Raw genomic sequence first — 72,089 nt, 5'->3', positions numbered from 1 at the left:
ATTTCCTAATCTTATTCCTGTTTTTATGCTGCTGGAGACTAACTTCTGGTGGCAAAGTCCTTGTACAGAAAAAAGTGAATATTTTGACCAATAGCCTGAAATCACACATTCTTTCATTGAAAACAGTTAATTAGGAATTGAGCTCCGAAGTTAATTTCACCAAGGTCATTCACTGTTCTATGGGGTCCAGTGACCCTGTCTTAAGTAATCACGGCATTAACATACAAGGTTATAGCTTTCTTTTCAGTTGATGACATAATCTCTTTAATTGGTGTCAGGAGGCCTGCTTATGAAAGAACCATGGAAAACACCTATAGACTATAATTTTACTTTCCCCATTCACAGAGCAAATGAAACAAGCCTTAAGAATGTACTAGAGGCTCATTACATCTCCTGGCCTGTCAACACAAAGCCCCTCCATTTCAGCCAGAGCATTAGGAATGATCAATTCTGTTTACTTCTAACTTCAGCCTGTGAACTATTAACCTTTTCAGCAAAACTGGTGAATAGTAAATGTCAGATAATCCTCTCTGAGAAAGTTAAGAGGGTAGATAATGCATTTTAATTGATTAAAATTTGCGCAGACAAAAGTTTAAAATATCAACAGGACAATCCCTCGCGATTCCTATTTTTGATGGGATGTGATCCAACTATTCTGCGTTGACCTCAGTGTCCACTTTAATTTTATCTTTTCTGATATAACACTTTTTTAAAAACTATACCCGAAAATTAAATATCCTGCTTAGCAGAAATTCTGTGTTTAGAAGACAAGGTCCCTTCCGCAGCTGGTGTGGACTGGCTCAGCAGGAGAGGAGCTACACGGAGTTAAGCTAGGGTAGGATTTACACAGGCTGTTGTTGGAGGTAGATTGAAAACAAATACCCCTGTGGGCCATACTTACAAAGCTCCAGAAATGAGTATAAATACTTAAATGTGTTCTCTTCATTCTGTAGTACTAGGAGTTACTGCTTAGCATAAATATTTGGCTTTGTTTTCCCCCAGCAATCTGGGCTCTTGCATATTCTATGAACAATCCAACTCCTTCACGGAGGATTTTCTTCGCAACTCTTACGAAATCTGTCAGTGCTCTCTGAGTGACAGAGTCTTAAATTCTGCAGTAAACAACACTACACTCTTCCTGGAGAAAGCAAGATGTATTTCACCAGCACGACATTATTCATGACTTCTGCTTTTTTTTCCATTGCTTTCCTCTAAACCTCCTACTATTTCAGGTTTTTAGCATCTCTTTGGGGGATTCACATAATCCACTTTTCTACTGTTGCACATTGCCTTCTGATCATTCCCAGCTTTGTGAAGCTATCTCTTAAGTTCATATTTATCAGTTGACATTATCTTCCCAATTTTTGTACAACTTTTATTTTCTGGTTGGAAGTAAATTTTGGTTTTGTTTAAAGTGGGAAGAGAAATTTTGAAAATGAATTAATTTTTTTCCAAAGGAACAATCCTTTTTAAGAGAGAAACTTTTAAAACTCTACTTTTTTTCTCAGTTGTGGGTCCACAACACGTTCATGGTAGCCCTTCCCAATCCTTTATTTTTTGTCAGGCTGTGTTACATTCACGTTGGAGTGAATACTGCTTACATCAATCCTCCTTATCTTTAGACCATGCCTATTAAAATAAAGGAAACAAAGAATCCAACTTGTTATTTGATACACAAAACAATGCAAAAGACTGGCAAAAGCATTGATATGAAATTGTTAAACATGTTTCAGTAAGCCAGAGAATAAACTCAGCATTACCCATCTCTGATTACTGAAGCATTATTCCACTATTATCCTTATTCTGTAAGATGATCCCTAAGGAAAGCCACCAATTGCCCCTGGGTCTGCTGCGCTGAGCACAAAACCCCCAAGATCTGGGTGTAAGTTATCGACTGAGATATGTCCGTTGGCAATTTTTTCCCCCTACCTGCTATGGCTCAGAGCAGCCCCACACGACAAGCTGGGCTCTGCGGCTGAAGCCAGCAGGGTGGTCAGTTGGGCAGAGCAAAGTCGACGACCAGGCGAGCTCTGGCCAAAACTCTTCGCTTTTGCAGGCAACAGTGGTGGCAACATGCCCAGCAAGTGCCTGTTGATGCTCGACCCCATGAAGAGAAGGAGATGTTTGGGCAGGAATCTGGGGGTTATAGGTACGAGTAGGGAATGTGTTTTATCGCTGCTGGAAATATCCACTGGGTAAACAACAGCCCTTGCCTTTCATCCCTTCCGTCTCTAGGAGAGCAGAGGGTGGAAACAGCCGAGCTGTAGCAAAATCCAAGTGGATCTGTTTTGATGGGATGAGTTATTGCACCCATCAGCCTTATTCTGGCCTGTTACAGCCTCCAAGTGATGCCATTCTGTGAGCATCAGATTATACATTATACTGTCACCTTTCCCACCTCCTCTTAGTTAGGGCACCAAGGTGTTTTTTCAGTCTTTTGTGTAGCTTTTTGGGTGAGCAACTCACCGCTGCATTTCCTTGTGCACAGGCACATGACTTTTTTTTTTTTTTTTTTAATACTGTGGAGCCTGGAGAGAAGGCGGTTCTGATGTCCAGGAAGTAAAGTGCTATTCTACTCGCACCACCAGTGCTTTAGCAGATGGGTCTTCTGCCAGCGCAGCTGTGACCCTGTTTTGTTATCCAAGGAAGCTGGGTTTTCATTATGTTCCCTACCTGTGCCGTGCTCTGGGGCTCACTGGGACCAGTTCCCTCTCCTCTGCAGTCTCACTTTTGGATGTAACAGTGTGCTCTGCACACATGCTGATTAGTCTTATTCCACAAGGGACTCCAGATCATTTGTGGGGTTACCACTGGTTTAGCTGGGAGTTGCACAGTTGCAGGGTCAACTGGTTGATCTCAACGGAAAATTTTGCCATACGTTATTGCTGTTATCTGTACCTACAGAGCTCCCAGGATGCTGCTCCTCCCCTGCATTAAGGGCTCTACAAACACTACAAATAAACCATTTCCAGCCCAAAGAGCTGAGCGTGTCAATTGGACTCAAACGCCTCTTCAGAGGGCTCGTTTTCTTCTGGTGATTTTGCTGTGGGTGTCCACGTGAGCCGGAAGGGGCTGTAATTTCTCTCCCATGATCTTCTTCTCTCCTACTAGCTTCTGGACTCAAGACAAGACCTATCAGTAAGTCTCAGGAAGACACCCAGCACTGCTGGTCCAGCACCCTCAGGTGTCCTGGTGGTGGCAGCAGTGACACTGCTCTGTGAGGAGCACTCACCTCACCCAAACTTCTGCCATGGACCACAGCAGAGTCCACTGTGCCAAGACTTAAGCCTTTTAAACTCACCCCCTGTTTATTCTTTGTATTTAGATAATCATTTAAGCACAGTCGTGACATTAATGCAGAGGTAGGGATGTGGGTGTCTGTGGGTGCGCAGGTCGTATGTGGGTTTGCCTGTAACTTATCGCATGGATTCAGTAATAAAACGACTTCTTCCCAGACTGGGAAGTACTGGTACTTCTCAGTTAGCCAAAGCAATTACAAAATATATTCTGCCCTCCACACCCCAGCTTCCCGTCAGAAGGAAGGCAGCTCCCCTCCAACACAGAAACACGCCATAATTTTCTTATTTGTCTTCTCTTTTTTCAAACTTGTTTAAGTCTTTAGGAGCCGGTCTTGCCCATTTAGCCACAAAATGCATGTGCGTGCGTGCGTGCGTGTGTGTGCTTCCAGTGAAAAGAAGGGAAAAAACCCACAGGTTTGAGTTTGTACAATGTTTGCCCCTTTTCCCAGCAGGGATGGGTTTTGAGAGCCAGGAGACAAAAAGCATGGCCTCAACAAGCTCAATTTAAAAAAGAACATCATTTTCATTATGTAGTCAATCTCAATTACAAGCAAATGTTTTCTCTGTTGAGACTTTTCTCTTTTCAGAGCATTATGCAAGCCTCTTTTGTGGGTTGAGAGAAAGGATCAGTGGTCAATAGGGAGCAGAGTGTTGTGTACAGTGGATTTTTGTATCCTTTAGTCTACTACATAATGCGTTTTGTCAGGAGAACAGCCCAACATCCTGAGCAGATTTGCTGAATTAAAGAGCACAGCAGGGAAAGGAAACTTGTTGCTAGGTGACTGACAACTGCTGCATGTCAGTATCTCTGCGCCGGAGGTTACTCTTCCCTTTTCTTCCACCACTCAGTCTTGCCTTTTAATCTGCATCTATAATTAACTCTCTTAATACCGTGCAGCCATTTCTTCCCCTCTTGCTTCAGATGGCTGTCTTGCCATTATTTAATCTCGAACGGGGAGGAAAAACTATTTAATTTTTGTGCTTCGCTTGGCGGGGAGAAGTTGGGAGTTTTATGCAGCGCAATGTCTCATGTCTGCACTGGGATGAGATGGCCCTTAAAAGGCATTTCAGAAGATATATGCTCTTTGTTCATCTCAATGCTCAGTGAAACATTTCTGTGTTTACCATTCTTTCTAAAGCCTGTTTGTTTCAGTTCAACTTAATTGAAACGCAATTGCTTTTAACTGTTTAGGTTTGGTGACCTTCCAAGCTCTTTCACTTGTGTATTTTGCAAAATAGATTTTCTTTGTATGAGGCTCTTTCTTCAATGACTGGAAATCCAGGGCTGCATCTGGCCTAGATTTGTAGTGGCAGAAGTCAATTAAACAACACTGTTTACCCTGCTTATTTTTACTCTTATTTTTCATGCGCAGATTAACCGTTAGTCACATTTGTGAAGCTCTGTGTTGTTCCAAGGGTGGATCTGCATTCAAGAATCACATCCCTAGTTTACACCCATCAGTCGCTCTGGAAAGGTATTTTTTTTAACTTCAGGTTTTATTCCAACAGCTGATCCAAAATACGTGGTATTTACTGAATGTCCTAATTGCAGGAATGTGATCATTTTTCTTGGTTTTTTTTATTAGAAAATTACAAAAAAAAAAAAGTATGTCAACCTTTATTCTGTGTGCTTTTTAAAATACAGCTTTTTTTCTGAATTATATGTGCGTGTGTTTTGGGGAAGCTGAATTCAGAAGTTCAAAGGAATTAAAACAACAATGAAAGCTCCTTTTTTTTCTTGCAGGTTTGTAATAAAGCTGCAATCATGGAAAGCGTGTACCTTAGACACTCTATATACTGAACATTAGACGGCAATTTAAGAACAGCCAAGTAGATGTGAGAAGTGCTGCTGGTGAAAATAGGTGGCAGTCATCGCGTCTAGGGGACTGTCCCCTCTTTGCCTGGTAGAGTGCTGAACTTGGGTTATTTAAAGGGAAAAAAAATCCCAAAGACTGTTAAGTAGCTGTTTCTAAGCAGGAACTCCTTCCCCACCAATGCAAAAGGCTTTACTGGCACCAGGAGCCATAAATTATCTTCCTTTCTATCAGCTGCTTTAAAAGAGGTCCCCCGAGGGCAGATTCAGTCTTCGGGAGCAGGTAGCATAATAAGCACTATCTTATGAATGTCCACGGATCTCCGACTTCAAGCCTGTAGCCCGGGAATGTGAATGGAGGGACTTTCAGCCATACCTGTGGTGGTGTTTCTCCTGCCCATGAGCCAGGGCCAAAATCCTGCCTGGGGGAACCCAGTGTCACACAGGAGGAGACAGAGAGGAAAAATTTGCAAACTAACTAACTCAAGTGTTTTGAGGAGCAGCACAGGCAGTAATAGGGAGGGCCAGGAACGGGCAAGCAGTGAGTAGGTACGGGCATGGGGATGTGTTGCCATCTAAGCCTTGAAATATGGGGTATGAGAAAACCCGCAGGAGCTATCAGCAAGCACCGAGCATAACTGATCAAACCGTGCAGCTGAGGCTCTCCATCCCAAACAAGGTACAAATCTAGTCGCGCTCTTGTTAGCTTCCTGGGAGCCAGAAAAAGGAGCTGTTAAAGACCTTATCACGTAAGGCAGAAGTCTGGAGTTGAACTGCAGCAATTTCATCCTTTTTGCGCCCAAGGCAGCCAGCACCTGTGTTGAATAAAGCAGTTTTGCCTTATGCTCCTCTGACGAGAGATTGCTCTCCAGCCTCTGTACAAGGTTCAAGCGTGCTGGGACAGGAGTGCAGCTCTGGGGCAGGCTGGGGTGGGCTGCACGGTCGGTCTAAAGGGTAGGCTGTCACGCACAGTGCGTTGCAGTAACTTGGTTTTGTTAGAGCGATGCTCAGCATGTCCCAATTTCTTCGCAGTGATATGTCACCCACATTTGTGCGGACACATTTTGCAGTGAATTTTGGCCAAGTAGAGCAGACATTGATCCTTTTCTGTGATGTCATGGATCAAGTTCTGCTCTCTTTACTCGGGTAGCTAGTCTCTTTGAAGCCACCTGGAAAAGGTGAGTTGGGTTCATGCTACTACTTGGGGGATTGGCTATGAATTCAAGTGATTGCATTAGTTAGTCTGAGTTGTAATCTTCATAATCATTGATTGATATGGAAAACTTGATGATTAAATTATATGCTATTAGTGACAGGGTCAAGTTCATGGCAGTCCCTCAGCCTCAGGCTCATGCTCTAAGCACAGAGGCAGGTTCTTCTCTTTCTCTCCCTGACTCAGAAGGGTGATGGACACACAAGTGTTCTGGCAAAGTAGACGAAAGTGGGACCTTCCTGCTAAGTAACTGAAAGGCTGTAATTTTCCTGAGTGCAAGCTCTAACCCCAGAGAAAGCAACTGCAGCGTCACACAGACCATTTGAGTTTGCTTTCACCAACTCCTGCGGAATTGCATTACTGCAGGAAAACAGGCTCTCCAGCAAGAAAAGATAGTAAAGACCACCTCCACTATCATCTGAAACCTTTCCTCCCCCATATCCTTGGCTTCCAAGCTCCCTCTTAGATTTTTCAGTTTTTAATATACTCCTTGTTGCAAATGCAGCTGTTGCCAGAATCTGCCACTGTGAAGTGCAAGGACATGAAGAAGGGCAGTAAGACAGACTGTGCCATGAACTACTGAGGTGACACCCGCTTGCTCGCTCTCCTCCCTGGAGAAGATGAGATTCAGTCCCTTCCCCCAGTGAAGGGAACCAATTCCTGATTTATATCCCACCTTTTCCTACGTTGCCATGTGATGGATCTTCTACTTGGCTGTATCCTACTCGACTGTATACCCCAGTCCCATGTGGCACTGGGGACAAATAATGACTTATTCTTGCCATGGATTTGCTTCCTTACATGGAAAAATTTGTGAAATACATGTCACTAGAAAGTCTGAGATAAAAGGTTGGGCACTGTGTGAGGAATACAATGGAGCATCAGTCATCACACCTGCTTTGCAAAAAATAAGCAGGCACCAACTGGGGCCTCAAAGGCACTCCCAGGAACTCCTCTGCTAGGTAACACATGGGAAATACTACTGATAGAAGAGCATGTTACCCACCCACTGCTGGAAAAGACAGGGACCCCAAGGGTAGACGAAGAAGCGTGGAGTCACTGGGCTTGAACAAGCAGCCCCTCAGCATGGGGAAGTCCTGCTCAGGGCTGTCCAGACAGCTGCTCTTCCTCAGCGCAGGGTTTTTTCATAGTTAAGAGAATAAACCTAGACTTAAACATGTAAATTGGAGAATACAATTTGTGCGTCATATCCCAAACTATCCTTGACCCACTAAAGGGAGAAGCAGCTCTGCATCTCAGGGATTCTTTCCTGACTTGTCTTGATCTCCCTTATTAATAAATTTATGGACTCCGAGATGACTCGGCCAGACTGTCTAAATTCTTGTCTAAATTTAGCAGTCAATTTGGTTTATTGCTTCGGGGCTGCACTGAAGAAGAATCAACAAAAAAGCATCCCTTTTTTTTTATCGCTGAAGTTGAAAGTGCATTTGTGTGAAAATGGATCTGAGCTTGGAAATAACAGCAATCAATTATTTATTAAGCAGACATTGGGGACGGGCTTTAAAAAAAAAAATCACATGTTTTTTCCTCAGAGTCATTTGTTTCTCCTTTCTTATGCTTGTTGTCTGTGTTTTGCAGTGGGTCTGCCAACTCTATTCCCTGGACTCAAGTGGTGCTACGGGAGACCATGGGGAGGAATCGGATGTCTCTGAGCTGACACAAGGGAAAGAGGTGCTCTCGGTGATGGACTGATGCTGTAGCTTCTTTGGGGCAGGTTTCTGCCATTTCAGAAGCCTATAAAGCATCTCCCATATTTTAGTCTTCTCTGCTGCGAAATAAAATTAAATCGCTTCAGTGAAATTAATAAGACAGAGTAAAACTTATCTGGAGCCATCTGCTGCCTAGTTAGAGCACAAAGAGAGACAGTTTCCTAAATTACTCTTTCAAAGGAAAATGAGTAGCAGGTTTTATAACAGAATTTCGTCTTGCGGGAAACCAATCAGAAATGCTTTTGTATCCAAACTTAGTCGCTGACTGCGTCTCTCACAGTCTCTTAGTGAGGCTCCAGCTCTGGCAACTGTGAAAGAGTCTGCTGTTTCATTTTGTTGAAGGAAAAAACCCAGTGGGAATTAGGCTAAGATCTCCTCTCTTTGCCCCAGTTATCAATGATTTGAAGAGTTGTTGGTTCCGTGTCTTACTTGAATTCCTTTTTAAGGCTCAGGTGTGCTGGAGTGATGAAAACCCTCACTGCGTCTTCACTGCAGTCTCCAGTCCCTCTTCTTTTCCACCCACTTACAACCAGACTCACAGGCCAGAGACTGGGCAGCACCCAGCTGTACCCCCTCCTACACCCCTTCTCCCACACTGCCCTGGCAGAGCAGGGTGCTGGGTCGCACAGAGTGAGCACCAGACAGACACAAAGACATTCAAATTCTTCTAAATGGTCCCCAAAGCTCTGTTGTTTTGGCTGGTAAGGTGTTGGTGAACGTTCTGTTGAGCCCAGGTTCTTCTTACGCTTTATTTCAAAACACATAGGAATGACAAAAATGTAGAAAATTCTCAAAACTGGGATTTTCATTCTCCCTTTTCTGTTCAAAAATGACATTCTTTAGAAATGTAACCAAACTTGTGTTTGTTTATGGAGCAGAGAGCTCTGATGCCATTAAATTAGTTGTGACATTTTAATGTAATTAGACAACATTAGTGTCAGATAAGATTCATTAATGGACCTTGATCTTTGGTGGTTGTTCAAAATTGATTTTTGCACTGGAAATCCATGTTGGATGAAAAAAAACCCACATTTCATAAATTCACCTTTCTGCTAAAATGCTCAGCTAATTGACGTAAGTACATTAATGAGAGCAACGCACTAATAGGATTATATCAATATTCCCCCTGCATCAGTTAGAGACCCAGCAGCAATGGTCATTAATTATTGCCTTACAGTAATCCTTGGCAGCGTTTGCAAGACTTGGATTGTCCTTCTTTGAGAAGATCTTTGAGCTTTGTTATTTTTCCCAGATTTGGGGCTTTGCTGTTGTTTCTACCAATGTAATCCTGCTGGTCAAAACTTCAGGCCTGTGTGCCTAAAATTAGTCTCCTAAATCTATACTTCAATATCTCTCCAGAACAGAGTTGGATTTTCTCCTCTCAGAACAACTGCAATTCAAAGGCAACATGAGAAACATATTTAAAATACAGGACGCTTTTGAGGTCAGAGCATAACTATACATTTGGAGGGGATCTGCACGAGCAGGAAAGATAATGGTTCAATTCTCCATAAAAGTCAGATTTTCTCAATTTTTTTCTTCTATTTTTACATGTGCAAACTGAAAATTTTGGCTAAAGATTTCAGCAGAATTACTCCTAATTTATACTAACAGCTTTATAACCCTTGCTTTGACTGCATTACACTAAAATAAAATGTTAAAATTATTGAGTTCTAGGTACAGGCCAAAAGTGAGAAAATAATTCTGGTATTTTGGAATGGACTTGGTTTTGTAATGTTAAAACCAACAGTGATATTTAATCTTAAACAACATGGGTTTAGTGACCCTTGTTTATCTTTTACACCAGTTTCTGTTTATCATCTCCTTCTATTTGATTTTTACCCCAAATAGTGTAAAATAAAACAGCTCAGTGTCTGTTAGCACACTGGGCTGCACACAATTCAGCATTTTAGCTACATTTCTTCCATGGGGTTTTTCTGAACAGAGAGCATCTATATCTGTATAAAACAGCAGAGATACAAATAATCCCACTGCTACGTAGAAGAAACTGTATGTTTCTTACCAATACTAGTTGTCTGCTCAGGGAAAGGCAGTCTATAAATAGAGAATATTCCTCTATTTGTAAACTAGCTCATTGCAGTTAGATTTAATACACGGTGGTCAGAAGCCTTAGGGGAAAAAAATGCCATTAATTCCAGGTAGCTTTGAACCGGGCTCTGTCTGGAGGGAAGCATTTCCACTTGCAGGTACAGCTCCACCAGCATTTTTCCTTTCAGAGCTTGAATCTGATGCAGGGCAAAACCATTCCCCACTGAAGTCAAGGCACGCACGCAGAAGTACGACTCTCAGCACCGATCTGAGATGAGATGGCTGTTTCTCAGTAAACAGTTTGAAAACAAATATTCCGAAATACCGCCTTCTTACGAGTTCAGGAGATCGGTGTCAATGAAAGCAAATTGCTGCAACAGGTACAAGATGCCTTTGCATGGCAAGCACAAGCAAGTGCCTTTCCAAACAGAGAGGAGGCCAGGGACAGACCTATCCGACAAGATACAGGGACAACCCTCTCCAATGAGGCAGGACAAACAGGTATCTTTGCCCCAGCCAAAAAGAGGCAGAAAGTTAACCGAAATGTTCATGACTCGAGAATTATGCACTGGCTTTTTCATGTAAACTCACAAGCCAGTTAAATGAAGATAAAAATGTAATGTAAAGAAGTCATTCTGCAATACGAAGTAGTGATGCCTCAGCTGCAGTGGGTACGTGCTCTTTGCGCCCAAAATTTCTCCCTACTGCAGTGCCCCCAGGGGCAGCATCACCTTGGCTCAGTCGTGACGCTGCCTGGCCAAATGCTCACGTCTGGACGCTGGGTAACAGCTAAATTCTGCCCTTGCAGGACCAAACTTGCCTCTGTCTTCTGTTCCTTCTTGGCAAAACTGTAAGGAAACCAACTGCTGAATGTGACTGAAAATGGCCAGTGAGTTCAGAGGTTGGGAGAAACAAAGAGTGATTCCCTCAAAAACAAATCCAAAGAAAAGGTGGGATATTTTCCTTAACAAAATGATAGCGAGGGATTGGACATGCCTAAACACCCGCTTCACTGCTGAGTCTATCTACCCGGAACTTCTTTTATATAAACAACTCAGGCTTTTATTGTGCTGAGCCTTGAACGTGAACTTTGAAAAAAAATGCTGATAATGGTACAAGTTCACACCAGGAGCGTGCAAAATCTGCTAAAAAGAAAAACTGATTGATAGAAAGGAGGAGCGAAAGCAGACTTTGTTAGATTCCCAGTTTGCAAAAGACTTGCTAGGCAACGGGCTGCCTGGGCAGGCAGGTACACAGACACAAAGTCAGGGAAGCCTAAGGGCTTAGGGCCAGAAGGGTGTACTGCTAAGCAGACAGTCATTTAGTTTCCCTCTGTTTTGGGTAACGATCCGTCTGCACAACATATATAACGGCCAGTGTGGTTTTTCGTTGTCTTATAACTTGCACAGTATCTTGCATATGTGCAAGTGAGCTTAAGAAGCTCACTCCCTGTGCAGAAGAGATCGCTGCTCTTCGCCACCTCGAGAGCACATCCTCACCGCTGAGCGAGGCCCTCAGCTAGCACAAATACCTCTGCTCAGGTCGCTTTAATTCGGCTGATCAGAGGAAGCCAGCGAGTGAGCGGTAAACATTTCCCCACCAGTGGTCTGCAGATCCTCAGGGAGTTGTGTGCGGTGCTTCGGAGACCCACGGAGGGCAATTAAGAAAACTCAGCCTTTAAAAGGCATGATACGGTCGTGTTTACTCCCACTGGAAAAAGTTATTTGCCAATCAAAACAAGCTGAAAATCTTTTTTTGCTGAGACAGCATAGTTTAGGAGTGTCCATTCTGTCTCTGGCCTTATAAGCCACATCCCCAAATACTCTCGTGGGCAGCACTCACCAGGCACTCATCCTGTCCCACGGAGGTCTGTGGGCAGGTAGGGCTGACAAGACAGCGAGGGCTTGGGGGACCGGGCAGGGGACCGGCAACTGTCCCAGGCTGACCCGAGACCCCGTTTACCTCTCTCCCTCCCCCAGCCCCATCACCTCTCACACACCACATCCCTGCTGCTGAAGCCACAGCTACAGTCAGAGGCCCCTCCTGCTGATACCCTGAAGGCACTCAAATCTACATGCGAGTCCTCGCAGCGCAGGTGGGACCTCACAGCAACTTACCATTCCCATCCCATGGAACTCACAAACTGGTTCACAGCAGCCACCGAGATGGACGGGCTGGGGAAGCACGGGCAAATGCACCAGCGCTGAAGCTACATATTCAGTGGGGCTAATGCAGAGGAGGAGCAACATTTCCCGTTGTCATGTGCTAAGTGGATGAAGCCACCAGGAGTTGTGTTTATTTAAGGTCATGGAAGAAGAGGTTCTTCAAAAAGTATTGAAAGTAGGTGATGGGGATGACTTTGTGAAGCACCTCAGGAAGGCTGCGAATAGTGGCAGGAGGGGAAAATGCCACGAGACTCGCAGAGAAGCAGATGCACAGGATGCTGAGGTTGGTACATAGGGCATGGAGGACGCGCAGGGGGTAGCACGTGAAGTGGGGAAGAGCTGGAATTATGCAGGGCAGAAAGGCAAGGACAAGGAGGTTGAACAAGATGCAGTAGAGAAAAGGGGAGTTAGTGAGTGATTGAAAAAGGCTGGGCTCATCTTGGCAAAGACGGAAAGGGATTTCAACAGCTGTGTTCTGCCTGGGCAGCAGGGAGGATGGAGAAAAGGAAGTTTTATTTAATAACTAATAAGCAAATAATTAGCCTGTATTTTTAACAGTGCAATTTGAAAGGCGGAATTTAGCCCTCTACTTTGCTTTCTCTCCGCACACATACTTTGTTTGATTCCTGCCATTGCTGGAAAGAGCGCCGGCATTTTATTCAGCTTTGCTTTCATTTGAATTGAAATTTTCTTCCTCAGCCACACGCATGGTAAATGTTTCCATTTCATCCCAGCTCAGAAATGCTCAGGATCCACTCTCATCTCTCTTACTCCAGCTCTGCGTTGCTGCAAATCCATCAGTAACGTTGCAGTTGCTGCAAATTTTCTACAGATGTAAATGCAAGAAGCGTCAAGCCTTGTATTTGGATCAGGAGAGCTGACTGCCTCTTAATAGAAGCATAATGAAACCATCAAGAGTTTTCATTCAATTAGATTTTTTTTTTCCCTCTGGCAAATGGTTATAACACATTTATAGTGTAATGGGCAATTACTTTATACTCCTTGTCTGTTGACATCTTATTAAGTCTACATTTTCTGTCCCTAACAAAGAGATCAGATATAATTGTTAGGAACTACAAGGAATACATAAGAACTACCAGAATACATTTAAGCAGAATGAATATGTATCTGTTAGTGAGACGCATGATATGCGGTGGCAGATTTCTCTACTCCTTTCTGCTCTGGGGAAATCTCAATTACATATTCTTTTATTTCTTCATAGATTAACTTTTCCTCTGGTGTCAAGAATGATCTTTGTGCTGAGGAGGTGTGGATTATACAACGAATTCTGTGCTTGTGCATAGGAGACTGAGAGATGCGATGAAGGCTGCAGAGGAAAGTTTTGTCCCTGGAAGCACTGAAGAGATGTGTAGCGCTGGGGCTTTTTAAACCTGTAGCTGGGAGGCAGGGCAGGGGCAAGAACTGATAGAGTCAGCTCTGTCATGAAGCACAGCGGGTAATTCTCATGATGCTGATGTTTTCTTTAGCTCAATAACATTTTTTATCCAGCCTCCAAAGAATGTGAACCTTCCTGCAGCGCTCTACCACCTTAGGATGTCCTGGTGTCAGGCAACAGGCAGATGCATTCAGCATGAACGGGTACTGATGGGAGCTGTGCGCACATATCCCCGAGAGCAGAATACAGCCTTCAGGTTGGGCTGCTTAGCAAAACTCTTACAGGAGGATTTTAACAGTAGGAATCCGGCAGATTGCTGCTTTCGAGCATCAGTCTGCAGAATCCACTCTGGTCACACACACGCTGCCACTGATCTGGGACTCGCCCGTTTCAGCACCAGTCTGAAGATGCCTTTGGCGTAACCCTGCTCACCCTGCTGCAGCGCTCGCGTGCCTCAGGGACGCTGTTAGGTAGTGGGCCAGGAAGCATCTCCCACCTGCACTGTCCTTTGCTGCGGTCACCATTGCTGCATTACTCTGCTTGGAGATGCATTATACCAGTAGGACATGAGGCCGCTGGTTGTGGCAAACTGTGTGAACTTGTGTGGGACATGTATGGGCCTTTGCAAACTGTGGATCTTCACCTAAATGCTTCTCTCCCAGTCCTCACTGCTGTTCCAGCTCATTGCATTAGAGCTTCTGATAACTGCAGCCTGGCTGTCTCTTTACTGACAGATTAAAACACAACAAACAGTACGTACAAAGATCTTTTTCACCTGCTTGGATTTATGCTCCTTCATTATGCTCTGTAATTACGAACCCATGACTGACAGGATACGCAATGCCACATCCTGACACAGTTGCCCGGGAATAGGGAGCACACGCCAGTAATTCATACCTGGCTACTGCAATGGGATCGTTTTACAGCTTGGGAATCATGTTACCACGAGCAGCTTTAAGAAACAGTGACAGAGCAGTCACCCAGAAAGAGATGTTCCTCAAAAGGTCTATCCACAGTGTCGGGAGCTTGGTCTGTGATAACTGCCATGGCAGCAGAGTCCGTGCCAGGGCTGTGGGACGTCTGAAGGAGGCAGTGAAATCAGCAAGTCAGACAAATCCACTTCATCTTCAGGTCCAAAAGCCACAGAGATTTTTAACCCAAGCACCCAAGCCCTCACTCTTCTTGATCTGCCTCATACACCTCCCTGGAGCCTGGGATAGGCAGGAGTGCCTGCGATGGGCAAGGGCACATTGCTACATAAGGTCTTCAACATTTTATTTTATTACCCTCACCCAAATACCAAAGTACTTCTCTGTTTTGAATGCTCTTTGAGGCTAATTCTGCCCATTTACAAGACTCTGAGAGGAGTTTTTTCTTCTTCACCCCTAATGCCAAATTTGGGGGTTGGCGTTGCTTTTCTCCAGCTTCTTCTGAAACACACACATGTGGATGGATTTTCATGTGAGTTGATGCTTCTGCTGATCCCGAGAAACCTCTCAAGTAGTGGGTGATTTATCAAAAAGTCGGGGTTAAACTGATGACAGGCTTGGGGTCAAGAAGGAATTTGTGCCATAAATCAGACAGACATGTGCCATTGGTTTAGGGCTACAGTTTCTTGCTTTTACCCATAACACGGGGTAAAATCTTCTCCCCAGTGTCACCCGCGTTCTCACTGACACACAATAAAGGTGTTAAATACACCGAAGGTGTTAATTTAATACACTGGAGGTGTTAAATTTGCTATTGATGTCAGAGAGGCACGTGGGGACATGTCATGATGGCCCATGGGGACTGGCGCATGTGCTGTGCTGAGTCTCTCTGCACCTGATGTTTATCACCAAACTGCTTCTGACGCCATGGGTGGACTTTGGTGAAATGGGGGTCCCTTTCACAACCTTTGTCCCCATGTATCTATGCATTCCTCTATAAAATAAGAATGCAAACATCTGTGCTTCTGCCTACTGTTAGCTCTTGTCTCTTCCTCCCAAAGATTCCAGCATTGCTTTTTTCCACGTTCCATCTAAATTATCCGTTTCTCATCCATTTGTTACAGATTTCTTTTCTAAGCAATTATCTGGGTTTTCTTAACTCAAATGCCTGTATGCATTTTGTTTTCAGAGTAAATATGAATTTCATTATACTTTTATTATTGTTTAATAGCATTGAGGACATGATGCTTGGAGGCAGCCTGAATTTTTATTCAAAATGTCAGGTCTTTTTCTGAATAGCTCCTTCAACTGGAGACCTTCCCCATCAGCTCTTTCATAAAGAGAAAGGAGACAAATGGGAAGATAAGCTAACTAGGAAAGAAAGAGATAATCCTTCCCTTGACCTAGAAGCCTGCCAGGACTCTTTCAATGCAGTGTATTATGTAGCGGTTTTCACTATTATGCATATATTTATGAACTGCCTCTCACCAATCTGCAAAGGGAACAGGGTGGTTAAAAATGGAATTCAAGGGAGGAAAGAAACACAGGAGATGTTTTGTCTCTGCTTTTATATTGCAAAGATTGCACTGGAATATACACAAGAATATATCTCCATTGTAACGTGAGACTCTGTAGCCTTTAATACCTTTGGCATCTCTCCATTAATATACTTCCTGGTGACATTTCTCAACAAAAAAACCCCACTTCAAACTGCTGTCAAGACCAATCAAAAAGCAGCTCTAATTACAAGCAAAGGTAAAAAGATGCACCACAGTGCAATGAGGAATGCAGGGGCCTATCGGAGAACATACATAAAAATGGTCCTCGTCCTCCAGCTAGAGAATACATATTGAGAAAGACTTTGCTCAGAAGCTGGATTCTGAGCATCTTTTAGGCAGGTTATTTTTGCTGCGTTCCTCCTTTGCGTGCAGTACGTATGCTGGCTTACAAATAACTTTCACCAATAAATTCTGGCACCTTGAGTGCTTGGTACCTGCTAGTGTTTAGATTCTCTATTTTAAAGACCTGCTGGGAGAAAGTTACCTATAAATGTCAATGTGTTGTTACAAACTCTGAGTCTTCTTTGTTTCCTTGCCATTATTCCCTGGCAGATTATCCAGCCTGCAGGTAAATCACTCCTGCATATGGGCACTGTGCAAGCAATATAGATGGAGAAGGTCTACTCAGAGTCACAAAAATGCCGCTCTAGTCTCCCTGAGTCTGTTTGAGTATCTTTACACCACCTAGTTCAGAACTGACTGTGTACTACAATGTGATCCAGGTGAAGTAGGCTAATAGCGAGCAGACCTGGACACGCTCCTTAGTGCAGGGACTGTGCTTGCACAGCTCCTTCTTCATCCTGCTGGAGGTCCCTAGATGCGTCCACAACATGCATTATAACGAGTAACACTTCATGCTGGGATATGCACAACAGCAAAGAGGATCCAGTTACTTGTCCATTAGTTTTAAAATATTACAGACCACGAAGACAGAACTTGGTTCTAATGGAGGATACAAGAACAAATGTCCTGCTTCAGTCATTGTGTCTCTAGGTCTCCATAAGGACAAAAGACGACAAGGGAGCTTCAGCTCCAGAAGGTGAAATAAAACCCTGAATCTCAGCACCATGATAAGCAACAGGAGGAAATGCACATCTGAAAGGCATGGTAAAGCCACACTGGACAGGAGAAAAAAATGAAAAAGATATGAAGGTAACTGGAAGATCTTAAGCTTGTAACTGATGCAGGTCTATGAAACAGTCCATCTGAATAAAGATAAAAGCCAAGAGGAAACAAAGCCAAGAGAAGGGGTAATTTTCAGTATACAATGTATTTAATTAATACATGGTAAGTGTGGCACCTCACAGTATGTCTTATTTCCTCTATGTGTTCAGGTATTTGATGTTCCTTTTTAAGTTTATTGCAATGTTTCTGTCTCAGCTCCCATCTGGTCAAAGGCAGTTTATTGTGAATATTGAGTATTTGGCATTAGAGAATTATTCACTGGATTAAACTGAATGTATGGTGAATGTTTAAGCATCAGTCATCACCCTTCGCCATCAGCCCTGACTTGCCAGAGTCCCTCTGCAATTGCAGCACGAATTCCTATGCCAGAGAATTTGAAATACAATTTCTGGACACAGAACACCTGGTACAGAGGACATACGCATGGCCTGAAACCAAACACAGGAGTCAGTCTTCAACTAAACTCAGAAAAGGGCTAAAGCAGAGCCACATGAAATGCCGGCATTTCTGGTGTCTCTTCACTGTATTCAGCACTGCATGTATCACAACAGATGAGCGCTTCTGTGAAAGCATCCATGAACCCAGTAAACCAAGTCCTGCCCAGGTGCCTGCTATGGACTCACTCCCCATTCTTGTAATGTTCAGCCACTGACTGGAGAACAAAAGCCTCCAGGTGAGCCTACATCACACACCTCCTGTGTTCAATGGCTCATACTGACATAATTTCTTCAGGGACACTTTTTGTTTATATTACAATGAAACCCCAACTCATTTACGAGGTGTTCAGTCTCTTTTAAAGGCTTTTAGAAGCAAGATGTGTGGCTCAAGTTAATTCTGTCCTTGGCACTCTAGTAATCCCAGTAATCGGAACCACTTCCTTCGTTATCTACTAGCCATTGCAAGCACTATTTTTGAGTGGATGCTCAGAAGTGACTGAGAAGTCCATAACACCTGGGTATCACTTGGTAGGCGCAGCATTCAGAGCCCAAATGACTGACAACCGACCCTCCAACAAAAAAAATCTAAATTTATTTTTCTTCATCAAAGTGATTATTGATTGGCTTAAGGCAAAGCCGATGACTAACCATATGGGGATGTCTGTCATACGATTGGATTAGTGTTTGCACTCCATCTCTATCTTTAGGATCAATAGGAGACGATAAAGAATGATTAGCCTTGCAGCTTCATTGTATGTTGTAATTCTTCAGCCACACAGTAAAAAAAATTGAGAAACTAATCAGAAGATTAAGAAAAATGATTATTATCTCTAAAAAATACCATTCCGTTGTTTCCTAAATTGAGGAAATACTTAGCAGTAATCAGCAACACAGAAATATCAAATGTAGATTCTTCTTCAGTTCAACTGTCTATTCCAGGAGATGCCTCTACTGCCTAGAAGATGCAAAATCTTAAATGCCTTGGCTGTAACTTTGCCTATAAAAATTGCCAGAGAATTAGATCCAAGTAATTTCTTTCTTAAAGGATGGACACGCATGGATTTCACTCAAAAACACAAAATCATGAAGACATTATAAAGTGTTCTCTGTAGTCTTTAAAAAATATACTACCTTCGCTTTATTCTGCTTTTAGAATATAGCACAGGGCTTTTCTGCTTTGAGATGAACATGGAAAAATAGATCTTAGTACAAAAGAGCCCCCTACCTATTAGAGACTGCTTGGGTTACTAATCCCTATTTCTAGGAGCAGATGCTGATTGTCCTATTAATCAAAGCAAATCATTAGGCATTAATTACACTTAGTAACAGAATAATTGCTTGGTTTACCTAAACTGTGGTAGGAATGTTTTTTTCTTTCTGAGTAGGATAAGCTTATTTAAATTATGTCATGCACACTCACAAAACATAACGAAAGTAGATCAAAATCTGGTTTGTTTTGTACATGTACGAGGTGAGCCGATCTTGGAAACAATGTCAGTGGGTTGATGTACGCAGTCTAAGAAAAGATCAGTCTCAGAGGTGTTCTGGCAGGAGGGAAGGTTGTTGTGGTATCAGAGGAAATAGCACTAAATAAAGACACAGAAGTACGACCTAACAGTATGTCGTCACCTTTAATGTATTCTACATGTAAGAGTTTATTTACTTTGTTAGGGAGACAGGGGACCATTTCTGTCAGTCTGGTGCTGGGAAGAAAGGCTGATCTAACCAGGATCATGCCCGCAGTACCCACAGCAGTTCCAAATACATGGGAGAGGTGACAGTTGTGCCCAGCAAGGTTAGGGCTCCAGCATGAATATGCACTTTTGGTTAAACTTCCCATTGAACAGTGTTGGCTGGTCTTGACAATAGCTTTAGAAAGACTATGTCTTTCCCTGGGAAAGAAGGATGATATCCCTGGCGAATAAAAAAAAACCCAAAGTTTTCTCAACCAATGCTTAGAATCGCTTTCACCAGGTTTCCACTTGAGATTCTGGGAGCTAAAAGCTCAGCACAGCTTTGCTGTATTTATTAACACTAGCTTGTCCTGTGAATGCTTATGATGTTTTAGGTATGGAAAAATGTATCTAGACGTGTAACAAGACAGTTACACATCCTAGGCATAGCAATACAGTACTGGCAGTAAGAAGCACTGGTTGCATCTTAACCATTTAAGTTAAAAATGTCCTGCGCTGACAGGGATCCGCATTTCCCCAGCCATGAATAGCTAGCTGTTCCTCTGCCACCTCTGCAGCAAATACTCAGCCACGGTCAGAGGACACTGTTCTCCTCCTGGAGAGCAAATGGGAGCAGCACCCAGAGCAGACAGCTCAGAGCAAGCTTCATGCTGGCCTACGCATGCATATATTTCTGACAAATCTTGATTCTGGTAAGAAATGTAAGTATTTCTCACACTGCTTTGCAAGAAAAGCTGATCAGCAAGATATGATGAGTCAACATCAGCTGGAATAGTTTGTTTTCCATCAACACTGAAAGGTTTACCAGATCTGGCTAGAGTCACAGAACTTAGTTTTCAGATTGTCGTTGCAGCTTTTGTATTTTGTACGCTGTAAAGAAATCTAGTTTTTAAATACTTGAAATAAAAATGTTTCAACTGACCCTAGACATCCATAAAACATTTCCCTTGTGGAAAACTACTCCTCTTCTGCAACACAGAAGAAAGGTAATATTTCAAGTGTCAAAACCTGTCATAAAACCTTCCATCTCCTGCACAGCTTTAATCACAGACTGAGGCGGCAGCAGGGGAGTCAGTGCCCTGGGTGCTCCCCTCTAGTGCTACATCCACAGGCTTTTTCACCTTAGAGTCAGTTTGAACAATCCTTGTAGACAGCACTGCAGCACAGCGGACATTAATCATGGGGAGAGAAGATGTTTTCAGATGACACCTTGAAAAGAAATATGCGGAGGCATTTACGAAATCCCTCCCTGATGCTAGACACAGGAATCGGTTTTGCAAATTACAAGTTCAGCCTTTATGAAAGAGTGGGAGAAGCTGCCAAGGTATGAAAAGAGGGAATGGAAAGAGCCAAAGTCAAAGAGACAGGCTGGACACATCAGTGGAGAAATGGGGTGGTGGCGTATGGGTCTGCTTTCATTGGGAATCCTGGGATGAGTTGTGCTTTTGTATTACTAAGATCATAACTCAGCTTTATCAGAATCATGACTGTATGTTCAGAGACTTAAAACTTTCTGTAACAGGCATTCAGCCCACTCCCAGTAAAAGATTAATTATTGCCCTGTTCAATTTTCAGTCTAAACAACCAAAAGATGCACCAGTACAACTGCTGCTAAATTAACTAAGTTAGCTTTTTTCACACTTGTTCAATCTAATAAAAGACATTATCTCTTCTTACAGACCTTGTAGCACATAAAAATAATAATGATAAAAACAAAGCCATTAGTAACATGCTAATTTTTCCCATTGAGAACAGAGATAAAGGAAAACTAGTGACTGGCCCAGTGACAGATCCAGCCCTCCAGAGACTAAATGAAACAAATAAATTTGGAGCTTGGCCACTGACCTTAATAAAATAGGACTGGCTCCAGAAATGGTGACACTGCATTTACAGTTATTCTAATTAGGAATTTATTTAATGTCACTAATACGCAAAGATGTTAGTGGCTTTACATTCATTCAGCAGTTTATTTAGACTCTGCCCTAGCACCACACCTTCTTATATCCACACATGCTTCGGGAAGTAAGAGGCCGACAACTGAAGTGTGTGGAACAGGGATCACACTGCTGTTTGTCAGGCGGCACACGCCTGTGCTTGCACATGTTCAGTTTATGGAGATAATGTCCTTGTTGATCATGAACGCGTGAACCGCTAGGTCTGCTGGCCGTCAAGTGTGAGTGGTACTTACGCCATGCTGTAAGTATTGGCAAGAAGAACAAAGCTGAAAAGCAACATCCGCTTTGTCCTTGCTCTACTTTCCAAGGCTCTGAGAAAGTATCAGGGATGAAACCAGACTCAGTTAACACTTGGCTTCTTACTAAACAAACTCATTATATGAAAGAAATTTACCATATGATAAAAAATATCACTGCTTTCAGATAACTCTGTCACCCTGTAATTTGCTGAAATCAGCTGGTACCTCTAGCTGTCACAAGGAGACAGAGAAGGAAGTAAGCTCTGAGTTCAGGGGATTGGCTCCCTCCGCCACAAATATCCCACCCCAGTGACGCAGGCATGCTCTGTCCGTGATGCTCTGAGTGTCCTTGCATTCCTGACTGTATATACAAGGAGCTGGCCAGACGTGAGTCCTGTTCTAGCAGCGTGCAAGTAGCTCAGATGCAGAAATCAATTTCAGCAGAGCCTGTCAGGCTGGAGCAGTGCCTGGATTAAGTGCAGCCCACTTCACAAACGAAGAGCAACCGCTTTGGCATGTTCAGGTCAACACTGCAGAACAATGAGGCGCGTTGTAAGCAAACACCAAATGAAAAGATACTTTTTGCCATGGTCAAACCAGGCCAGCGCGGCAGCATCGGGTGCCGGGGCTGGCACTTTGTACAACAGGAGAGTTACGTAAGTGGAAGCACACAGGCTTAGACATCTCTGCATTGGGATTTCCAAATTTCTTTGCTACTCTCCATCTCAGCAATGGTTTTACTAGCTAGGTCTTTACTTCAGCGTCTCCTCAGATCACTGCCCACATAAGTTGGTGTAATCGGCCATTGAAGTCCTAACAATAAGTGATAAGAAAGCAGAGGTCCCTGCCTAGCGGTAGTTGGCCACATCCTCAGAGCAGTGCCCAGCACCCGCTGGAGCCAATGCACAGCAAGGAGGAGACGCTGAGAGGACACAGCATTTGGGCTAAAGAGAAGTGACTCGGCTGGAATTGGCAGGACCCATTTTAGGATCTATTTTCCCACTCAGTGTTCCTTCTTCGCGCTTTGTGATCCTGTTCTTTTCCTGATATCCTGCGTTTCTTGCTTATTTCTGTTTTCCTGCTTCAGCCTCTGTTTAAACGCCCTCCCTTTCGCTCTGTTTGTAAATGCCTGTCATTCTGGCCCAGATCTTATGACACATACAGTAACTAACATTGCATCTGGCCAAGTGATACTCTCAGCATCTTGAGAGTTCATCAGCAGCGAGACTGGGGGTGGCATAAATAAGTTTAGTGAATCACATCTACTTCCCCAAAATTTATTTTCTCTCACGGGTGATGGAAAAAATGAAACTGGTGGCCTAAAACAGTAGCCCAAGCCTACCTGTCTGCAGGTCCACCCTGACTTCAGTCCCACTGCTGCAGGAGAGCAGGTGACAGCAGCATATGATCCTGTGTTTTTCACAGCATACTGTGCACATCTGTGACGCTCTGTGAATAATGTAATACAAACAGAATTGTTAGGGATTAAGGTTTTGTTTCTGCTCCTACTAATAAACGCCAAAATCCCCATTGACTTTGCTGAAATAAAATCAGGCCTTAAATGACCCACCACTGACATTTGTAAGAATCTTCCCAAACGCAAGACACCTTTGATACGATATGCAGCGCCATATGGATGCCCTTCTTTTCGCCTCCCACAACAGCTGCCAGAAGCTGTAATGCTGACTGTAGTAATGACAATAAAAATAACCCCAACAGAGATGGTATTTACTACAGGAAAAATAAAGCCAGCTTCCCAGGCCACCTACCTGACACGATGCTGTGGACTGCAGTATCTTTTAAGCTGATGGACACTGGCCTGCACATGGACTACTGCTGAGATAATAAAACACGATAAATGCTGGACTACGTACACCTGTGCCGCAGATCTACCTTACTCTGCCTGAATCCGGCTCTGAAAGCACTGGAGCATGCAGACATTGATTAATTTTACCTATAGTCTTACATACAATCTGGGCGTAAGAAGGAACAAACGTGTTATATCTCTGGCACTAATTGTCAGTCTATCTTTTTTCCATTACTTTCTCCTTCTTGCCATTTGCCTCTCTTTCCCCCATCAGATTTGCTCTTTCATCATCTTTATAGATTGACATGCACTTGAAAGGACATTCAACACTTTGAAAGCTGCTGTTTTTCAGATTTTATAAATTTCTCCCAGCTTAAGTTCTTGATGACAATTCTGCTCAGAGCATGGCTTGTCAGTAACATTGATCTAGTGGAAATGGCCCAGTTAGAATTTGGTGCATGATGCTTTCCTGAGAAATCCTAACAAAACCTGGCCAGTGAGAGGAATTCTGTTTTATTTCCAACTGTCACAGTTTCCAAATGCCTAGTATTTATTTTAAGGCTTTTTCCTTTCCACAGATGCTATAAAACTACCAGGGGGGAAGGGTGCAATTGCTTATTATTATTAAAGTTAAAATTTTCTTTTTTAATGAGTCCTACAGGCTTGATGGAGCAAACTGACCAGTACTGGGAGGTGCTAAGCAACTTTAACTCCCATTGGAGTCCCATCCACTTCACTGGAAGCCAAACGCACTCGGCACCTGAGGGGAAGCCCTCAGCATTTTGTGATCCAGCTCATCATTGTCTGTCCAGTCTTTTTAAATTGTAAAACATTTAAGGCTTGGACTCTCTCCCATTGTGCATAACATAATGAGGCCCTAAATGAAGCTGCACCCTGTGGACACTCCTGTAATATAAATAACTGCTACACAGGTCTCCCAGCTATAACTACAAAGTAATTCAGACACATGCTTGCTTCCACTGACGAAAGGAGAACAGGAAGGATTTCTCTCAAATCAGTCCTTTGAGTCATAACAGCAGCGATGGTTTCCCAACTAGGAATATTTACACAAAGTTTATCCAGTTCTTACATACAGTGAATAAGTAAGTTAACTTATTTTTTATTTAGGAGTAGTTGATTGCATAAAACTAAGTTTTGGACGAATATTACACAGTTCCTGAAATCTCTGCCATATTTATCAAAATGATTTAGCAGTAATTATTGCTTTCTTTTGCCAATACCATAGTCACACTGTTTGTACTTCGTAACTCCACATATCTACATTGCAATTATAAGGATCAGTGCTTCAGCTAGGGCAATGTAACATACAGTTAAACGTTACCTGTGTAGATCATTAGGTTATAAAACTACAATAGCGTTAGAGTCACTGTATTGTAATACATAAGAAAACCAGCCAATAGAAGCACGCATTTTTTCTAAAAACAACTTCCACTCAGGAACTTGCAGGGATCTAAGTATTTCCAAAACATTACAAGTTTTCAAGTGACATGCTCAGCACAGCATTTTTATCTTCCCTGCTTTATTACAGAAAAAAACCCCTAACTTATTCTCTGAAGTTGTTTTGCACAACTTAACAAGTTCCAAGAATTTTACCAAGTCTGACTATAACTACATGACAAATAATCCCATGGAATCAACCTTATAAAAGCAGAGAGATGCATTTGCTGCTCCTAACTTCATTTTGTAATTTACAAAGACAATATATAAGCACTAACCATCAACTGTCAGTCTTGATATGATGATAATAACAGATAACTTAACTATTTCTGAAGCTCTGGAAGAAATCACTAACCCAGCAGCACTCCCTTGTCAAAAACATCACCACAACTGACGACGTAAGCCACAAAAGACAGAAAACAGAAATTCGAATCATTATTTTACTTTATGCCAATACTTGCAAATGATAAAAGCACTCTTCCCAGACTTTGACAATCTACTTTATTCCAGTAGTGTCAGCTCAGATAAAACTCAGTAAAGGGAACTGAAATACATATAGTATCCACTGGACCGTCTTTCTTTTTTTTTCTGTTTGTGATGTAAAATGTTCTCTGTTAAAATATTGACACTGCAATATGTGAGCTAGCTGCAATAAACATGCAAAGCAGCATACGCTGCTGCCAGCCTTATGCTGCTGTGAACATGTAATTTACATACTGAAAAAGACTTATGCCTCAACCCTTTGGTTTTGCTGTATATCACAGACATGCCAAAGGTAACACTAAAGCAACTTCAGCAACACAGGAACTCATCTGTGCCTTCCCTCTTCCACAAAATCAGCACAGCAACAAGAGCAGACGGTCCATGTGGCTCTTCCATACCCCAGCAAACCCTGGTTATCATAGTGACCCAGGCAGTGCATAGACTTTAGGCCAAACCAACGGATGCATTACGTACAAAGGAAGTTTATCTGTATCTCATCATTCTGATGTAATATTTCTGATTCTTCAGAAAAGAACCTCATGGTCCCTTCACGCTAGCATAAAAATCTCTTGCCTACCACTAATATTTTCAATTATTTTATACAAATGTGTAGCTCCTGGGAATATTTCTTTGACATCCACAGAGATAAATGTCCTTACCCACAGATGGTTCAGTGGTCCAGGCAGTAGCAACAGTTTCAGAAGATCTGAGCTAATATTCTTGCCTGTGATCCTGCTTGCAGGAAGTCTGCAACAACGTGATGTCCCTCAACAATCCAATCCCTGACTCAGTTCCTCATTATGTTACTGGGGATTGTGAGATTCTCAATGACAATATAATCACCTAATGCAGCTCCACAGTTTCAATGCAACACAAGACAGGTAATCTAAGTGTCTTACTGAAAAGCAGCAAGAATATTACAGGACTATTTAAAAGAGAGATCTAGACAATTAATGTCTTACGTCCGTTACATTATTGGCTTTTTTAAACAATTCTTCAACAAATTGTTACTACAATTGGTAATTTTGATACAACTCCGTCCACAAGTGATAATAACACTACATTCTTACCATATGTGGCCCCAGGCACCCAGCAGATTGTAATTTTTAGTCACCACCATACTATATTAATTTGTAATTGGCAAATGAGAATTACAGGCTTATGCAGCAACAACATCAACCCCCCCAAACACCAAAGTGTAACGCCACTCTCATAACTCTCAGGTCTGTGAAGTTAGCCTAAAGCAAAAAAATCTATCCAACAGTTACCGCGCTGTTTTTGCAATCAGAATGCTTCTCCTGTGCTAGGGAAAAAAAAAAAAAAAAAAAAAAAGGTCTATTTTTTTGAAACCTGGTAAGAGCACAATCCAAGGTAAAGTGGAAGTTTACAGGAAGTCAGGACCTACTTCAAATAACCAGCTTAAGTCCTCTGGATGGATGGCCATCATGGGTTTAAAAGCACCTCTGTGTTCAGTGTTAGTTTTCCGCATAATCTGTGATTTACATCTTTTTTATCAGAACTCTACTGCTCTTTGGCCTCCGATAATGAGTCACAAGTATTAGTTAAAGATGGAAAAAAAATAGACCTAAGAAGCCATGCTCTGCATCACTCTTCTCACAACAAAACAGCAGCAGTGGCAAGCAATGGGTCTGCAATGAGCACAGGTGGTCAGGGCCTTAGTTTAACATCTCACTTCTAAGATCACATCTGCAATAACTGGTATATTTCTGAGAGCCTCTTCCAACTGTGAGGGAGAAAAAAAAATAGGCAGCTGCGTATAACTCCTTCAATATATAGCAGTGAGAAACATGACTGGTCAAGTGTTCGTGGCAAGATTCCCAAGGCAAAAAAATCACCTTGAAGTATGTACTGTATCTGGTGACATTTGTCAACCCATGTGGCATAATTTGAAACTGTAGTGCACACCAGTCCTGCTTGGGTGCTTCAAAGGCTTCGTACCTCCCTGAGATATAACGGAAATATTGCTTGCAAAGGATTTTGTGGATAATTGTTAAGGAACATCTTTAATCACTTCTGATACTCATAGCTTCTAGACATGAGCCCACTGCAGCTGTGGCAGTGAGCAACATCACTGATCACAGCACCATGCATTTTGTGGAAATAGTAAAACTAGCCAAACACGTGCCTCAAGAAAAAGAAAAAAGCAGCAAGAGACCACACTTAGCTCAAGGCAGTCCTGCTACAGCAGAAGGGAGCAGATAAGAATTGCAAGCTCCAAACTGAGTTTCAGTATGGACTGTCAGCTACCAAGATGCATGGACTGTCAACTACCAAGCTTCCCACCAGTCATAAGAGCTGGTTCCCCACTAGCAAGAACTTTTTTTACTTAACCCTACACTTCTTCCCCTGATTTTTCCCAACCCACGTCTCAAAGGACTATGGAGTAAGTCCTGTGCTGTGTGAAATAATTTTGTGGCTGCTTTGTGGATTGTGGTACAATACAGAAAATTAAGTTCATGTTACTAAAACATTTGACATTATTTCTCCCAGGGAATTATAACAGTCAAAGTATTTGCCTTTTGTACATGTTTAAACAGTCTATTAACGTGGAAATGTCCCTTTGATATTTTCTTTTATACCCTTTTGGCAGCATCTTTTGATTTGAATGAAACCAAATACAAGCCATCTATTATTGCTGAACTCAAGTGATTACTGAAAAGAAGAAAATCTGGGATGTAGCAAGGTGGGGGGGTAAAATTTACCTTTCCAAAGGTAATGTGTTGCAAGTGCTAAAAAGAGCATCATCCTCACATCAAATCAAGCAAGGTACAGGACTCAAGCAACAACATGCCAAGAGGCAATTTCTCAGCAAGATGTTAGCATCAGAACACAAAGTGATGTGTCTGGAAGCAGAACTGCTGAGCTGCAAACAACCTGGGTGTGAGTCAGAGAATATTAGGACAGTGCCTGTCCACCAGGAATATAGACTTGATTGCATGTGACTTGTGTCAACTCTGGAGACATCAAGAGCAGAACATAAAACAAGGCAACAGAGGTATTTCTAAATGAGCCATTCAGCCTCTAAGGCAACAAATCTGGCAAAAACTCAAGCTCCAAAAGAAAAAGTCAACATTCCAGGTTTGTGTTCCATGGTTATATCCTTCACTCATTTTTTTCCGGAAAAAGGTCACAGAAACATCATGTTTTAAATCATTAAAAGACACAAGCATCTCATTTTGAACTAGCCTGTAACTTTGAAACTGGAATCCAATTGCCTGTTCAGGCTCATTAGTGTCTTTGGATCCTAATGACCCACTCAGTTGCAGTAAATGAAAAACTAATCCTTGTTTTATGCCATTGGCTGAAAAGGATTAGCCAACTCTTGCTACCCATGCAATCAGCCTTGCACTGGGGAGATTACTACCATCTAATACTGTAAGTCTACACATTCCAATCTGTTGCAATAAGTAGCACTTAAAGCTTATTTCCTTGAAATGTTTAAGCGTATTAATGCTATAGTGTAAGATTGTTTTCTTACGATGCCATGATTCTTCTACCCCTGCCCCCAAAGTTTGCATCTGCCCACATGTATGCAGTGACATCCCTTTACTTCCAACTTTAAGTTTTAATTATGTTCATGGTCTTGAACAGAAAAATGAAATAGAAATTTTTTCTTTGTATAGGGCCCAAACTGGACAGGCAATCATGTACAGAATTTCAATGGGGTTCAGTGCAGTAATTTTCTTGAATTGTGTGGAAAAACTGCAACTCAGACTGTGAACAGTTCCAACTGAAACCAGGGTTTTAATTAATTGTTTGATGTTTAAATATCCAGGTGGTATTTTTTGCACCCTACTATTAATCTTAACAGGTAGCTAGACATAGAGCCACTATTTACATTTAATGTTCTCTAATCAATACTACGGGTTTTGTGCCACTTGTATCACTGCAGTTTTTCCAACCAAGGATTCTGGTTGTTCTCACTATACTACACATAAAATGAGTGACCAATTGTATGAGATGAGTCTACAGTGTGATGGTATATACATATTTTTTCCCCCCTCAAAGTATTCACACAGTGTTATTATTGAAAATTTAATATGCTAAAGAACCCATTTTAACAATACTACATGCCGTATTCATACTTGAACACTGAACAGTTTTTGTGATATAAAATTAAGGCACTCTTGTGGTTTTATCACCTTAAGCATTACACATAAACAGCATCATGAAATTTGTCCTAAAGAATGTTACGCTGTGCATATATGCTTTATATTGATAGACACAGACTGAAGTTACCAAAAATTAATAAATTGCTCTTAAATGGAAATATGATTTTTGAGTAGGAACAGTCTGATGAATGTCTGATTTTCTATCAAAGGTATTGTGTGAACCCATAAAACAGCACTACATTAAAATAAATGCTATATCCCACAAATGCTGGAAGGCTTTCCCTCCAAGTTTCTAAATTATTTTTTTAGCATTAAACCTGTCCAGCTGTTGCTTATTTGTTAGCCAAATATCCCAGACTGTTTATAAGCAATAAGCACGCTGTACATTTATGCATCGGTAAAATCAACAGTAAAATAGTAGACGGGGCTCCAGTCAAAGTGTTATATCACCTCACAAATTATAATGAAATTTTTTTACTGGAATACCACTTTGCACAACAAGGCAAATGTGGAGAAATGCTCTTTGTGTTATTTCTGATCAGAAAAATGACATCTCCATATAGGTATTATTTCTGTGGGAGAAAGAAAACTGAGGCATCAGTGTCTTCCTCCTGGCAGCAGCAGGTAAGAGTGCAAATTTCATTCTTCACTCTTCAAAAATTTTACTCAACAAATTCCAAGGCTGATTTATTCAAATATCATGGTATTTCCTACCGTTTTGGTGACATAAAGTATTTAACCAGCACTGACCTAATGCTGGGTGGTACACTAGCTTTTACAAGGAATTTTCAAGTCAAATAGTTTTCTGTCAAAAAGGTCTTTAAAAACTTAAGTGGAACAGTAAAGATATCAGGGCCCTAAATAAACATTTGTCTTCCAGTTGGCATACTCATATAAGATTCAAAGTCAAATCCCTGCTTTGCTTATTTAAGAGAGGTTTTTATTGTTATTACCTTAGGGCTCAGTTGTGAACCTGAACTCTATTTTACTAGATGCATTATAAGGACAGAACAAAAAGGCAACCCCCACCTCCAAGGATTCACAGTAGAAGTACACAGTATAACCATATTACCACTTTGCAGACAGCTGCACTGCTTTTAAGAGATTACAGCTCCCAGCTCCCATTGCTATCCCGCTGCTGGAGGCGACTGGCTCCTAGTTAAGTTGTAGTCATGTGCGTAATACCTGTTCCTCATCTACTGGAGTCCAGAGTCAGCTAAGTTAGCTTTCCACACTTTCAACAGCGATACAAATTAACTTTCCTGACTCTGCATCGAGGAATGAGGAACTAGTACACAGCCCATTTATTGTATCAGCACCACAGGGGCAATAACTGCAAACAACAAATGGTAATGAGCAAATAACACTTTGCTCTCAAACAGCCCCTGCTACACAGACAAGAGGATCCCCTTTCTCTAGGGAAAGCCATTTGTGGAGGACCAGTGGATATACTTGTACTGACCACAGTTAGACTTTTGGAACTGTCTGCTTTTGTATCTTTTTTTGAAACATACTGTATAAAGAGGAAGGAACTTGCTTTCAGTGTTTCAAGTTAGAAAGACAGAAGTTGAAATGCTACGTATTACAATTGCGACATTATTTAACTTCTGACATTAAGAAATACCTACAAAACTTCACACAAAATTAACAAAAATGTTTACTTCAAAAATTTTATAAATATTCTGTGTATTAACAGCTAATGTAAGAACATTGTCTTCAACTCAAATTCAGCTTTTACTGCTACAGTAACAGTAGCAGTTTCTACATTAACATTTCTACATTAACAGTTCTACATTAACACTTTCTATACAAGTTATTTAGTTCCTATCAGAGGCTGAAAGTACTCCTCTAGAAGTTTAGACGCTTTTTCACAAATATTGAATTAACTCAACACACTACTGTAAAATGACATTTCTGCTGCTTCTAAGTGACAATTTAGCAAGAACATATCATAACATTTTATGAAAACAACATATTTAGAAAGTAAGTAAGAAAAATAAGAGTTGCATCTCAAAGCATGTGTGCCTGATGAACATACACATGCTCTTGCAACAATTGCAATAACATATTCTTACATGAAATGAAAGGAGAAGATTAAATGCTTAGTACTTTAACTTCAGAAACTGAAAACATTTGTCAAGGCTAAGTAGGAAAAGAATTTACAAGGAAGTCAAAGGTATTCAAAAGAACGTAAATGGCTTTGTATTTTGTAAAGAAGAATGAAAACCTTTCATAGAAGGAGACTGTGATGATCTCTGATCCTGTCCAAATGCAAATGGAAAACTGAAGTCATCTTTTCCATCTCCAAATGCATGAGAAGTCGACTCCGAAGGAAAAGGAAAGGCAAATGCATCCTCACTTTCTGATTTCCCAAACAAGCTTCCTATATGGAATACACATTATATTTATTATGAGATTAAATCTTACTGAAAGAATACTGCATTCAGCATAGTATGTTTCTTTACTAATATTTTACTCCCAGCATCTGATGAGTATCAGCCTACTGTTGTGTGTTTATTTCTGCACTAGAAATGGTACTTCAAGGAGGGCATTATTAGAACCTACACAGAATGAAGTGTGAAGTACTTGAATGATTTAGAACAACAAAACGCTTCTGCATGATATACTGGGTGAAATATTTTGAATACTAAGCAACAGAGGTCTTTGTAAACTGATATATTTTTGCAGATTATTTCTTCTCTACAGAACAATGAGATCAACCACTGAAATACTTGGAGAAACAAAGCTGACAGAAAAACACCCGAGTTTTATATTTAGTAACAGAAAATTCATACACTTTTCTCTACAACAGAAAAATGCATACAACCTTATAAAAATACACTTCAAGTGGCTTTGCACTTGTAGCACCTCAAAACAAAAGAGCAGATTACAGTTCCCTTCAGAAAAGTGTTTGATCAAGAGTAAGTTTTGATCCTATCAATATAATGAAAAATTGGCCTTTCATTTCAGTAAAGCCAGGATTTCACACAGAATGTGCGAATGTGCGTGGCTCAGTATGAGTGGAAGATGCTGTATTAAGTCTGACTCTCCTCTCTCTAACATTGTGTACCTCCAACAGTTTAAACTGATGGAAGTAAGTTTACTATCAAGATTTCTTTAACCAAATGGAAACTTTATTTTCATTTTAGTTGAGGGAGGAAAAAACCCAACAGATGTATTCTTACAATGCTAAGCTGGCAGCCTTAAATTAAAGGGTGAATTTACCAAATACTGTAGTTTTTTCCATTAAAAGAACAGTTCTTTTTATCAGTGAAAAAGCTTTGGCACTTACATTTTTGTTTTCCCTTGCAGGTCATCTCAGTTTGCTTCAAGCACACTTAACACTATGCCTATTTCTGTTTTACTCGTACCTTTTTTTCATGACTTCTCATATATTTGAAGCCAAACACGCAGGGAAAGATTTATGATAGTCAAAACACAAATGAACGCAACAAACCACTGAACTGCAGTATTACAACCGAACACCTTTTTAGACAACCAAAGGTGCCTTGTTAAGCAGGATCATAAGCTTGTCAGTCACATAAGCACAAATAGAAGACAGCTGGTATACAAAAGTATATGTGATTTTTAGACTTACCAATATCTTTGTGTGGGGACAGAGGGTTCAAATTTCCCACAGAATAACTTTCCTCTGCCTGAAATGTAAACAGCCATTTTATTTAACAAATGAGAAAGACAAAAGATAAGTTCTAATGTTGACATCTAATAAGTTCATTCGTTCTTGGTCTCAGTGAACGTTAGCAGCCTTCACAAAATTTGCAGTTATGTATGTATCAGTCCATAAAGTTGCAAGGTGAACTCAAGGTGATACAGGTTTTATGATATTAGCTTACATCTGCAAACACACTCCCTCCATTCTTCTGGAAAAATCATCAGATTGAGAACAGACCAAAATCTGATCTGAATTATTGATGTTTTTTAAAGTGAAAAGATTCAAAATTACTTCGTTCTGTGACGTTTTAGAAAACCTCTAAGCAGCAACATAATCACTGCCTACTGAGTAGGACCTAATATTGCCAGAAAGAGTAGCAGAATAACCACTCATCACTGTTGAGAAGAGTTCTTAGGGTAGATTTATAACAGATATCTAAGTCCTTCAAAACTCCCATCTAACATGACTGCTACAGGCTAGTAAATTCTTGGTTTCTGCCACTGAGCAGGCACAAAATAAAAGCGGTTCTGACAGCACTAGGTGACTTAATACCAACGTCACTCCTAAACAATTCACACTAGGAGTTATCAACAACACATATATTGCCAAACGCAAAATATAATAGTATTTTCCCTCTTCCCTCCTTCAGCTTTTATCTAGTAACCTCAAGACTGAGCACACCCACTGAAACAGGAGATACCTGGGTTCAAATCCCTTGTTTGCATAATGGGCTTCGAATCTACATTGCCAGGGAATGATACCTAACCATTGCACTATGCACTGACACACATCTATCCTGAATACCCAGCTATCTATCTATTAGCCCACGAGAGTAAAAATTTCTCTAAAGCACCATAGTTAGGGAACTTGCAAAAGAAAAGGAAGACCTGGATTCCACTCCCTGTTACAATTAGTTGCCTACCTATCTCTTCCATTTAACTAATCCATATTTGCTCTTCAATATTCCTAATAAATAGCCCTTTCATCCTTTTTTCAGTGTGCTGCATTTTGTGAAAAATGTAGGGGAAAAAGAAAAATTTTAAGTACTCGACTGATCACTTCAGTAAGACAAAATCACACAGGACAGGCATACGAGTTCTGAATTCTGCTAGGGTCCCCAAAGTTTTGCATTGCAATACTGAGACGGAAGACTCTTTGTGAATCTAGTCACCTGTATATTTGCACAAGATCCAATCTTGCCCATATGGGAAAGATTCATACTTGATCTGGAGTCATCATAGGGAGATTGCCAGGAAAGAAGATAAGCATTTTCAAAGGATATCAAATGTAAAATTAAGCAAGCTAATAAAACAATTATTTGCTACAAAGATAACCAGTCTGAAAAATCTCATTCACTGTCAATGCTGTTTCCTTAGCATATTCTGCTTTGTGGAAATCTAATATTCTCAAATACTCATTTTTACCTCATCAGATGAATTTTCTGCCCCAAACACAGAAGAATCAAATAAATTAAAGCCAGGTGACTTCTGTGAGAAGTTCATGAAAGAAAAGAAAGCAGGAGATTTTGATGTTCCTTCTTCACAACCTAAATTGTGAATGCTGTAAAGACAGAAAGGAAGAAGTTACATTAATAGTTTTTAAAAGTAGCATAGAGGGCTTTTTTTCTTCTATTTTTTCTTTTTTTATTTTGTCACTTTTTTAGATTCCCATAGCTTCCATCAATAACTGCTTCTTGCAACACAGAATGGGTAACACAACTCTTTAAAGCAAAGTGACGTGGTGTTTTTACTAATTCCCTACCCTTTTACCAAAAAAACTGTCTAAAGATAGCAATTGGTGTAACAAATAAAAATGCAGGAAAATACAACAATTTTAGCAAAGGAGCTACAAAGAACCTGTGTCTCATATATTTCTAAGCAGAGACACCCTCCTTCAAAACAGCTTCAAGTGGAAATGATACTGAAAGAAGAAAATATAATAAATTACCTAGCATAAGAAAATATAATAAATTACCTAGTGTAAAGCAGAAAAAAAATTGAATATTTTCAGAAAACCTTCTAGAGAAGCCTTTCTATAGTATCTTTCAAAAACAGTGGAAATGCTTATACAATACACATCAATGCAACTTTGCTCAAAATCTAAACAAAAGCTGAAATCATACAAGTCAAATGGAGGTGTTTTAGAGAACTGGGGTTTCTTCCCCTTTGAGTCAGGTGTTCCTACAAACTCAGGTGTTTCAGGTGCTTTTAAAAAACGTTCTGCACTTTCTTCTGCTGTGTCAGGATTATCTTCATTTGACTTAAAACATGTCTGTATGTCCTATTAAAAAGAAATATACAATAATGTTTATGGCATATAAAATTTCCCAAAATATCATTAGTACATTTACCTATAAATATATTAATTATATGTTTTAGGGTTAGTCACTTAGTTTTATTCTCATGAAAAGTAAAAGGATTTTAATAAAATTGTCACAGTGACGTATTCACCACACTTAATACGGTAACCCTAATTTATCTAATTTAAAATGGACTTCTTGTGAATGAAACTATATATGAGATATTTTGTCTTCCTTAGAAAATGTTAAATGAGAATGCGCACTTGGATTCTGTGGAGCAAATTCCATCAGAGTGAATATTGTTTTAAAGACATTCTTCTCCACAGGCATCAGCCTGTAGAGAGCCAACAAGAAGACGAGGAATATCTCAAACTTGAACTTGTGTACTGGTTTTGGCTGAGAGTTCATAGCTTGCGTGGTGCTATATTTTGGATTTGTGATGAAAACAGGATTGATAACACAGGGATGTTTCAGTTATTGCTGAGCAGTGCTCACACAACGTCCAGGCCTTTTCTGATTCTCATGCTGCCCCGCCAGTGAGTAGGCTAGGAGCGCTCTAGAAGTTGGGACACCGCTGTGACAGCTGACCCCACCTTACCTAAGGGATATTCCATACCATATGATGCTCAACAATAAAATCTGTGGGGAAAGCGAAAGGGGGGCTGTTTGGTGTTGTGGCATCTGTCTTCCCAGGTAACCATTATGTGTGATGAAGCCCTACATTCCCGGAAATGGCTAAACAACTGCCTGTAGATGGCATGCAGTGAATGAATACCTTATTTTGTTTTGCTAGCATGCACAGCTTTTGCTATACCTATTAAACTGTCTTTGTCTCAGCCCCCGGCACTTTTACCCTTCTGATTCTCTTCTCCATCCCACTGTGGGGGGGTAGTGAGCAAGTGGCTGTGTGGTGCTTAGCTGCTGGCCAGTGTTAAACCACATCTTGATATCACCTATACATACAAGCTGTATATACAATCTCTTGATTATTACGGCATGGTGAGCTTAATCTCGCATTCAAGCGCAGCCAGTAAAAGCAGTGCCAATGGAGCCATACAGACTCTGTAGCCAGCACAGGGCCTATTCACTATAGTTTTGTGGGAGAAATGAAATTGAAATGCAAACATTTTTTAAAAATGTTTCACCAGCTCACACTGATGAAAATGATATGCACCAATTTATATAAAAACTAAGACGTGCATAGGATAGTCATCCTAAATAGCCTATGACACGATCAAGAGCAATGATCAGAAGTACTACTAATCAGAAAGCACTGATTGGCTTCTCACCTGTTCGGCGCCTTATAATGAGCTGCTTTGCCAATTTCTGAGACTTACCTCTTGCCAGTAGATTCAAATACGTCAAGATAGTTTGACTATTCTAAATAAAGTAACTACTACTGACATAAGAAATGCTTTGCTTACTTGAGGTATATACGAGGAATCCTTTGGCTCATCTTCTCCTTCTTTACCACCACATTTGGCCTCTTGGTTTGCTATACAAAAATGACAGCACTGCTTGTATTATAACAGCATTTTAATTGGATAAACAAAAATTATGTTGTGGGAAAGAATTCTTGAGAAAGGTTTACTAACATGACATTCTTACTGGTAAGAAAGTGTCCTGACTGTAGTTTTCATAATAATACACTTTGTGTCTATGTCCATAATAGTTACCTCTCATTCTGCCACTTACTCGCTGTTGTTAAAGCAATGCTTAGGCTGCTTCATATGGTTTGGTATGTTCTTCAAACCTAGGTATTTCTCCCTGAGAGTGCTATGTTTGGCTAATTCAGCTACTGCCCTTTGAGAGTCCTAATATCAGTCAATAGAAACCAGGTGGAAACAATAGAAAAAGCACATCCATATGATGTGCCGATGAAGTGTATCTTAAAGAACTGGGCAGAAGTCAGGATGAGAAATGAGGATATTATCAGACTTTCTGCTCTAAGCTTCAACAATGCAACGTTTCAGGCACTGTGGGTTAAGATCCTGTGTTTCAGGACACATCACTAGGACCCCTTTTATAAAAAAAAACAGACTATAATTTTTGACATGTATCTAAATTGGCAGTATAATTAGAAAAAAATGTATTTAAACTGAAGCTCAGTGCCTTGTGATTTCAAAAACTATAGATGTATTTGTAACTACTTTGTTTTGTTTCTGTAAGAATTCTGTAAGTATTTCTCAAGTTAATTTTTGTCTTTAATAATCTTAATTTGATGCTTCAAGATTCCTGAATTACTGAGTTTATTGTATCTCTTTTCTTTGCATTTTCTCATGCCTTCTGGGCAGATTTTCAGACTGGATTTCATTTTACCCAAGTAATTTGAGACTAGAGCAGACATGCTGGAAGGTTCCTTTCATTAGCAATGGTCAATGCAGAATGAATCCCACATTACTGAGCAGTTCAGTCTCTATTTAAATTAGGACACTTCCTGTCTGCTATACTCAAAGTTTGAACTAAATAATCAAAGGCGAAAAGGAATACTAAATACTAAAAGGAATATTAAGTGGTGGCCCACTTAATACCAGAATGAAAATTTGGCCCCTATAATTTTCTGGTTTATACTTATGTGATCCAGCATATAGTAACTGCACATCCTATCAAAAAACCGACAGTGGTACTTTACCTATTACTGCATTTTCACTCTCAAACTGTTGATTAGAACTCATCTGCTTTGGAGGAATTACCAATCTAAAAGACAAAAATTACTGTTTATGTGAATATGGATTATTTCCATAAACCCTAATCTCAAGAATAAAAACTACTTTGTTAAAGAAAAGTTACCTGCATTGCATTTGGTTTTGTAAACTTGCTATTGATGGAACTTGGGCAATTTGTGGGTTATTAGTCCCTGCAGCATCAATAACTATCTAAAACATAGCAAAAAATTCAAATGAGGCAGCATATGAAATTGTCACTTCAACAATATCACTCTGGTTTCTCCTTAGGCTGTGGAAGTCCCTTCTCTTAACCTCTTTTTATGAGTCAGGAAACATAAAAACTTTTTTGCTTATCTTTGCTTTACCTACATTTTAACAGCATGATACCCAAAACACCTTCCATAATTTTTTATAAAGTCTCATTCACAGCATTGATGATTAGAGGTGAATAATTAACTTTTCTGTCATACAAATAACATTACATAATTTACAAACTTTATCCAGGTTTTCTACTACTGCAGCCAGGTTGCTCCTGATTGACAACACAGAAAGCGCTGGTGCCAGGCCTGTCTCCACCTCCAAAGGCCAAAGTGAGTATGCAAACCAGGAAACATGACTCCTGTCAGGATTGAAAAACTGCAGAAAACATGGAAATAATCCTGCCTCACAGATTTTCATGAGATCAGAAGCCCTAACTCTTATATGTAGCATATACGTGTGCCTAAAGAGCAGAGTGGTACTATGGCTCAGCATCAGATTAAATGCTATTTCACAGGGAGCTGCAAGTTCAGGTTTGGTTTTAATTTGCAAAGCGTATCAACTTGAAATCAATTCAGAGCGGGGAACAAAAGGGCTGGTTATGCAGAATCTGTCTGCCACTCAACTCCTGTGGTTTACAGCACTCCTTTTCTGAAGCATAGAAACCTCCTTTCTTCCAAACTTTATATTTTTCCTCAGACTCCATCTTCTTTTCCTTGTTGCCATCACCCTTTCTTAAAGTTCCCTTAGCCTTGACTTACTGCTTCCCGCTATTCTCTAAATGCAGTTCCAGGTCACAGAGTCCCTTCTTCATCTCTGGATTACCCTGGCAACAGCTCTTCCATCATCCTCATCACATCCAACTCCCTCAGCCAGTCACAAATCAGAATTGCTTGAAACTTCTCCTAGTCGTGTTCCATGTTGTCTTATGAAGGCTTCTTCTACTACAGGCTCCACTCTAAAACATTTAGTGATTAACTCACTTTATCCTTCAGTTCCCTTGAAATTCTGAAGAAAATCACAACTGGTTCTGTTAATTTTTTACTTTACGATTTTTATTGTTCATTAACATTTGAGTTTAAATAGTTCCAGTGAGATGTCCCTTAAAAAGAAAGGGTTTGGTATAGAAACTTCCACAAGCTTCTGTACAGCGAACACAGTTGCAAACTGTTTATTTGACCTCCTATGGCCTTACCTTATCTTTATACACTCCATTGGTCCTACGAATGTTTGTCCTGGTTTGGGGGGGAGCAGAGCCAACTTTCTCTTCAGCAAAACTTTCTGTGGCAGCCAGGGTCAGCTGAGTTGGTTGTTTACCCTGTGGAGGGGTCACACCTGTGGGGAGGCGTGGACAGGTCAGGTAACCCAAACTGACCAATTGCATATTCCTCAGTATAAAAGCTGAGGAATCAAAGGGAGGAAGTTGGCTCTTCTTTGTTGGCTTCTCTCCAAGGGCTCTTCTTCTGTGGACTGCTTCTTCAATGGCTCTCTTTCTTCAGTGACTGATGTCTGAGGAGGACCCTGTCAGCTCATCTGCCTTTTGATTCCCATCAGTGTGTTCCAGTTCCCGTTTGTCACTGAGTCCAGTCTGGAACTTTCCCAGTGCCATCTCCCTGGGAGATTGATATGGTTTAGTGTATATTTGTATATATTGTATCTATTTTCTTATTTCCTTTTTATTTTATTAATAATATTTCATTAAAATAGTTTAGTTTTTTTCTAAACTCATAAATCTCTTCGTTCTTTCTTCTTCCTCTCCTTGGAGCGAGAGATGGGGGAGAGCATCTGTTGCCTTGTCATTGGCCAACCCGGCCCAGACTGCGACAATGTTCTTGCACTTAATGAGATTTTGTTAGTAGTTTTCATAACTGTGCAAATTGTTCCTCCGGCTTGTTTCAGGATCGTTTTATTGCGTTTGTATATTTAAGATATTAAGCTGCAATACACTTCACCTTTTCAAAAAGTGCCATGGGAACTATTTGTTTATGGGTGAGAGATGGAAGATGTAGTTGTGGACTCCTCAAGTGTACAAAGCAATGGTGCTCGTGGTTTTATTCCACTCAGCCCAGATTTTTGTTTCTGGTTAAACCTCAGAACTGAGCTGTTAACTGTAGGTGGTCCTGTATAGCATCCTGCCCATTTAATTCTTTACAAAATCCTTCATTACAGAATAGATGGCTGACAATCAGTAATAATAATAATAATCAGTATATTCCTTCTAATAATATAATATAAATAATAATCAGTAATAATAATAATCAGTATATTCCTTTTTGAGAACTTCAAAAATTTGCTACATACAAACACGTGAATCTACAAAGGTTATTCTAAATTTTAAAAACTATTATACAAAATTATGTGAATAGTCCACCTCAAGTTTGTCACTAGAATGCTTACTATGACTACCAGTTGCACTTTGTAAGAAAATACGTATTTTCAGTTGAATTAGAAATGGTACCAAAGAAATTTTTTTATTATCAACTAACAGCAGATTATCAAGATTAGTGTCCTGGTTATAATGTTAACAAGTTTTATGTAAGATATAATAGCACTAGGTATACTTGAAGTGTTTTAAATTTTAAAAAAAACACATAAAACAGATTATATAATCTCATGGTTTTACCAGTGGGAGAGATGAATACCTGTGATGAATTTTCTGCAAGGCTGGAGGAACTGCTAGTGGCCACTGAAAGTTCCATAGGTCTTTCTTTGTCTTCTCTCCCTAAATTAACAAATATTACTTAATATTGTCCAAAGGATTAAGTATCCAAAGCGTGGCATTGTTAAACTGAACTTGGGAACAAAGCTTATAATTTTTCCTGTTAAATGATCTAAAAAGAAAATCATCACAAAATATGAAAGTATCAATCAATTTACTGCAAATAATACTCAGTTAATATTTACTGTATTTATGCAAACAGTGATAAAGTTATGTTACAGATTTTTCTGATATTATGCATCAGGTATACCTGTCATCTTACTTTACTCACTGCACAGAAAAGAGAGAAATCAGACATAGATTTTCAGAACATAAAAACAGGTACGTACCCAACTTCCACTGAAAGCCTGGCTTCAACTACCACAGTAGGAACAGTTCGCTACATTTGTAATCATGGTTGCCATTCATTTACACAAAAATAATCCAAAATTCTCACAGAAAGATCATTAAGCACACTGCACCTGTTTCTGTCCGTTGCATTGGGAATCTAATACTCTGTACAGAGTGTACTAATTTACGAGGAATGCATGGGACATGTAGTGGTTTGTACAGTTGATGTTTCTCATTTAGCAAAGACGGATCATTCCGTTCACTCTCTTCAAATATCCTAAAAAAAAGAAAATTTAAGTTAACAATTACAAAACAAAGGAAATCATAAAATATAACTGTTTCAAATAAGTAGAGTTTTCGAGGGAGATGCATGCTGCCAGGGAGGTTCTACCTCTTTCAGCTCCAGCAGTTGATAAAAATTTAAGTTTTCTTTAAATAATATCAGACAGAGACTATCAATGAAAGAAGATGACATAAAGTAGTAATAAGCCAATCATAAGAACATTGCTGACTTAAATTTTGCCAGTATCAAAGAAAAATATTTGTAGTTTTGGGTTTTACACTTTAATCAAAGTACTTCATTATCGTAGTTCTGAAATCACATTTTCACATTTAAAAACACCTTTTCTCTCGCCAAGATTGTCTGGAATACTCACACTATACGTACACAAAAGAGAAAACTGCAGCAGGTGTTTTCACATGTAGGGTAATTATCTGTGTAGTACAGTGTAGAAAGACAAAGATTAGCAGAATGATGCAGGGAAAAGTTGCTATTTGGCACAGGAACATTTACCGTTTTTTAAAATAATTAATTGTATTTTATTTTCTCTCTGGCATTCCTGCTTAGCACCTCTGTGCTTCTAGCTACAACATCTGGTTTACAGCTGACTAAACAATGCTATTCAGGACAAATGAAGAATTAAGGCAGTCTTGTTCTTCCTGAAATTTTCCATAAATAAAAATAAGATAAAATGCAGGATGCACTTTATAAGGTAGTGTGGAGCAAAATTAGCAATACTACTGAAAAAATGCCAAACTCAAAGCACTGGTTAAGATATATGGACCTAACAACACATTAAAGTAATATACATGCACAACCATGATCACATAAAACCGTGAATGCACCTCAGTCAAGTAACTCTGATAAAAAGGACTATCTTCACCTGTAAAGTTACACATACATGAAGTGCTCTGACGGACTGAGACCCAACAAACTATATAAGCCACCTAATACTTTGATCAAAAAAAACAGGAATAATAAAAGATTAAAAAGAATCTGTATTTCAGTGACAGTAATTATAGGTATTACCTGTGTCAAGAATGAGTACTACAGGAAACAATATGTGTATATGGATGGTGTATCTTTAAATTCAGATGCAGAGAGTGCAAAAACAAGGAGAAATAAAAACAGAGCTAAGCATAGAAGTCTGGCTAAATCTGCTTCACTTTGTTCAAAGTGGCTTATTTGGCCACTTTACCACAATCATAATTCAAAAATGAATTGAACAAGGCTGCTGATGCTGAGGTCATGAGTTAGATTGCCATAAACCATTCTGGTTTTACAGAATTTAGGGTGACAAATTGTGTTTTTAAAAGTTTCTGGAGTCAGTTTCCATGTGCTTCTATAAAGCCTACCAGACAATTCTGTATTTCTAAAAATTCACTCTCCATGAATGAAAGCATTCTTTTACCATGCATACCTATTCAGAAGAATGTATCAATGGCAGAGTTACACAACTCAGAAGCTCTTAAGATATACATTTTTTTAAGTAACAAAGCCTCCCAAAAGAGCCTGCAGTTAAACTTTATGCATATGTAATACACCTGCTCCCTTCCCTCCCCAAGAACGCTACTGAAAAAAAAAATGCACAAGTTCTGACATAATTAATAACCATTGAAAGAAAAATCAAACTGCATACTGAAGCTCAAAATAGCCCAAATTGCAGTAACAAGATCATTATCTTCTTTCTCTACTTCATTGTTGGCAGACATCTGAGCAGATAAAAAAAATCTTTATCTTGATCCATACTGCAAAATAGATAACTTTTTTTACTAAAGTGCAAAGAAAAAAATAGATATTCTTAAGTCAAAATAAAATCCCACTTCCTCAGCAGTAGTTTCTTCTCTGTAGCATAATGAAGCCCAAAGATTAATATGATTTTATATAGTTATTATAGGAATCAAGTGTATTTGATTACATACGAAGAATCACAGTTGCTACTGTGGTATTTACCAGGACTCTCTACTGAAGCCATGTTCAGTATTCCAATTGGGCGCATGTCAGCAAGTCCTTTTGGAAGCAGGACTTTTAATAACTAGCTGCCCTAATAACTGACTATGAGGCTGTGGTCAGCTCTGGGCTGACTCTTCGTATATGTTTACATCTGGAAGTCCACAAACAGCTTTGTAAGTATTTTTCCAAGAATTATATTACAAAGTTTATTTCTTTGATCAGTAAAAGCTAATCACTTGTCATGCAAAGATTCTGAAAAATCTGCAATAATCCACCATGGAATATCCTTTACAAGAAGTTTTAGCAGACAGCTCTCACTTGGAACGTAAGAAGTTTTAGGTATTTAGACGTGGAATTAACACATAATCAAATTCAAAATACAATAAAATTAAAAAAAAAAACCAACAAACCAAAACCACAAAATTACAGAATAATGAGATTAAACCTCTTGTAAACATTTTACAAAAGCAGAGAAAATGAACATGATACATGCCAAAGCACAGTTCAAGATGTCAGCCTTCCTATGTAATAAATATAATCTCTAATTGGAAAATCAAGACCAGGGCTTCAAAAGAGTAAAGTTCTATTTGGTGATTGATTAGAACTCTTGATTTGGAAATTTTAACTATGATACTTGTCTATATAACTGTTGAAGTATGAAAGCCCACTAATCATAGAAAACAGGTGGTATGAGAAGAGGAATCTGTGTTTTGCTGTCATGCTCATCAATGACTACCTGGCCAGCAATAAGTGATTCAAACTAAAATGTTCCAAGCCTTTTACAAGAACAGTTACACTGCCATCCTCCTGCCCAAAGGAGAACATACATATCAGCACCTATTTATTAACTTGCAAGTTGGTTTCTTGTCTTGTAGCCCTCTAAAGCATTTCATGGGTACATTGCTCTGCTCAGTGCTTTCATTGCTCTCTTTAGTTCTTTCTCTTGATTCTGCTGGTTTCTCTTCACACTGGTCTGCATCAGTTCATCAGTACAAGTCTTATTTTTTATTCTTCTTCCTCTTCTTTTGTGGCAAAAGATTAAGGTATCTCCTTTTCTTCACAAAGTTCTCTTTGCTTGCTTGCAACCTCATAGTGACTGCAGAACAGCTCATGGGACTACTGCCTTTGGTACCCACATTCTGCTATTATATTTTTGTACATTGCCTTGAGTCTGCAAAGGTTTTAATTTATGAGACTCATTATGTCTCAAAAAACCCACTGTTTTTTTCACAGTGTTTACGATCACAGATTCATAATAGGCCCGTTTTAACATCAGTAGTTACTTAATCAGACACTTCTATGCTTTCTAGTGAAGACTTTTTTTTTTAATACACTAATACCAAATGGGGATTTTTAAAAACAATTTTTATACCATTTTCTACAAGCCTTCATGTTATGGATATCTTTGACATAATTAAGCTTTAAAATTTACTCTAGAAAAAACATTAATTAATAACCAGATTATGGTCTGATACCACTTGCTGTATCACATAAACGCATACATGGAGGTTAAAAGGCAATGTGAGTTAGGACAGTGTAAAATGTTTACAACATCTTATAACCATGACACAAGCCATGGGATTATTGCTTCAGTAAGAGCACCAAAAAGATCTACTTATATGCAATCAAGGCACAACTTCAGGTGAAGGTACAAAGACCTGAAGACTCCATGATGCAGAAGTAAACATACAAACTGCAGGTGCAGCAATGTAGCCTATGAATTCTTTTCCATGAGGAGCCTGACTGAGTGCTTCTTATGCTTCCATGCGCAGAGCACAATCTCTGCCTTTTATAATAGGTCTTTAATCAGTATTTTGCTTTCTGCAGACTGAACATACGTGGGTTTCTTTGAAAATTCAAAGGGAGTGCTTCCCATCTTTTTTTTTTTTTAGCTAGTCTTAAAACTAAAGTGGATTTCTTGCTTCCCTATGTTTCTGAGGTCTTGCCAATTACAAGAAGCTTATAAAAGAAGACAGAATGGGTGTAAGGGCTTAAACCACACAAAAAAAATTATCTGAATAATTCATAGGTCTGTAAGAAGATATTAAAGACCAAAAATGGCCCTGTGGAAAGGCTCTTAGAGATTATTAAAATGAAGCATTTCTATAGATGCAGTCCACTAAAACCCTATTTAAAGCCCTAAAAAGCTTCTTTTTCAAGCACCCCATATTGTAAAATAATTCGGACAAAGTCTTTTGGACAGAGTTTCAGTTTAAAATGGATTTTGGTGTAAAAGCATCAGCTCTAAGGCTGATGTTTCAGCACTTACAAGGACTCCAGATAAGTGCAAGATAGTCCTGATGGTGATTTTCAGTCATTGTAATTGAGCTCATATTAAAGTGAGTCCTGGTTGTAAATGACCACTGACTAATTTACTAAGCCATTAATCCTGTCTATGAAACTTTCACTCATGCTTGTTTTTAAGAACTAAATTAAGAGTTAAATTTCTTAAGTAGTTGAGAGCTGAAGGCAAATGTCGTGAAACCCTGCCTCTTTTTCCCCAAATATGCATTTAGTAGAGGTAATGTATTTTATCTCTGACCGCACAGTCACTGTAGTTGTATTCAAAACTCGTACAATTATTCACACACATCTATCAGCAGCAGCTGTGAGGAACAAAGGTTTCTGAAAAATACTTTTGAATAGTATGTTTCCAGATACATTTAGGTTCCAAGAATCAAAATTTGCCACCATCTTAACCCCAAGAAATATAAAACTTCTAGAATTACATAAATAAATCACATAACCAGGGTTAGAGAAGCTTGCCAGTCATTATTCAGCAACAATTTGTTTTGTGGCAGTCTTTGTGTAAATGCTGAGATAGTACTCTATATAAAAGCAAGGGAAAGAAAGCATTTTAAGTGTACCTTTCTTTAAACTCCTTTGGCTTCTCTAGACTTTTCTGATTTTTCCCTTCAATCATTTTGGAATTATTTTGATCTTCTGTAGTCTCTTCAAATGTCTTAAAAGATAAGGAACAAATATAAATTGAAAAAACTTGAAAAATTATAGCTACGTGCTGCAAATGTTTTCTAAACCTGATGAATCAGTGCACAGTAGTAGAGTTTTTGTAGCCAAGACAGTCTGAAGAAATAATCAGACCAAGGTTAAAGTGAGGTAATATTTTTTGTTGGACTGACTGTAACAACTGGAATGAACACAGAAGTTTTTGAGCACAGACTCTATGTATCTATTCAGAACAAGGAGTTCCTTACACGGTCTCCTTCATACTTATAAATAAATTCACCACATCCCTTCTTACTGCATGTTTATACAGCACATACCACATTAGGAACTTTAGTTTGTGACTATGAGTGTCAAACAGTATCACAAAATATAAATAGAAAACACCACCTGTGCACAATATGCTTCTACCAGCACAAGGCTGGCTGAAGTAGGCATGGATGACACAACAGTAAATGTGGTCCAGAGAGGTAAAAGTGTCCAGATGCTTAGGAGAGAGCTTGTACCACCTAGCAGGGGACTGGATCAAAACGTCCCGACAAAATCATTTTTTGAAATATCAGTGCTTTTTCTAGTCAGTGGAACTGTACTGACCTCCTGTCTAAAATCAGCCAGTTTTACCTCTGAGTATTACCCCCCACAAACATTTTATTTTGGGGGGGGGGGGGTCAAGGGGGGAGGAGAATTTACATGATTCATACTGTAAAGCATAGTTAAACGCATTCATATTAACAAAGCCTTAAAAACGAGTAGGACCAGTGAAAGCTGTGTACTCAAGTAAACTGGTGTAAACTGAGGTCCAAAGAAAGCAAGCTTTAAGAGCCTTTACATTAATGGACCCCTCTTCTTTAAGAAAACATACGTAATGCTATAGAAACATAATTACTAATACTGCAATCATCTTATTGGTCCACATGCTTGAAAACACGCTACTTTTTCTATGTTTCAGAAAATATAATGGTGGTATATATAACTACATATATAAAAAGTATTTATATAAAATAAAATTAAAATGCAGTTACCTTTTTTAAATAATTGATTTTCATTTCTAATTCCTCTGCTTCTTTTTCTAGTTCAATGGATTCTTGCACAGCAACTGCAGCAAGCTTTAACATTTCCTGTGTTTTGTGCCTCGAAGAAGCACTTTCACGTTATGGAATATAGATTGCAACATTACTTCTTTCAAGCAAGGGATACTATCAGATCCCTGACCCCTCTATGCCGTAAGTGCAAATGGTAGGTGTGCAGAAAGCTCTGCCAAACCTACGCTTCCTAGACAAATCTTCAAACGTGACTTCAATCTGGCTTCTCCTCCTTAACGAAGCATTTTGATGGATATGTCATTAAGCGAAATTTTATTTTCTTTCCTCAAAATGCTCCCATACATTTAAACTGAAAGTATTATTTGACCTTCACTTTTCTCACAGAGAAATCCTAATGATGCCACTCTAAACACCTGGTCTAGTGGAAGGTGTCCCTGCCCATGGCAAGGGGACTGGAACTAGATGATCTTTAAGGTCCCTTCCAACCCAAACCATTCTATGAAATATATAAATAAGTACTGTACTTTCTAATAGAAAGTTGTCAAAGGTAAATATAAACTTTCTTCCCTGCCAACTGCATAAACACTACAAATCAAGGATACATCTGTAAAGCCCAATCATTTAGGGATTTAAAAGGAACAGGGTCTGCAGAAATAAAATTTAATTTCAGATCATTAATTCACAAATCTAATTTTCTTAACAAATACAAGATAAATTAATAGATGAGGAGCACTTATCTTCACTTAGTATACATAACAGAAATAGTAGTATAATAGAGAGTGATGCCATTAAGAACAGCACTAAAAAAGATGTGAAAAATAAATTTAAAATTTTGAAAGGGTAATTCTAAAGTCATTTTAGGACTTTTTTACCCCAAGAATCCCAATGGCAAACCTCTCCCCATTACATTCATGGGTTGGAGGAGGGAATATTAGTATGTATATTCTAAATTCTTATTCAAAGTCTCAGTTTGCTACAGATTTTTTTTCCTAAAAATGGTGTAACAAAAAGAAGATCTTTTTATTAGCTTAAGAGAAATTGTGGAAAATTAAATAGAGAATTTCTGTACAGCACTTTTAATGTGCAGTACACTACCAATAGGCTCTACTGTAAAAGCATTGATAATAGTAGTACCTAGAATATCCAAGCAAGCATCTTCTTTCAACTTATATTTTTCAGACCGTTTCAAAACTCTGTTTTGGATTTCTTCAAGTTCTTTCTTTTTTTTGTAATACTCCTGTGCAAGAGCAGTTCCTGTATATTTTTCACGGTGTTGCTTCAGTATCTCTTTATACTGGGTTATGTAATCCTGATACATTTTCCTATAAAAATACATGTAATTTAATTTTTTTTTTGCATGAAGACACTGTTTATAAGGAAAAAAAAACTATTAATTTATGGCATCGGCTCAATTAGACTTGCTGGTGTCCTGGAAAAAAGTCAGATTATATTTAATATACCACTACTTGGCTCTCTTTTTAATCTTCCAGCTGTTTTCAAGGAAGACTATGCTGTGTGTAACAAAGAATACCCTCATGATGTAAAAAACCAGTCAAACCACATTATTCTGAAAGGAATGTAGAGCATATTATATTCAAAAGCAGCCTGGCAGATGGCAAATGTTTTGTCCCTGTGTAATTATCATGAAACTGACTGCAAGCAAAATTCTCTGTTCAGTTTCAGTGGAGCTATACCAAAGTTACAGCAAAAGAGAATTTGGCCTAGCATCTCATATTTAGAGCAGCCTGATACATCACTGGACTAAGGGCATCCAAGGAGATGCTGAGTAATCTGTGTCTGAATCAAGGAAGCCCTAAACACACCCATTAGTCACACTACAACAATAGGACTATTAATGCTTAAGGTTAAACAAACACTTAAATATTTAGTTGGCAAAGAGCCAGACTGCTCAGCTTCTTGTAGGACTGCCCTCTAGATTAACGTTACACTAATATAATTTCATTGACATCATGTGAGTACATAGCTACAAATTATTAAAGTAGGTAGCATCAATTAATGTTCATGACATTTTTATAACTTTAAATCGGCTTTTGAAATAATTGTACTACAAAAACAAACAGATACCATAACAAGTAATAGGATGTAACTCATCACATAAAGCTGAAAATTGATCAATATTATGTTTGGAAAGAAGAGAAAGAAAAGTGCTGTTGCACAGAACAGCCATCCTCTTGTGTTAAATCAATGATACTGACTACACTGGAAAATACTTTTCTTTTTTTTTCAGGTTTTCTCACTCAGGCAAGGGATTTACAGGATAGATTGCAAATATTGAACTACCTCATTGATGTAATTTTTTTTTTAATGTTGACATTCTATGCCCTTTATTCCTGAAAAAAAGATAAGTTTAGGCATATGCAAAATACACAATAAAGAGTTTGATAGTGAGCGTTTATGCAGACAGCACATGTTTATAAAGAGATATCACAGCTACAGACATCCAGCATGTTTCATTAATGTAGACTAGTCATTTAATTGAGAAAGAAATATTACACAAAGTTGCTTGATATTAGAATGCACCAATATAAAATCACAGAAAGCGAAGGAAACATCATCCTGTAGGAAAAGGTTATGTGAACAATAGAGAAAGGCAAATTTCAAAATATTAAGTTATTAGTACACCTGTAGATTAGCCAGAAATTCCTTTATGAAACAAATTACGGTGCATAATAGCAACTAAAGCCAGAGACCCACCTGTTTACCTGCACCATGAATAAAGTCTACATTAAGGATCAGTTCTCACTGATTGCAAAGCATACAGTATTCCTCTTTAAAGAACATGTTTTATCTCAAACATTTCATCATTTAAATGCAACAAGATCGAAAGGCAGATGCTCCTGGCTGCCCACTGGCTGGTCCAGGCAATGGAAGAGAGAAAAAATTGCGTCCGAATTCAACAGTAGAAGCTTCTGCTCTTATAAAAGGAAAACAAAAGTCACAGTGAAAAAAAAGTAAGATTTTATTTTTCAAATAAAGCTACACTCCAGACATTAGTTCCTGATAATCTGACTGAAGTTCAATACGGCTGTTAAGGGAAAAGAAGTTGTAGATCAACACTGTGAAACCAAGGAATTCACACTTCCCAAATTACATGTAGAAAATTAGATCAATCTATTTGTTTTTCTACATGGGTGGTCTTGGGAATCTAGGTTTCTTGATTTACTGAATATTTGTATATACTGTACAAAATTTCACAAGTACAGAAGATGGAAAATACTCAGTTCCATTGAATTTAATAGATGTTACAAACAATAACTGAGCAACAAAAAATTGCTGGTATCGAATTAAGAATACATTACAAATAAAATATAAGTAAAAATATAAAAATATAAATAAGTAAAATAATTTGCTGTAGCAGATAGATCAAGCTTCTGAAAATAATCCTCAAACTTTTATTCTTTTCCCAAAATGTATTTTCCACAAATTAATATTTATGGCTGTATATAGTATAGCATAGCATGGCACAGCATAGCGGAGCATAACAGTCTTGAGAAATTGACACTATTTTATTTTTTTCTTCAGTAATTCACATCCTCCAGTTCACACGGTTAAACAGGCTATTTAGAATTCAGCACTGTTCGCATTAAAGTAATGAGAAAAAAGTTTTAATCTAATGACAATGGGAAAAGGACAGCACCCATAAAACCCCTGTACATTATGTGGATAGCTCTTTATTCCTCTTTCCTTCTTCATATAACTTATTTTCAGGATGAACTTCCAGGTCATATAAGCATTCTTATATGTTCTTGAAATCAATAACAATGAAAAAATGTGGAACGTTTTTAAAACCTCCAGAATAAATGCCTAATTAAATGCAAACTGATCTGCCCATCTTTTTAGAACATCTTCCCATTTAAAGCAGTAGGTCCTCAGTGCCCCAAAATGCCAGGCTAAAAAGCACATCCAGTGCATAAAGTTATAAATGTACTTATTTTTCTTCCTAATTTAAATATTTAGAATTTGATGAATGCACATCTTGCTGATTTGAATATTTCATCAAATGCTTCAGTACAGAGGGACTGTATTTGAGCAACCACTTTTGTAAAATACATTAATTAAATTTATTTTATGATTTATAGTCATGATGTCTTATAATTAAGCTCAGGAAAGCAGATCAAACACTTTCATGTTGGAATTGAAACTAGTTATCTAAAGAAGCAATTTAAAAGTAATGCTCCTCTGGTTTGTCAGCTCAAATTAGTGAAAGTCAAAATGGCTTAATCATATACTCATAGAAAGCAAATTTAGCCTTATTTTTCACCAAATACAGACCTCCGAACAGGAAGAAGACAGATAAGCTACTAACTGAGTTAATTAAAGACTATCAGGCATACTATTTCTGCTGTCTTGGACAACTGGCAAAAAGAACAGTTAGAAAAAAATCAAAGCAACATTTTAAAGTACCTAAAGTTACACCTCTAAATTGGTATTTAGATATCTAGATTGGTCTGACATGATCTTTTTACCATAGGACTAACCAACCTCTTCCCCTTCACAAAAAGATCAGTAAAAGTGAGCAACCTCTCTAAAATGAATTTTAAAATTTTAACTGTGTGTAAAATAGAACTTCAGAAGGTTAACCTGGCACACTGAATTTTGAACATTTCAGTGAAAATCTTCAGGGACTGTTCTTTATTCCATTGAATGTAGCAGTTACGTTGCATAACTAATCATTTCTTTAAAATGCAGAAATGCCACTTACTGAACAAAACTGAATTTGCAATTAATACTGACTAGAATCTTAACCACAACTGGTCTTAAAATGGTTTTAGACCAGGCATTCCTGAGCCACTCACTCTATTTTTCAGGATCTAATGTTGAATTTGCATGCTTTGTGGTTATTTTGAGGAATATACTGCAGTATAGAAAAACTTGATTTGTATATTCTAACAATCATATGCAATTCATATTCGCAAATAAAGAAAAGCATGAAATTATCTGAATGCTCCGAATTGTTATCTTACTTAGTCCATGTATGAATTTAAAGGATTACATTCAGGTAAAGGATGCTTCTGAACAAAAAGATATAACCTCTGTATTTTCAAAAAAAGTCTTCCCAAACCTGAATATCTGAAACTACAGAAATCACAGTATACATGAAGACACGTCCTAATAATGGAAAAAAAATCATTCATAAATAAAACTTATGTACAGTCTTGTAAATATACTATGCTATTTCATATTTCTGCAAAAGCTGAAACATTCTTTGCCTTTATTTCTTGAGCTTTTCTTGAAATGCTAGGCAATTGAACAATGTTCTGAAAAATTCTAATAGGCATTTGGGAAGAAATCAAATTTGAAGAAGCCGTATTTTATCCTATGCCATTGGTAACTACTAAATAAGGCATGACCTCAAAAATTCTTTCAATTACTCAGTCACTTATATTATCCTCAAAAGTTTATAACAACTTTTTCACACAGACTGCACTATATTTACTGATCAATTTAGACAGGTTAATAAGTACTACTGCTAGAAACCTCATCTCACATGATCATAAATACCTCTCATTTTCTGTAGCTTCTTGCAAAGCTTCAAGTTCATTTTTCAAATATTCTTCGTGCTTGCTAAGAATTACATAGGTGGGCTTCCAGCTGCGGAGAAAGTAAAAAAAAAAAAAGAAAGCACGTAAGTGGCCTTTCCTAATGAAAAGCCATTCAGAAACAAAGACATCAAGTTACTTTAGCTAGCTTACTAGAACACATAATGTACGTAATGTTATGAAAGTTAAACATAAATGAGTTTAGTACAGAAAGCTCTCACATGCATACTTTTATTTTCTTAAAATTTTAAAGCTGCAAATTCAAGAATATAAATACATAGGATTGGGAAAGATTATAAAGCACTTTTTAAGGAATAAATGAAGTGAGCTTCACAAATTTTTGGAGCCTAAGGCTAAGCAGTTAGGCATCCAAATCCACATCTTAGGTACTCAGAGCAGCATCATCACCAAATCTTTTTAAGATATGTAAGATCTTACTGGAGATGTGCACAGCTTCATTCTCACTGGTATCACCAGCACCAACCTCATACCTAAATGCAAACAACAGTCACAAACTCAGAATTTCCTCCATTTGCTAAGCAAGTCCTGCACAGAAAACTGCCAGAAAGAGATCCTGTCTTTCCCTACAATAGTCCAGACACTGGAAGGACAGGCCTGGCAGTCTGGAGGCACAGATCCTCATACCACCTCTTACTGACTAGATTTGAACTCAAATTCTGCCCCTACAGGAAACACACCAGCTAATAGTTAATAATAAATTAATGGCAGGCAAGAACTGAACTTCAGTTGCTGGCAAGTAACATTCTTTTCCACCTCTAAGTCATCATCCACATATATTTTCACATTTCATGGAGTCGATATCTGGCTATATATCTGGCTACATTGTTAAATGCACCCATTCCAGAAACCTGCCTCCAAACAAGAGGTGCTGAGCGGCTCATACTCAGCTCATAACTAGATTTCTCTAGAGCAAACTGATGGATCCACATTCCGTAGTGCTTAGCCTGGGTCTCCTCTCACGTGTCTCCCCTACAGCCCTGAAACTCAATTAATCCATTTTTTGTTCTTCATTTCAGGAGCCTCTTCTAAGGTAAGATCTATGACGCAGCCCACCAAAGTGATTTTCCTACAGCAGGATACTGTAGGTTGTACTGAAAGCAGAGCAACTTCAGGGAATGCACAAAGGACTTACAACTAGTAAACTAATAGCACATTCTCAACATCCAGGTATTAGAGATGCCTCTTCCTTGGATGCGGGAACTCTAGAAAAACAGGTGGATAAACTCTCTGATTCAAGTGAAATTCAGATGGCATCTTTAGGAGAGGCATATAACGGGTCTTTAAAAAGAAAGCATCCTGCCTGGAAAAAGATGGTGTAAGGAGCATGAGCATCCAGGCGTGGATGTCTCCTATCCTCCCAGCTGAGGTAACAGCTATCAGAAAAGATATTTTCACAGAAAGTTGTAACTGAACAAATGGCCAGGATGTTGCTCAGTTAAAGATGGTAAGAAACAGATTCAGAAATGCGTGTGTGGAGGTGTGTGGAGCCTCCAAACAGCGAATAATACCTTAATAAGACTTAGAGACACCAAAGTGCTGTGAGGTGAGGGAAAGAACAGAAAAATGTCTTAAGTCTACTGAGCTAAACAGTCATATGTGCTACTGAGAAACACTGCTCATTCAGATAGAATACCCTCTGTAACGACAGGCTGTCAGCAGGCAACTTCTGAGATGCTGGGAGTTGAGATTCAGATGATGGCTGAATCATCTGAACAGACCAGGCTAGAGTAGGACAGAGATCCTATCTCTGATGAAAAAAAAATCACATGCTCCCTCCAAGAGAACCTTCTATAGAAAGAATAAGCACACCCTCTCTTGAGTCGCGGCTTAAAGTGATCTATAAATTCAGCTTTTGTCCAGACTACAACTAACCCTAAGGCAACACAAACACCTACAATGAAGTTTGTCTGAGTGGAACTATCTGTCCTAGGAGATATACACATAAACCCCAATTTTAGGAACACATACATAGATACTACAAAGCTAAAAATTGAAAAAATAGAAGAAGGAAAAATGCATAAGGACTGAAGAGACTAACTGAATTTGGAACAGCAGAGATACAGTTACCATTAAAGAGTTATATCAACAAGGAGGAGCGGGGAAATGGCAATACAGAACAAGACTGCAACTGAACAAAGCAAATAATTCATTATTCACTGGACAGATGAGAGTATGGTTCACTTTGCACTGCATATTCATGAGTAGGGTAAGTAAAGGGCATTTTTGGATGTGAGTGTGCATTTGGACAATCACTCCAAAGGTAGAATAAAACAGAGGCTTCAGTAACAGCTAACTTAATGTGATTTCCATCAAGGAAATAAATAAAGAACAAAGACCTAATGAACAATTAATTTGCTGAAGTCAAATAACCCTGAACAAAAAATAATGTACTCCAGGTTGTGAGACAACACAACATATAATCAACATTTTTAACAGCAGTAAAGTTTGTCGACAAAAAAGCTGAATGAGAAATTGCAGCACCCATTCAGGAAGTTTAGCACTATTGGCACAAATTGTTTGACACCACTGGTGACTATAAATGTAATTACAAAATGCTGCTTCACCATATCTATTGCATCTTCAGCAGAAAGATGAATTTTTAAAGGGTCAGATTTTTAAAAACATAGAAACGAACATAATTATATAAAAATGTACTGGCAAACAAACACTCATCTTCTACTCAGAAAATTCCATGCCTTTCTTTGGAGGACAAAAAAAAACCCAACCAATGAAAAAGCCATAGAGCTTTTATTAATCAAAGTAAAACCCATCTTGTGTGTTATACTTTGTGTTCACATCTATTCTGCGGACATGCAAAAAACACATAGCACAAAAAGTAAACACAACAAGGTATACAGGATTCAAGTAACTCAGATACTAGTTTACTAAATGCATCACTGTTTCAGAGAGATTTTTGGTAGCTATCACATTTATTTGTCCTTCTTTTCATCAGCTAGGGCATAAAAAAATCTTTATCCACACTAATATGAAAGCAATAAAAATATCCTGCAGTTTAGCTAGTAGGACAAGACAACAATTTCTTTTGCAAATTAGCAACATCCTGCATTCATCTGGCTTTTTTTTTTCACATGAAATCTCATCATCCTTGAACCCAAATTTAAAAAATAGAAGAGAAACAATAAAATTGGAATAGGTTCCCTCAGCAGTGTTTCACCACTTCTTATTGTTCTGGGATCAACATTTCAGTTTGAATCATTCAAGAAACTAAATATTAGGAAAATGTCATCACCTGTCTAAAAATAAACATTTCATTTCCATCATTTTGTGCCTTCAGTTCTTTGTTACATAGACCGATACGTATTTCTTTAGAAAACACAGTAGTATCCCAATACATTTCTCACATGTCGTATTTTCTGAGACTTGTTGAACATAAGAACCCTGTATTTTGTTCAAAGTCTTCAAACATGCTTCAATATACTTACAATGTCTAGTAATCCAGACAAAAAGGTGCTTCTTTGAGAGGCTATTGAGCATTAATGGCAATTAGTCAACTATGAGGCTGATTGTGACTCAAAAACAGTATTTGAATTTCCAACATTAACATTAGAATCATGTCCAGTATATAAGGAGTATCAACTAACATAAATTTTAGAAGTTCAAGATGATTCTACTACATAAGTGCTCTAATTGTCTGATCTTATAGCTAGGGCTTGTTTATCGCAGTTTTCAGTATGTCGTTAAATGACATTTTCAATAATTTAAGACACAAAGTCTCTACTCTTCTGCAAGCATTGTCCTTCTATGAATACATGTATTCATTAATGAGTCACTTCTCATTTTCAGTTTCTCTACACTAATGCCATTAATTATTCTTTGTAGGACCTAAGCCAAGTCCCATTTAATTCAATGATTAAAATTTAGATCAGATCCTTATTTCTACCCTTAATGTTTTATTTCTTTATTTGCATCACCTAACAGTTTGTGATTTGCAAACAGATTTGCGACTTCAAAAGATATCTAAGGAAGTAGTGTGAGTGGTTTCAGAAATGTACAAAAGTGTTCATTTTATACTGCATTGGAGGCAAGAATTTAATGTAAAGGAAAATTGGAATTTTCTTGTCAAGGTCAAATCCTTTCCTAACTCTTTTTATGGTAAAGCTACAAATCAGTATGATATGGCAATTGATTCAAACAGCTAGTCACTATACCCACTTCATTCACTAATGATTGCAGTTTTTCTTCTTTTTTCAGATAGTTCAAAATAAACCTAGAAAGGAGCCTCATGCCATCTTTAATTCTCTTTCTGTTCTTTGAAACACCCAAATTCTCCATTCCCATCCCAAAATTAAATTTCAAATATATGTGACAGGCATTTTTATTCAAGTACTTAGCTTTAGGTATGGACTTGCAAGAAAACAAAACAGAATTTGCCAACTAATCATCACTCCAGCTGCCAAGGAACTAGACAGATTGGGGAGAGATAAACGCTGCCATGAAAAGACAGGATTAAATGATCTGGGCCCAACTCTCTGTATTGTCAAATATAGATTTGCCTTCCTAGCTTCTCATTGCAAACACCTGAGATTTTCATTTTTAAAAATGAGATATTCCATGGCAGTAGGAAAAAACTCCCTGTGGCCAAATTCTTGCTTGAGAAACATATAATTACTAAAACTCAAAAGTGACCTGCATTTAACATTTCAACTAATAGCCTGATCAAAAAAATTCTGTGAAGAAAACTGTGAACTGCAGCCTATTGCCTTCATCAAAACAGTGTGCCTAGAAGAACAATTCTGCAGTAAAAATTATACCAAAATCTGAGAGTAGAAGTACACACATATCTGTATGTAGAGGCAGCTATGACACATCTTGGGAGAGAATATGTACAGAATAAAAAGTAATGCAAAACACACTGTGAACAAAGAGTACAGATAAGCTTCAATTTCAGGAAGCCAAATTCAGGATTAAACAAAGAAGAACATAATGGAGCCTTATTATCACTGATAGTTATTAACTTTTTTTAGTTTAAAAAAAGTTAAACTTTTTTTGAACAGTATTCTTAATACTGTTCAAATTTGACAGAACTCACATGCATCCAAATATACAAAAATTATGTTTCTATTACCTTACTACCTGAACACTTTAGTATGCTGCAGACAGCACCTGCGATCTCTTAAAATTATTGATTCTGAAAAAAAACTAAACCAAACTTAAATGTAGTCTTTTTTTTCCATAATTTACTTTTTCAGGGGGTGGATAATACTGCAAGTTTTGTACCTGATGATTTGCAGCTCAAAAAAACCAGAATAGTAAAGTTTTCTTTAACATCATTCCTGTCTGAACACACACACATACACGTATTTTTATACTACTTCCTCACTGGCTTCCTTAATGCCATCTGTAACTCAAAGTTCCGGCTATATTATACTTACACTTTACAGCTTTCCTTACTACTCTCGTTTTGCTTGTGCAAATCAGCAATTGCATCATTGCAGTTATTTATATTTTCCTGCAACCTAGCGATTTCATTCTTCTTTTCTGTGATTTTTGCAGTACACGCTGAAATCAAAAATAAAAATAAAAAGTAAGAATATGTATTTTCAACATATCCATGAAATAAAAAGTCTACATTCATAATGATTCAAAATTTCTTGAAAACACTTAATCTCAATAGTGCCAGATGAGTGCACAGCCTGCAACTAAGCAAAGCAACAACAAATGAGTCAAAATCTAGGGAATTTCAGCTGTGTGGTAAGTACTTTAATTACCATCTAATATTGTGAGATTGACCTTGGAAGAAAAAAATTATTTGTGCCGTTTGTGCATCCTGTTCTACATAAAACTGTAGTAACTATTAGTGGTAGAAATCAAAGCACTCTTAACAGTTAGAGCTGAACCTTTTTTTTGCAGTCCACAGTGTCTGCGGATACTAGAAGCAGCATACAGGAAAACCAGTGTAAGCCACTTTGCCCTCAGTAATGCTTGCAACTGGGGAGACTGATTGGAGTACAAAAGTTGCTTGAGATAAAGGTCTTTTTCAAATATTTGTTTTCTCTTACAGAAGCCCAGAAACACAAATATGTTGAATGGGAAAGCTGATTACAAGAAGGGAAAAATAAAAACATCACTGAAGGCATACAAGCAAATCATTATTAGAAACAGAAACAGAGAAATTAAATAAAAAGGGAATTTACTCAAGGTGGGAATGTGTAACGTATGATAAATTAATACAGGAGACACGGGTTAATTAATGAAAAACACGCATTATAATGTCAAATCCTCAAGCACTCCGATACTTGAGGAGATTCTTAAGGCAGATGCTTAATTCTGTCTTTTCCAACAGCAGACAGGTTAGTCGAGAATCCATATCATTGGACATGATGTGTTCTCTTTCACAAGTAAAAGCTGTGAGAGCTACCATGCATGCTTACATTGCAATGCAATGAGCACAACTAGGTGCACATTTTTTTCTCTGTGGTATTTATTTCTTATTTTTTCGTAGAAGGTCTCAGATTTATTAGTGACAAATCATCCTTTGCCATCACAGCTGCCCTCATGTGCTGTATGCCAAAGTTGGTGGCCCTAAACAGAAGTCAATCACAGACATCCTGCACTTCTAATCTACTTAACCGGAAAGGGCATGTGAGATTTGTCTTGAGTTGTTTGAATTACTGCTCTAGAACTTCAGGTCATCTTGAAGTTTTGTGTCTGGTTTTGCAGTACTTGATATATATTCACTTTCAATGGCAGCTGTATTTATAGCAGAAAAGAATAATTCTCAGAGAGAAACATCAGTCAGCGAAAAGCAAAAGATACTCAATGTATTTTAGTATCTTGAGTTATCCTGAGTACCCTCAATATCTTAATATTTTTAATATCTTAAGTCAGTAAGTTGCCTTCACCTAGCATGAAGCATAACTATTGGACAACTGACATATGCTCCATTTCTGTAAAAAAAACGGTGTATTTGGAACTGCAGACGACATTTTGAGATTTACCAAGACATAACTGTATTAACAAAACATCTATTACATAAGCAAAACTATACACTTTAAATTTCATTTACTATTTTCTACAGATGAGCACGTCTGAGACAAGCGGGAGTTGTTCTACTTGCCCTTTGCTTTTGCAAGGACCTTGTGGATGGATGGATCCATCTCATCCAACTTTACAATGCAGGCATCCACTTCACAACTAGACACCCATGGCTCCAACCACACCCAGTGGCTGCACACACATTTCTTAAAGCTTACTTTATGTAACCTACTTTAAACTCTTTCCCCAAGTTAAGGCAAATCACACCCTAAGAGTGCCTATTTCCTTCCACTGGTTAAAGGGACTCTAGCCCCACGCTAGTGTGGATGAACCTCCCACTAAAAATCTGAGGCTGAATGCCACAACTGTTCCCCTGCCAAGTAATACACAGAGACAAAATTAAATCAGTGGAACTATTTCTGGGTAAATTTTTGAAGGATTTAACCCCAACTTTTAAAAGTATGAGTGTTGCACTTGAGTTCACACGTATTTAGGTATCTCTGAACTACACACGCAAATAGCTATGCTATGTTACTACACAGCCTTTGGATTTTCCCTAAAAGCATGCTCATTTACTGTGAAAGCCTGCACAAACATTAAGAAAAAAATCAATACTCAGGTTCAGTTATGTAACTGAAGAGTTAAAACAGAATTCTATGTGTGCCAGATTTAGTGTTACAGATGTTTTAATGTTTAAGATGCTTCAATTTGATATTGGTAATTTTCTTAATGAATAAGTACTTGCTTGGACCTATCAGTCAAGATTATTAGAAATGCTGCCATCAGGAGGAACACGAATTACACCAGAACTCTCTCTTGTTTTTTTTCATGAAGGTTATGAACTTCAGTATCTACCTGTGAAGTACCAGTGATGAGTACAGATATCCTCAGATCGTCTACAAAACAGTTTCCTTACCACAACCATTCTCATGAGTGACACCACACAGTAGCACAGCAAAAAAACCTCAATCGTTCCAGACCTAAGTCTGGAATATTATGCTGTCTGTTAGTCCTGGGGAAAAAGAATTTGATGTGGAGCAAGACTTTCTCATTGGGTTTACTGTTTCGAATTTCAAATAAAATGATCAACTGCTTGATTGCAGAAAAGAAGTGCCAGGCTTGATTAGGTAGTAGCAACTGAGAGAACTTTCATTATTATCCAAAAAAAAAAAAAAAAAACCAGAAAGAGAGAAGAAGCAGTGAGGCAGAGGTCCAAATCTGGAAAGAACAAAAACACGAAGAAAGAAAGGGAGGCAAGTGGCAGATGTATTGAGCAAGCACAGCTGAATCAAAGAACTGCCAGTGACTGTGAGGAGCCGCAGAGTAAGAGCAGGAAATGGCGCAGCATGAAACTGGCTGTCCATGAGACAGCTGAACAGCATTAGCTGAAAGTCACATGCAAAAGCAAAGTCTGCTAGGGAGAATGAGCAAGTATTGATAGCAAAAGATGAGGTAGGGTGAGAGCAGGACACGGGACAGCTTTCATTATTAGGCTTGCTTCCGCCCCTGAAACACACAACATGTACCAGGACTAATGAAACAAAAGCAGTGTGTGCAATGTCTAATAAAATGATAATTTAGCCGTACTTACAATTTATCCGTTGATTCACGCGTTCTTTAGCATAAGAAGTTTGTTCTAGCTGGAAAACTAAGAAGAAAATAAAGACTTTTTCATATATATACATATATATGTATGAGTTGAGCTGTGAAACAAATACATGTTGTACAGCATTAATTGCACAAACACTGATTAACAAAGATTTTAACAAAATATCTAAATAGCAACTTTACTATTAAATAGCTGCTAGTACCCCTCTCCATAACCTCACAGCTAACAAAACATTATATAGGCAAACATAAAAACCTTAATATTATATACTTTTTTGAAGTTAATATAACTGTTTAAAGCAGAAAGCATCACTATATGTACTGCATTAGTAATTATTAATTAAAAAATATATGATAATGACCTACCAAACTCGAGCAGAAGTTTGTCTAAGTTGTTCAAAAGCCTGTCACTCATTGTGTAAACTACAAAAGAAAAATGTAATTCAAGGATTTACAGTCAAATGTTTTATTGATACAATATACAAATCAAAATTGCAAGACAATAACATGAATTTTAAGATAAAAGGGAGGAAAAAAAATTAACTGCATTTGAATTTGTATCTAAACCACTTTAGTGGAATGAAATTTCTCACTAATAGTGGTAATGGACTCATTGAAAGTCTAAATCACAGGAAAAAAGGAGATGTATCTTTTAGGTAAAGCTTTTAGGAGCTGTATCTTTTAGGTAAAGCTTTTAGGAGCTGTTCTATCTTTGAGAGGCTTAATGTTCTTAGAAGGCATGAAGAATGCAAGAAAAGATGCTTGTGTACAAAATGTGTAGCCTCTACTCCAGCTGGTTTACTAAGCCTATCGACTGCAATGCTGGTAATGGAAAAGCTACTTATCCATCCTGTACACTCCTGTAGGAACTGCAAAGTACATTTAAATCAGAAAGTATATGCATAAGTCTAATTAAAGACAGAACTCACATACAATGGAAAGCAGATTACTACACATCCATTTTTTTGTTTGTAAAGCCCTGCTCTGTGCAGAAATTCAGTTATGAGTTTTTAAAGAGTCTGGGATTCATGTAGTCTTCTAAAAAGGATGCAATCACCATTTTATCAGAACGTACTGAATACAGGTAGCTAGCTCAGATATACTTAATGTTAAGCAAAGTTATCTGACACTTATCTGTCCCATAATGGCTTCCCTATACCCTTCATACTGTGTAAAAAGTAAAGCCACAACAAATTGGTGGTGAGGATGAGATCCTAATCCAGGATAAAGTGGAACAGAAAACAACTGCAGAATTTAACTTAAGTGGCATTAAGGCTACATACTGCAGCACTGAGACCGTGGAAATGGGAGGGGGTAGGGGGAGCATTTAAAATGCTGGATGTTTGACAGAAATGAATTTGCCTAATAGTTAAGTGAGGATCAGAACACCTAATCCAAGTGACTGGATTAGTGTAGGCTGTAATAAAAACTCTGAGAAAAAGATAATAGTTTTACTAAACGTATTTAAAAGCTTGGAACCCTAGTTTCTGGTGCCTGGAAACACTTAAGACAGCAAACAAAACATCTTCTGAAAATACTAAGAAAAATACTATGAAATACTATCTTAAGCCACAGGTCAATGCAGAGTATTTTGCTTTTACATGATGTGAAAGAAAATCCTAACTAATTCCTTTGGATGTAAAAATTAGTTTAGAGCATATATTAAAAATCTGTTCTCTAGAAACAGTTTAACAATGTTTGTTAGTTGTTTTCCTGGCAGTCCCTATAAAAACTGCAAGACATTGGGGTGCACAGAGAAGGCACACAGATGAATGAAAAAAACCACAACATTAAACACCACAGAAATGCTATCCATTGGTTTATAAATCACAACACAAAGTTCACCAACAGAGCAGCCCATACAGCAATTATTAAGCTACACACTATTCTATCATCTAACTAGTCACTAAGACAGTTACAATAAAGTTTATCTTTTGAATGCTTTTGTAAAAGAGAGAAACAGGACTAAAGTGAGTGTTTGATGTTTGTGTTTTCTGTAATTTTACAATACAGCTTCTGTAAAAGGTAAAGTTGCCGAAAATGGCAATGCTTCTGAAAGCATGCATATGTAAAATACCTGCTATTATGGATATTGTTAAAATGAAGTAACATAGCCACAAATGCCAAATGCTATTTATTCTGTGTTGTGAATTAAGAGGATACATGTAGATACACTGGTAGAAACGGTTGAGACATTCAGTTGCACTGGTAATCTATAGGATGTTTGTAGATTCTAGATACAGTGGTTAACACCAGCCTGAAACAAAAGACATTAATTTTGAATAACTGATGATGTCCAGGATATGACTGTAGTAAAGACCAATTCTTGTTCCTACTGGAGAAAAGCAGCATCGAACCATTAGCCATCTCTGGATGATAAATTCAGAGGATGTTCTCATATGGGGCTGTTATGTCTCTTATGTAAGCACTACAGAGCAGGAGGATGGCTCTGTCAGCTTCTGCTATTGCAAAAATCAACCACTTCTTAGGATATGTCATGATGTTTATTTTCCAAACAAATCGTAAATCAAAACCTGTCACTGACGTACTATATTTCACAGGTTGTTGTAACTAAATTGATAGCTTTGGTAGGAATGCATTTGTCATTTTTCTGTATTTTAATGTTAAAGACAAATACGTAATACACAGCAATGGGTAAAACAACTTCAAACAGCATATTCTTTCTAATGGCGCTGTTCAGAACGCTGCCAGAAGAAAAATATTATTACGCATCTTGCATTTTTGTACTACATTAATAAATGTAATTAGAGGGAATTCAATTGTGGCAATAAAGTTTCATGTACTACGAGACTGCACTGGGTGCAGAAGCCACAAACAAGCTGCCTAATGGAGTCTCTAGCCATTATCATAATACTAACATTAATGCCACTTTTCATAGCAGAGTTAACAGCAGTGGCTTCATATCCCATCTGACAACGGCCGTTTCTAGGTTCTTCATTAAAAGGTGAAAAATACTCACAATCTATGAGGTAAACTTCTTCCTTAAAATCAAACGCTCAGTTCTACCCCTTATCAGCTGTGCAACAGTATTAATTTATGTTGGCTTTATAGAAACAATTTTCATTCCAACAAGGCTCTTTTGAAAGCAATCTGTATTTCTCCTGTGCTATTCATTTAAGACTCTATTAAGTGACTGGTTATTTGATTCTTCTTGAAATTTAGTAGAGTTCACGTATCTAGACTAACTTTTTATCTCTCTTAAAAAAAAAAAACAAAAACAAAACCAAAAAAAAACCCCACCACACAAAACAAAAAAAAACACCCTGTGCCTCTCATCGTGCTGTCATCCTCCTCTGCCCCTCTTCTGCAACACCGTTTTAGGAACCCTGTGAGGAAACTTGAACCCTGTATCCAAAGTGAAGATGTGCCATCTTTTTCAGAACAGTGTGCTATTTTCACCGTTTCTAACAACATCCTGACTGGTGGCAATTCTAGTTACTATGTCTGAGTTAACGTAATTGTAGGGCTCTTCATTTATCAAGTCCCTGGTTTTAACACTTACATTTTAAAGCGCATTGCCACCGTGCCCTGTGTACCGTGCCTTCCTTACTGTGTCTGACAAGTCCTCACAAAGCCAAACACCTTCTGGATTGCCACATTTTACTTAGTCGGGCAGATACCAAACAAAAGGATATTGCTGCAGACTATTCCCTAAACTCCTGGAATTTAAAAATTAAACCGATTTTTGTCAAAATGGTAGGAGAAAAAAAAAAAAATCCTGTGAGATACCACACGGGCTTCCAGTAAGCGCCACAAAATGGCGGCATAAGAGAAGGGGAGCGGGTCCCCACCCTGCGGAGAGGTGTGACGGGGCCGGGGCGGACAGGTGGCCCCTCTGCATTTTGGGTGGCCATCAGCACTGGGAAAGTGACCAGTACGTGGTGACCTGCGCCGCCTGAGACGCTGACAGAAGGGGAAAGGCGAGGAGAGCCACGGAAGGGCCTTACCTCGGGCTGCCAGGCGCGGGGGGCCCGAGCAGGACCACCGTTGTCCCGGAGGGGAACAGGGGCGGCCCAGAGCCGCCGCCAAACTACCGCAGGAGGAGCCCCGCAGCCCGGCGAAGGGCCCACTCCCAGCACCGCCTCGTCGCTCTCCCTCACCGCCGCCCGCGCGCCCCGCCACAGCGGGGCGGGAAAACGGCCCGCGCGACCCTGGGGAGGGCAGAGGGGAGACGCGGCGGGGAGCCGTGAGGAGGGTGCGGAGCGGGGCTGGGGGAGCGGCCTCCTGCGTGGCGGAACGGGCAGCTCAGCCCCGGGAAATGGTGGGGAAGGGGCGGCAGGTGTAACCTCCCCGCCGTCGCCTCGCCGCCCTCCTTGCCGCGGGTGGCTGGGGCCAGCCCCGTCGGGCTTTCCGCTGGGAAACCTGGAGGAGATTCACCTGCCGGGAGAAAGGGGCTGAAGGCCATTTTGCGAGCAGGTCAACAAGCCGGGCCCGCTGCCCGTCGCCATGGCCCTCCGCTCCTTCTGAGGCACATGGGTGGGTTGCGTGTCCCCCCGCAAAACCCACGCGTTTGCCTTGACAGTGAGAGTTGTGAGGGAAAGATCGACATTTCCGAGGGCTTGGGGGCGGAGGGCCGAGCCAGCGGCGCTGAAAAGCGATGAGGATGCTCCATCTACCGGGGAGAGCGGGCAGGCGGGCGGCCGCCGGGGAGAGGAGGCAGCAACGGGGCACGTCCTGGAAAGGTGCTGGGGGAGTTAAACACACACACACACACCCCGGCATGTAACACAAAAAAAAAAAAAAAGAGGCTGCAGCCTATAACTTGCTTTATCCACCCGCCGGGTCCCACGCGTGTTGCTGACCCAGATGGGGGTGTAGCCGTTGCATAAAGCCGCCTTCCCTCCATACCTCACGTCTAAAGGAGCGGCCGAACCCTCCTGGCGGTTTAAAACCACATTGAAGTATCGCGCTCCACATCCTGGAGCAGTGCTTTACATCGAAGGCGCCGGGGAACGTCACCATCCCTGGTGCGGAGGGCAGCCTCGGCAGCACAAGTTGCGCTCACAAAATCGTGTGCCTTTATTTATTTATTGATGTGCAGCATTACAAGGAGAGGAAGAAAAAAAAAAAAAAGGCACGGAAGAAACTAGAACACGATACTTCCCTCCAAAGTGCGGTAGCAACGGGGTTGTGTTTTCTTCCCTATTGAGATGACTGGGGCAGAGGACGGATTTTAGACTATCAATAAGCAAAGGAAAATAAATTAGATGGGGGTGGGGGCACCGAGTGAATGAAAACAAAAAAACCCAACCAACCAACCAACGAACCAAAAAAAAAAAAGACGTCAGCGTGGCTGGAGCAAGAAGAAAGGACAGGGAAAATAGGACAGAAGAAACGAGCAGAAAATTATTTCTGCCACCCGCAGCACGGGTGTCGGTCAGATGCGATGCTGCATTCAGGAGACTCAATTCAACCAACAAGAAATGCAGCTTCAAAGAGAAATAGCTGACCTACCTGGCTTCAGGTCAGAGATGAAGGAGGGGAAAGAAAAGAGAGACAGACAAGTGGAAAACGGCATGTTCTTTTGGAAGCCATGTGTCTGCGGCCTCTGCTCTGTGCACCGCGCTGGCGGCGAGGCTCCGTCCCTTCCTGTAGCATCTCCGTCTTATCTCCCTGCCTGTCCCGGAGGGCAAAAGCCGCCTCCCTGCCCAGTTCCCTAGGGACACTTTAATTCCTAGATGCCCCTGGGGCCTCCGCAATTGCTGCTTTGCAATCCGTCTTCCCAAATCATTAAATAAAACCCAAGGAGAAATTGCTTCAAAGCTTTGTCCTGCCTTAAGCATTTCTCTTAATGACAACCCAAACTTCTAAAAATAGGAATTTAACAGCAGAGTAGCAGATAACTTCAGTGATGTTCATTAACACCTCCCGGTGTCCCGGTAATTTAAGCAGCGATGTCAAGGGAAGCTGAGGTTCCCACAGATCCAGGAACCCAAGCTCACCCGGAAGGTTGTCAGTCATTTCAACAGGCTTTGGATAAAGTCAGCGGGAACTTCCCGGTTAATTCCCTCTCGGGACTGTCAAGAGCTGGTCCCCACTGGGGCTTTCCAGGGCCCGAGAGCTCCTTTAGCCCATCTATTTTATCGCAAGGACTCCCAAGCCGAGGTTGTCGCCCTGTCCCCACCCAAAAACATGGTTTCTGAAGCTGCAGAAAGGAGGGCTTTGTGTCCCGCTGGTTTAGCCTTGTTTTGCCTTGCTTTCCAATAGCGTTCCTCTGAAAAAAACAAAAAACAAAAAAAACCAAACAAACAAACAAAAAAACCACCACCAAAAACCAACAAAAAAGTCCAACACCAAAGTCATAAACAATTACTTTCATTCCCGGCCGGCAAGCAGGAAGGAGTCTTTCATAGTATCATCTCTAATCAGGTTGCATTCCCTTGGAAAAGAGATACGGTCGATTCAGGGCTCAGAAAGGGCTCCCAGACCCGCTCCCCGCTGCTGGCAGACCCCCAGGCCCGTCACCCCGTTAGCGGAGAGCCTCTTCGCTGCCCCTCGGTAGGCTCAGCTTTCTCCATACACCTCTTTGGTTTTGACGGGCTTCCTTCGCCGCCTCCTCCAGCTGATGGAGAGGGCAAAGAAACCCAGGACCTTCCCCGCAGAGAGGACAGAGCACCCTGTGCCCCCAGCCGCACCAGTTTGGGAAGACGTCTAGGGACACCCTCCCCAGATCCCCCCGGAGAAAGCGGGGAAGCGTCGTTGTCTGCTCCTTGAGCCTCCCCTGGCTGCCCTCCCGCAGAGGGAGAGCGGCCGGTGCCTAAACTCACACGGGTGTAATGACCGGAGGGCAGCGGGGTTCCTGCAGAGTTTGGGAGACACGGGGCCGGGGGGGGCCGGGGGGGACGGGACAGGACAACATCACATCTGGAGAGCGGCAGGTACAGGATAAACGTGTCCCTAACAGGTGCCTTTCTTCTCAACCGAAATAACTAGCTCAGAAAGGCGATGAGCAGGTAAGGCGGAGAAGCTGAAGTACGGCCCCTCAAAACTCGGCAAGCTTCGGGGACGTCCTGCCTGTTATCTTTCGGCGGAAAAAAAAAAAAAAGGGGGTGGGGTGGGGGGTGGACGAGTCCCATCCTCATGTGGCTGCTCTGGGATAAACTTGCTCCTTCAGCAGCACCGTCAGTCCAGGCAGATGCCCACCTTCAGCCTTAGCCCTAATCCTGTTTCCAAGACCGGGGTGGTGCCCGGGAGCTGGACCAGGAGCTAGACTGGCCTGGGCGTGATGCTGCTGACTCCCAGAGGGCACCCAAAGCTGCGGAGGAGCTCCCTCGCCAGAAACCAGGGCCCCAGTTCCCGAGCAGCCTTCATCCACAGAGAGTAACCTCCGCTAAGGGCTGGAGTCCAGCCCAGTGCCAGTGCCCTGACCAGTTGTGACACAGTATTTCTCCGGGACTCAGCTTCAGAAGCATTTAGCCACTACACTATCTCCAGGTGTCTAAATCCAGGTTCTTCACCCTTCCCTCAAACACGCGAATTGTCCCCATTCCTGTTTTCTGCTAAATAAGTGTTTTCGTGACAGCCCTCGGCCACATCCTGAGAGATGTAATATTTGAAGGATTTTCATACTTTCTTTTGCATTTCCATAGACACGAAATAGTTTTCCATTCGACCCCTGCTCTCAGTTCCTCGCCTCTCACGGGAAGGGAGCCACAAGAATGCCTTATTTTCCCAAAGAACCACTTCCCATGGGTAAAAAAAAAAAAAAAAAAAAAAAAAAAGTTTTAAAAAAAGGATTTATTGGGGGAAAAAACATCTGAATGGTCAAAAACTTCTAGATTTATTTTAATAGTTTGGGATTTTGTTTGGCTGCTTTTGTTCCAATTTGCAGTGAAAACACTGATGGAGCCCCGGGATTTTAAGCAGAGAGAATATTTTATGAGAACACACCTCAGTTGAAAAGGAGATTTGGTGGTGTGTGTATTTACTTGCAGGTAAAGGCAGCAGCCAAACAAATCCCGATGGACCGGGGACTTTAAAACCAGGCCCATAGCTACACCCTAAAGAAAATTAAAGATAAATCTTGGATGGTAGATCTTTTCTGCCTGCAGCCCTGGCCTTGACCGGGGCCCTACACAAGGAAGGTCTTTCCTTACCAGTCTCAAAATAATTAATTTTTTTCAGTTTTCAGTGCTTCTTTATTCTAACATCAAATATACCAGGCATGGTCTGATACTTCGTATTACAGGTAACTTAAACAATACTCCGAAAGGCAAACATTTGATAAATACACGGTCTGAGAGTGGAAAGTGGGTGAACATCTCTGTCGGTCCGACGTAATTTTCGGGACTCTCGGGCGCTTTCATCGCTTATCAGTAATTTAAGTGAGGATCCAACCTGCACACTCTCCCTAATATTAAGCAGATTAGAGATTTAAACATAACTCTTTTCAGGAAGAAACGGAGCGGTTGTTAGCTGCTATTTCAACGATTATGTCACTCTAAAAAATAAAAAGGCAAACACATGTAACACATCGAAGCACGGGTCATTTCCCTACCAAGCACCCCCCGCCATATCGTCCTGAGCTTGAGAACCTTCCTCCACCAAAGCTCCCGGGTGGCACGGTGGGAAACGCTCCCGAAAGCCCCGGACCCTGTCCCCGGAGGGGCTGACATTTTCAGTAACCTTTTCCACAAGCGACAGCGGGCACTCTCCTCCGCCCGAGCATCTCTCCTCTTCCAGCGGCATGGGATGCACCGGGGGAGCCGGGCTGAGGGCAGGAACCCGCGCCGCTCCCCGCAGCCCGCTCCAGCCGGGCCGACCCGGAGCGCTCGCCAGCACTAGGCCGGATCGTGCCGGTGCCGATCCAAGGCCAGAAAATCTCGGCTGATTTCCTAGGTCCCCGCCCGAGGAACTGCCTGCACTCCGGTTCACTCAGCCAACGCTGCAGACTAGGTTAGCATCACTTAATGAACTCCCACATCTCCGCCAATCCTGCCGAGACCTATAAAGTAGGGCTTCTCCTTCCCGGGGGTGTTTTTTTTATGCAATACTTAGCGCCAATCAAAGGTTTAAAAAATGCATTCGCACCTTCGCTGCATTAGGAAACGCCGTCTAGATAAATAATCCTCGGGGACTGCGATTCTGGGACACGGGATAGCTGATAACTGCTGATATGAGGATGTATAGATATGTTGCTCAGCATATTTTTGCTTTAAGGCCTTGGAGGGGGATGCCAGAGAGCACACCGTGTCGCTGCAGGCCGTCGGGATGGTGTGGATTGCTGGCAGTATTTTTGATAAATATTTTTTAATGTACAGTTTTATTCCTTGTTCTCCAGTGGGTTCATCTCTGCAGGGATAACGCTACCTGTAGCAAGGGTCAGAGCCGTGGCCCAAATTAAGGTAGCTATCATTGCCGGCTATTAATGTCACGAGTATTGTCCCTATTGCACGGGCGGGGGGGAATGAAGAAAAAAGACGAAAAAAAGGAGAAACGAAGCGGATACGCCCGAGTGCGCACCCAGGCTCGCAGGCAGCTCTAATGAGACACGGGGGCTGAGCCGGGAGCCTGGGCATCCCAGGACCCTGAGCTTTCCCGGGGAGCCTCTCCTGGACGCGGCACCTGGTCCCACGGGGGTGGGGGTTCTTCCTGGGGTCCCCGGTCGCGCTGCGGAGACAAAGCCCGGCCCGGCCCGGCCCGGCGGTAAAGCTCCTCCGGAGCGACGGGGCGGGGGGAAACCTGCTGGGGTCCCGGCAACGGATAAAAGCGCGGGGCGTGGGAGAGAGATGGCGGGGTCCCCTTGGAGATGATATCTCTCTCGGCGCTGGTGGCACAGAGCGAGGACCCCGTAGGTCCTTCCCCAGACAGGCACAAGCCGATTCCTCCCAGACTGTGACACTTCCCAAATACAGACCCCAGGGTACACAGCTGGGGAGGGCGCAGAGCTGCTAGGGCTGGGCTGATTTTCCCGCTTGGGTCACCATTTAAACGGCTAACAGAACGTTCCTGGGTCCGTTTCGGTGTTGGCTTTTCTTTTACTCCATCTCCCCTCCCAGCAGGGCTGCCAGCATCTCCCCATCCGGGCCAGTTTCTGGGGAACAAAGGCTGGGGACCTCGGGGACAGCCCCTCACCCCTGCGAGCTGCTCTCGCTGCTCTTAATGAGGATACATTTCTTTAGCCTACAGTCCTGGCTTTCATTATGGAGCCTGT

General features: G+C 40.0%; 1 protein-coding gene across 1 annotated transcript; it reads right to left on the bottom strand.

The window, feature by feature from the left end:
- Window positions 1-31,724: 31,724 nt before the first annotated feature.
- Window positions 31,725-70,624, bottom strand: C4H14orf39 (chromosome 4 C14orf39 homolog). Its single transcript, XM_063333173.1, has 19 exons — window positions 70,434-70,624; window positions 70,168-70,286; window positions 62,282-62,338; window positions 61,899-61,955; window positions 58,705-58,831; window positions 53,253-53,342; window positions 48,864-49,051; window positions 48,332-48,374; window positions 47,709-47,829; window positions 46,590-46,684; window positions 41,621-41,766; window positions 41,083-41,162; window positions 38,307-38,392; window positions 38,149-38,213; window positions 36,941-37,011; window positions 35,340-35,497; window positions 34,642-34,777; window positions 33,143-33,200; window positions 31,725-31,927 (listed from the first exon to the last, which is right to left on the bottom strand). Exons 1-19 carry the CDS (start codon window positions 70,622-70,624, stop codon window positions 31,725-31,727), a joined length of 2,091 nt encoding a protein of 696 aa, XP_063189243.1.
- Window positions 70,625-72,089: the final 1,465 nt, after the last annotated feature.

The sequence above is a fragment of the Chroicocephalus ridibundus genome, chromosome 4, assembly GCF_963924245.1.
Source record: "Chroicocephalus ridibundus chromosome 4, bChrRid1.1, whole genome shotgun sequence".
NCBI classification, from domain to species: domain Eukaryota; kingdom Metazoa; phylum Chordata; class Aves; order Charadriiformes; family Laridae; genus Chroicocephalus; species Chroicocephalus ridibundus.
This window is presented reverse-complemented; position numbering and strand designations above follow the sequence as displayed.

Excerpts from the sequence above, each read along its gene's own strand:
- C4H14orf39 (XM_063333173.1), bottom strand. The coding sequence starts at position 70,624 with ATGCCGCTGGAAGAGGAGAGATGCTCGGGCGGAGGAGAGTGCCCGCTG. Across the intron at positions 37,012-38,148 it reads GAGTGAAAATGCAGTAATAG|CAAACCAAGAGGCCAAATGT; the intron begins GTAAAGTACCAC and ends ATTTTTGTATAG. Across the intron at positions 33,201-34,641 it reads CAGAAAATTCATCTGATGAG|GCAGAGGAAAGTTATTCTGT; the intron begins GTAAAAATGAGT and ends TTTACATTTCAG.